General features: G+C 40.6%; 1 protein-coding gene across 3 annotated transcripts; it reads right to left on the bottom strand.

The window, feature by feature from the left end:
- Nucleotides 1-13,286: 13,286 nt before the first annotated feature.
- SLAIN1 (SLAIN motif family member 1) lies at nt 13,287-66,893 on the bottom strand. Of its 3 annotated transcripts, XM_059823413.1 has the most exons (8): nt 66,415-66,893; nt 63,047-63,186; nt 34,560-34,709; nt 32,483-32,632; nt 29,911-30,249; nt 19,628-19,792; nt 17,403-17,697; nt 13,287-13,362 (listed from the first exon to the last, which is right to left on the bottom strand). In XM_059823413.1, the coding sequence occupies exons 1-8, from the start codon at nt 66,891-66,893 to the stop codon at nt 13,287-13,289; spliced, it is 1,794 nt and encodes a 597-aa protein (XP_059679396.1). The 3 variants fall into 3 exon arrangements, with proteins under 3 accessions (XP_059679396.1, XP_059679404.1, XP_009812817.1); XM_059823421.1 differs by lacking the exons at nt 29,911-30,249; nt 32,483-32,632; nt 34,560-34,709; XM_009814515.2 differs by lacking the exons at nt 29,911-30,249; nt 34,560-34,709; nt 63,047-63,186; nt 66,415-66,893 and having other exon boundaries at nt 32,483-32,543.
- Between the last annotated feature and the right edge of the window lie 5,196 nt (nt 66,894-72,089).

Genomic DNA, 72,089 nt, shown 5'->3' with positions numbered 1-72,089 from the left:
CTCTCCAAGATAAATTTTGTTCCAGAGGAAGCTACCCCTCAGCTGCGCAGCCATAAGCCAGTTTGTGCCATTTGGCTTTCAGGTCAGGGATTGGCTTGCAGCCCCTTTTTAATTAGCAGCATAAACATAGGTTCAAAGAACATATGTGGGTGTCAAACCTCATTAGAGGATTTGTGGTTGTGAATCCCAAGTGAGCAGAGTCATCTCTGTTGCAGACTTAATTCAAGCACCTACAGTCTAGAAAAGGGGAAGGATTTAATTAGCATTTTTTATTAGTTAGACCTAATGGGAGCACTCCTCTGAGGTGTTTCTCTCTCCCTTAGCAATTAGGATGCTTCCTTATTTTACTTAGGATTTTGGACAACCTCCTGGGGGGACAGGAACATCAAAGGTAGGCATTGCATTTTGTACCATCTAGGCACCCACCTCCACAATCAGATCCGCCCCTACGCTCCTTCATGGAATTTTTCTTTTATGGGTTTTCACCAGACTTAGACTTAATCTCTGCTCATGCAGTCTCCGCTGATGCAAATTCAGACGAAGAACAGAGGCTTCCTGGTTGGAACAGCTTAGAAGTGGTTAGGAGCCCAGGCAGGACAGAAGATTACACGCTAGGAAAAAAAGCACGTCACAAGATTTTAAAACATCAAATAAGAGCATCATATTCCTTTTCCTTTGCTGTTTTCCAAGTCATCGTAGATGCTATCACTGTTGCTCTTTCTTCCCCTTTTAAGGGGTCAACACCAGCTCAGGGATGACTACAGTCGTGTGGTCGACGACTCTCACAGTCCTTGATCTCAGAACTAATATTTCAAGATCAGCTTCTGTGGTAAATCCAAAAAAAGAGGAGGCCAAAGAAAGTTGCCAGAGACATTTCCTTTTCAAGTACATACAATCTAAAACATACCTGAACAGCTTTGTACAAGTACACACAGTTCATTTTGTTTAGTATTATGTTGGTTTTTTCCTTGCTTTTCAGACTCTTAAGCTCTTTAAGGCAGGGATTTTTTCTTGATTTGATCCAGTTTTACCTCCTTACCAATGCCTTGTGCACAACACAGAATCACAGAATCACTAAGTTTGGAAAAGACCTGTAAGGTCATCAAGTCCAACCATCAACCAAAAAAAAACCAAAAAACCACCACCATGCCCATTAAGCCATGTCCCACAATGCCATGTCTACATGTTCCTTGAATACCTCCAGGGAGGGTGACTCCACCACTTCCCTGGGCAGCTTATTCAACAGCTGAACAGCAGGCCTGATTCTGCAGTAACACTGCACTGGACATCAGAAAACAGAATGGTAATTTTATTTACAGTCATTAGAAGACCATACACAAAAATACTAGTGTTTGTTTGGTTTGTGATGGAAAGGAAAGTGCATGCATAACCAATATATACCATCAGAACATTAAGTGTCCTAGCACAGATGGTCTGGCTCACTATTACACTTGTGAACCACCTTAATATAGACGAACCACAATTATCTCAGTTTTCTACTATCCTTTCTCTTCCCCTCAGTCTTGACAGCTGGATTAGCAGCTGGCACATAGAAGAGTGGACACTAGAGGACAGTAATGTTTCCTCATTTTAGACAAAAATTTTCTGCCACCTGAATTCTGGTCATATCTATATCATCTTGACTTTGGAACATGCCAGGAAAGTCCACTGTCCTTTGGGATGAGAATCGGTATGTGTGAGATAATGATGAGATATATAGTACCATTTATAGTGCTTTTAAGGTCTCTGGAGATCTTTTAACATAGCTCTCTGTTTACAGCTCAAAGGAAACAGCATAGGGCCAATAAACTGGCTCACAGTTGTTGCTTTTCTATTAAGTTTTAAAATAACAAAATGAAGAAGCTAAGCCAGCCCAAAATATGGCTTGTGAGGTAAAAAAATACCAAGTTCCTGCCCCATCCATACTGGTTCTCACCCTTCAGGGAATAATGATAGGGAAAATTTTTACTTTTCCCCCTGTACAAAACCACTCTGGCAGCTCTGAAGTTGCTACACAATGTCAAAAAGCCATTTTTTTTCTCAGAAACATGCACTTAACTCAACAACATAAAAAAATAAAGGGCCTGGAAGGGGGAGAGAACAAACAGAGGGGTTACTTTAAACACCCTTTCTTGTGATGGGACTTGAAGCTAGTGAGGAAAATATAGACTGTTGGTGCAAATGACGGACCAGTACCTGTTAGGAAGCCTCCTTGTCTTCAAACAAGTACTATTCCCATCAATTAGCTTTAATTTTGATTCTCTTTCTCCCCTTTCCTTCCACTTTTGTTTATCCTATTTTGTTCCATGACATGAAGATACAAAACTTTCATCAGCCGACAGAATAAAGAACAAAACTTAATAAGCTGTACACAGTTATTTCCTTACAGATACCTAAACTTGCTCCAGAGCCTTTGCTCATTAACTAAATGCATCAATAACACAAAATAATCCCTTCTCCACAGTATATAGCCGCACAGGAATTGGTTTTCAAATTTGAATTAGAAAGTTCTATTATTCCACCGCTTTTCTTCATTGCTATACAGTCACCCGTGTTCATTAGCATCAGAAATTATATTTGCTTCACTGTAGTTCCGGTAAGGTCCCTAACCAATAACTACATTATGCTAGGCTCTACGAGTACATGGTAAGATCGTTAAAGCAAGGACTGTTTAAGCAGAGATTCAATTAGGAAAGAACATAAAAATGATCAGCCCTACAGAAGATGTTTGGGGAAGACAGCCCAGGTTTTCTGATTTCCAGTTTACTGTCCTGAATATTTGCTTCTGACTCAGAATTGGTTCTGCAATTCTCTTCCAGCTGGAAGGGCTTTATTCATACGACGAGATGCACAAACAGAGCTCAGGCAATGCCCTCACCTAGACTGCCAGCTGCTTCAGACAAGGTTTTTTGGTTTCATTGCATAAAGTCCAACTTGCTTCCAGCCCACAGACACTACCAGAGCACAAACATTTAATCCTGTTACACAAGTAGGGACACGTAAGGCGGGTTTTCTGGTGGTACTGAGTTTTTTATAAAATGTGTTCATTTTCATGGCTTTGTGGTTTTGTTAGCAGGCTAACACATGCCATGAGACAGTTTTTCCGGTATCTTTTATTGTCCCAGAGGAAAGGAAAAAAAAAAGCTATTTCACAACAAACTTATCAGCTCTGTGGAACTAAGGAAAAGTTTCAAAACGGAGGGCAAACCTGCATTTTACTGCTTCACAAAAGATTAAAGGAATATACAGGAGATGTACTTTATAAGTTCTCTTCGAGGAGATGGCCTGCTTTTACGTAAACGGCCTTTCATCTTATCATATATTGTTCACAGTGAGGATATAAAGTAGACAGGATATTGAGTGAGGCTACAAAACGATGCAGAAGGAAACAAAGCTCTTTCCAGCAGTTTATATTCCGAAAAACTGCTGAAACACTCCAAGATTTCCACATCTCCATTTCTTTCTTGGAAGTATACTCGAGCTTATGTAAACCCAACAAGCACCTGTGATTTATATTTTGAAACAAGACATGAATTTCTTAAGCAAACTGTTGGTTTAGTCTATATGGAGGTGGTAAACCTACTCTTGGGAGTAGCGCTAAGACTTACCACGATGGAGTCCTCTGTTACATAAATGCCCCTTGGGTGTAGCTTTTGCTGTGCTGCATTATATAGTTAACCGAGAATTTAATGAATACCTGAGACTTTTTAATGAATGTTGGCATTTTCACTGAATTCTGCATAAAGCAATTGGGTGCCAGGGAAAACTATCACTCCACTTGTCTGGAATAGCTTGTCAAATAAATAGCACTTTTCTTCCTGTTTCCTTTGGAAAATGTATCATCGACAATGCAAAACAATCTAAAACATTATTTTTAACAGAATGTTCTGTGCACTGAGTTTGGAATTCCACAAAAATACAGAAAATCCAAAATTTACTGTCCAGACAGTGGATTGTATTCCAAGCCATTTTCACTCAATGCCATTGTATAAACTGCTTTCTGAAATAGACTTTAAGATACTGCCCTGTGAAAATACAATAATGAACCTCATTTTAAATGGGATGAGAGAATATCAGGAAGATAAAATTTGCCCCGTGTCTAATTTCAGACGTGCTAAAGGCCTTACCACTTGAGCTGGATGCAATGGGAGCTGCAAGTACTCAGTGCTTCAGAAAAACATGCCCATAGTGTAAGACTGTGCATAATTACATTTGGCTCTTCATCAAAGAGCATTGCTCAGTAGTTTGCTTACAAACTGTGGGGCCGGATAACAAAGCCACAGATTTATTATCAGCTATCAGCTATCAGGCTGATAGTACTGAACTAGGTAAGACAGATGCATGATCTCCTTCTACCCAACTGCAGATCTCCGTCTGCGTGAGACTGTATCCAATGTAATAAGATATCTTGAGAAGCAAGATAAGCTCCACTAACACTCAGCATAGCTTCTGGATCAGACTTCACTTACATCAACCAGATGAGAGCATGCCTAAAAGGAGTCGAGCCCATCTGCACCGACCCAAATAGCTGCATCTGTAAATTAAAGGAGATAGGGCCCATTTTATATCATTAATGATATTTCACTTCGATTGAAAAGACCAGGTGCTTTTTTTGCGGGCAGAAGTACATTATTTAATGTGAATTCTGATCTAGTGAATAGCAAGTCATCAATACAGAAAGACTATTTTGTCTGATGCTTTTTTCCTTCTCTCATATACAGAAAAATCTTTCCTGTTGTATATGTATACATAAACAGAGTTGCATAATTCAGTACAGTCAGTGACTGCCTAGAAAAACATGGATTAAATCAAAACACATTTTTATGATTTTCTTTGACTTAGAAAAAAAACCCCACTTTTTATAAATTAATTTTTTTTTTCTGAGTTCTTGAACTTTTACTTCAATTATTTACATTTTAAAGAAACTGAATGGGATATTAACAACATTATGTAAAGAAAATGGATTATACCCTGATGCTGGTATTGGAATACCTCAGTTTTAGAACCAGTATAGGTCTCCTGAAGACGTCAGGAGTCACTAAATGTTTTGCTAAAAAAGAATTCAACACATTTTTAAAGGCTTAGTGAAATTCATAATCAGAAATTAAAAAGTACTTATCAAAAGCATCCAAAAATGAAGCTATTATAACCTCCTGTAGGAAGGGTTGAAAAGCGAAGTCGTAGAAACATATTGGTATCTTTCCCATTTTCTATTATTGCAAAAAAATGGTTCCAAATAGTCCATTTTAGGTGTATTGTAGTTGACATCTACATCTTGTTTTCTGCTGCTTCTACTATTGAAAAGTTCAGTCTTGGATACAGAAAATATACCTTGTTTAGTAACATCTGTGTGCAGACTGCAAAGTGTGAAGGTTGGCTGGATTGGTAGAGCTCAGTTTGGGAATTTGGCTGCAGGCTCATTCTTTCTACAGGTCTGGCCACAAGGACAAAGGAATAATATTTTATTTTTCTACGGGAACGACAGAAATCTCAGGTGCAAGGAGTAAGTGAAGGGAACAGAAAGAAAGAAAATAGGTTATTTTCATTTTTTAACAAAGAGAAAAATTATTTTCATTTTTTAACTCAAAAAATAGCCATGATAGAAAAATGTAATACTAAATGCATGAGCATAGGGAAAGAGCTCTACAGAGCAGAAAGATCATGTCTGAAAAGGCAAAACATTATCTTTTGGCTATGCTTACAGAACAAAACCAACACGTTTGAGTATCATCATCTAGTTGGACTCTGCCCCAGTAATTAGCCTCTTTTAAGCACTCCACCTTAGCAAGCAAAGGAACATCCGCTCTCTGGTACCGCCACGGAGGGCAGTGGACAGTAATGGCTGTGTATCGGGGTACCACATGTGCTGCAGGCGCTGCGCTCCTGGGAAGCAACGGGGCTGCTGCAGAGCTGTGGATCTGCGCTGCAGTTCCACACCGCATGGCCAATCCTACTCTGTGCATAGGAGCCACGAGGTTTTTTTCTGCCCAGCCACAAGAACAACTTATGTGGCTCATCCAGTTTCAGATGTCCAACCCCTCTACATTAAGAGGCCTGAATTCAATAGTGCATCACCAAATAGCTGATGAGAGCGATGGCAGTGACAGAGTTGCCTTCATTTTGTGTGTGTTTGTCTCATTTTTCTTCAAGTAAGAGTCACTTTATGGTCTGAGAATATTATCTATTGTCTATCTACCTGTAGTTTCATACAATTTTGATAGCTGCATCTGGGAATTGTTCACATGTCTTTTGACTGTGTTATATACCAAGCTTCTCTCCACCTCTAAAAACTCAAGATGGATTGTCAATAGAAGAGATTAACTTTTTAAGTATTTCTCTACAGGAAGTTAGAAGTTTGACCACTGTTCACTGTCCGAACTTCTTAACATGATTCAGAGAGCCTAATCTATATGTCTACACATTTTTCACATGAACCAGTGGAGAACAAAATGACTAGTTGCTTTTGTATGTATGTACCTATGCCTGCTATAATTTCATACTCTGCTCAAGGTAATGCACCTATTAAGAAATGTGTTTAGTGCTTCCTTAAAAAACAAAGTAAGAATGCACCATTCACCTCTCCAGACCTAGGTTAGTACGCTGTTTGTCACTGTACCTATCAACATCAGAAAAAATATTAAATTATCTTCTCAACTATCATCTCATCTATTTGTAGTCACAAACATCACTGCACTAGCCCGGCTTCTTTTACTGAGGAATAAAAGCTGCTAAAGTAAGGGTCTCTCTCAAAAATATACTTACACTCACTCAATAAGAGCACTATAATGCTTACAGTGCAAGATGAGATAGCCACAAGCATGTGCCTCTACATGAATGGTTGAGGACAGATTTTTCCCTGGTAAAATAAACAAGAGTTAAATTTGAGACAGAAACCATATAGTAGTTTTCAGCTAATGTTATGCTCAAAATACCCTGTTCTGCCTCTTCCTATGCCCAGATTGTTAAAACCTCCCATGTAGCACAGAATACACGCAAAGAAATTGGCACTTTTTTACACATGCTCTCAAACAGATTGGGGAGCCACATGAACTAGTCATGACCAAGAAGTGCCGGGATCTGCAAAAATATATCATGATGACATTTCAAACATGTATAGAGCTACTGTTCAGAAAATGGCAGCTACAACAGGTTTCATACCAAGACTTCTAAACTTCTGACCTTCCACCTCTCCCCTTTCCCTTGTGGGCTCAGTATGCTTAAAATATGCTACCACAATGAGTGCTGCACTGCTACGTGAACTGCTTGGTATTGCCAAACCTTCAGCAGTGCAGTCACGAATATGCCATAAGGATTATGCCAATGCCAAAATCAGCATTTAGGCACCAAAGGACTCCCCATGCCTATTATTTTTGGTTTTGTTTCGTTTGTGGGCAAGAGCTTCGTCATGCCAAAACCACCTAAATGCTTGGCTTATATAAAAGAGGAATGAGGTTTCAAGAATGAACCTATCTAATCTCTCCCTTCCTTCCATGAGATGCTTTGCAAAAAGTGTTGTTGAACTGCACATGTAGAAAGATAATCTCTCGGGCCTCTTTAGGTCACAGCCAACCCCTTGAATTGCACTTGGAACTAACTGGCAGCCCGGTCAGATCTGGTAGTAAAGGTGTGACCCTGCTGAGGGATCACCAACTCTGGCACTGATTACCACCCTGTCAGACCTATTAGGATCTCTTCATGCCTTAAACTTCCCTTCCATTGTCATTAATTCAGATTAAGTATAACTGCTTACCTTGCCAGGTAACAGCTGAAATTCCCAACAAAGGAGACAGAAGATGCACGGAGGACCTGCTCCCCGGACTGCTGAGTGAGCAGAATAACTGGGTGGGTGCATTGGGTTTGCGTGGCAAGGTTTTGGTAGCTGAGGGGGGTGGGATGGGGGGGGGGGGGGCACAGGGGTGGCTTCTGTGAGAAGCTGCTAGAAGCTCCCCCCATGTCTGACAGAGCCAATGGCAGCCGGCTCCAAGACAGACCCACCACTGGCCAAGGCCAAGCCAGTCAGCGACGGTGGTAGCGCCTCTGGGATAATGTATTTAAGAAGGGGAAAAAAAAAGCCCTGTGCAACAGCATTGGAGAGAGGAGTGAGAATATGTGAGAGAAACAGCTCTGCAGACACCAAGGTCAGTGAAGAAGGAGGTGGAGGAGGTGCTCCAGGTGCCAGAGCAGAGATTCCCCTGCAGCCCGTGATGAAGACCATGGTGAGGCAGGCTGTCCCCCGGCAGCCCGTCCCCCGGCAGCCCATGCAGGTCCACAATGGAGCAGATATCCACTTGCAGCCTGTGGAGGACCCCACACCAGGGCAGGTGGATGCCCGAAGGAGGTTATGACCCCGTGGGAAGCCCATGCTGGAGCAGGCTCCTGGCAGGACCTGTGGACCTGTGGAGATAGGAGCCCACGCTGGAGCAGGTTTGTTGGCAGGACTTGTGACCTTGTGGGGGACCCACACTGGAGCAGTCTGTTCCTGAAGGACTGCAGCCCATGGAAGGGACCCCACGATGGAGCAAGGGAAGAGTGTGAGGAGTCCTCCCTCTGAGGAAGAAGAAGCGGCAGAGACAACGTGTGATGAACTGACCACAGCCCCCATTCCCCGTCCCCCTGTGCCACTGCAGGGGAGGAGGTAGAGAAAATCGGGAGTGAAGTTAAGCCCGGGAAGAAAGGAGGGGTGGGGGAAGGTGTTTTTAAGATTTAGATTTTATTTTCTCATTATCCTACTCTGATGTGATTGGTAATAAATTAAACTGATTTCCCCAGGCCGAGTCTGTTTTGCCCATGGTGAGTGGGTAATTGGTGAGTGATCTCCCTGTCCTTATCTCGACCCATGAGCCCTTCGTTACATTTTCTCTCCCCTGTCCAGTTAAGAAGGGGAGTGATAGAGCGGCTCGGTGGGCACCTGGTGTCCAGCCAGGGTCAACCCACCACAGTGGGATCTGCAGGTGGATGGTCAGGAACTGCACCAGCCACAAAAGCATGCGAACTACTGACGGAGGTCACAAGAAAGGTGGCAACCTGGGGAGAGCAAGAGTTGGAAGTGTAGACAAAAGGAAGAAGATGGCTGAGCAGATGGGCTGCAGGGGGCATTGCACAGGAAATATGACTGACTGGTTGGGAAAAAGAAAATTAAACCAGACCAGCCAAGGCCATATCCTTTTCACCACACTCGTGCCAGGGAAGGTAATTCGGGCTTAGTCATTTCCTTTTTTATCCAAAATTTCTGAATTGATAAGTCATGCCTGAAGATTAAACACCACGAATCTGTTTTTAAGAGAGAGTGTGCGTTATTCCCCCATTATTTTTAATTATGAAGCCTTACCCATCATTCATAGTGGATGTTTAAATAGTGTTTTCCATAGTATTCGTGTTAGCATACAGGCATTGTAAAGTTGGGCCTGACATCCTGGGCTTCATACTGTACAAACACAAAGGGAAAAGACAGAAGGCCATGTCTCCAACAACTTGTGATTTAGGTATAGCAAAAAATACCAACCAGAGAAAGAAAAAATGACAAGGCAGCATTTGTCAATGGGCTCAAGAGCAGTCAGAAGACGCTGGCAGTTTAACTGTAGTCCTGCTTTTAGTGGTACTGCACCAACGAAAAAGTCTTTAAGGAAGGGTTTGAGGGTGAATAAAAATTGAGTCCCTTATGTTTATGGGGGATTCCCCCCACAGCGAGGGACAACATGGAAGGGAGCTAGGAGGTGCTTTGCTTGTAACAGGCACAGCACAGGCTGGCATCACAGACTTAGGTATGGGAATCCACTTCAACACTCACTGAGAAACTAGTAGTGGGATGGGATAGTGTCCATGGCTTTGTAAGAGAGTACAGCTAGCTTAGAACTCTTTTTAACTGTATTCCACGGAGAGGAGGAAAGCAGTAGCAATAAAAAAGAAGTGGTCAAAGCAGCGACATGGTCAAAGCAGGAAGACAGGAAAATGATCTTATCGTTTTAGTTTGGACAGATCTCACACGCTGAAGACACTACAAGGCCAAAGATGACTTCAGGTGAGGAGATCATGGATGAATGCACCATCTGCAGGGATGAAAAAGAAAATGGGTATCTTCAATTTATATGCAAAGTATGCAGGACTTTGACTTAACCAGACTATTAGGTTGTAGAAACGTCAGGGACAGTGCCCAAGTTATGGGGCTGAATGACTGGAAATGTAGGGGTTTTACCTCAGTGACAAAAAAGGGAGGGGAAAAAACCTTAGAGAAAAAGGTTGAGAGTCACGACTCAGCCATCAGCTCAAGAGCTGAGCCCAAGACTACAGTTTGGATAGAAGGAGGTAGGTCATTTTTGGGATGCAGCAACAAAGGGACAGGAGTGGCATTTGCATTCATGGACCAAAAGAGAAGAAGCAAAGGACGGGGGGTGGGCAAAGAGAGAGTTCTCAAATGCTCCCTCATACTTAAAAAATGAAACTTTTGTTGTGAAAAATAGGTTTGAGTCTTTATTTTTAAAGATAACTGCGTGGCCTTGGTGTTTCCCATTACCCTGGACAAGATTCTGCCTCTCACAAAATCAAGTGTGACAGAAGTGGTTTTGCGTTGCATATTCCCCACGTTTTGCTCCCAGTGAGACTGTGGTGAAGTACGTGACACTTTGGGCACTGTGCATCTGGTATCTGATTTGTCAATGCTACTCTCGGGGAAGAAAGCCAGCTCCCTCAGCCACAGGCGAAGAGCAGCAGTACCACAGCCCATTGTTGAAACTAGTGATTCTGTTGATTTTTTGAGTGTAGAAAAGAGATCAAGCTGCTCACTCACACCTTGGGTTTCCTCCTGAAGTTTAGTGGCATCCAGTGTGACAGATACTTGACAAAAACACTCCAAACAGCAAAGCTATAAGGTTACCAAATCCTGACATGATGAAAGAATGTATTGCAAGGGAACAGAACAACTAAAAAAGGGAAAAACAACTGCATCTTCTCAAAGGGTTCATTATAATCCAAAATGCTTGGCTCTCCAGTTCACAACACATTTTGTAGTGTGAAATTTAAAAATGCAAATCGCAAACAGTTGGGCATCTTCCTTTAACATGTTGTTATCATACATAAACAACACTGGGAAGAAACATATGCACCAAGTTCAAACCAAGAGTCTCGAAAACAGGAAAGATTTAGCTACTAAAAAGAAAACATTTTCAAAGTATATACTGCCCTCCAGTGTACAGCTCAGCATTACCTCCAACAGTTGCAACCTATTTTCAAAAACTGAGAGTAACGTGGGGCTGTGGTGTCCCAGATAATGGAGGAACAGGGATAAAATCCCAGCACTAAAGAACAGCATGAAGAGACAGCTCAGATCAGGGCTGGTATGGCCAGCAATGAGCAGAATGCCACTCGTCTCCAGCCACCTTTTATGAAAAAGATCGCGCTGGCTCTCCAGCACCAGAAACCAGGAGAGCTTATTAATTTGGGATGTTCTGCAGTCCTTGTTGTCACGGGCAAATAGCAAAGCACACCCCAAGCTGGTTCTGCCACAATCAGTCTGTAAGCGAGATAAACCGTTCAAGACAACAGAAACTGTCCACAAATTACTGATTGCTTTAACGAGCAGCAATTTCTTCCAGTTAAAGCTTCTTATGAACAAGACTACTTTGGCACACTCCTGCTGAAATACTTACCTGTGCAGAGGTAATTTCCTTGTTGGAATATTTCTTGATACCTTCTTCAACAGTTCTGCTTTTTTTGGAAAAAATGTATTTTAAGTGGATTAAAAGAACTAAAGTGTGAAAAATGAATTGTTTATCTCTGTTAAACAATGTTATGCTGTACAGGGATATTACTGCACTACTATACAATCACTTCTCAGTGTAATGAAGGTTTTACTCACCACTAAATGCTTCTCCTTTGTTTTTTATTTTAGCTTGCCCTTTTAAGAAAAGCAGGTCCTCAAGCAAATTCAGAGCAAAACTGAGAGCAAATTCAGAGCCACGATGAAAGACTTGGTACACAATCTGTTTCCCATTGCAAGTCACATTTGCACTTGCAGAATATGAATACTAAATTGAAAAAAATTCTTAAGATCATAATAAGATTGATTTAAAAATAGTACATATTTGTCTTCTATGCATACTATGGCTTCACAACACAATTTTAAAAAAAAATCAGAAAATTTCAGATGAACTTAGTTACTATTTGCAAAAATCCAGCATAATCTTTATAACTGCTAAGTAATAAAAACTGCAGGAGCTAAGTAGATGTTAGTTGCTAAATTCTGACAATGTTTACATTGCACACTCAAGAACAGCATTATTGCTGAAATAGATTCTTTATTTCTGAAACATTCCAAAACAGCAGTATACACAGTTGTAATCAAATATTAAGTCATATGCCATTATAACAAAGCATTGATTAGTGCAATTGGATTTTGTAAAAGATCTATCAAAAAGATTTATTCGCATTAAAACTCATTTTCCATAAGCAACTGTTAATAAAACATTACAATTTTATTCTTTGTAATAAAGTACTGAAAATCAACTGTAGTTTTAGAGATCACTGTATCTTTGTAAGTGCAATGTGACTTATTTTGCCATTTTAAATACAAAACACTATGACAATAAATTAACAATCGAACAAATGGTGAAAGACCAACAAAACCATGCTGACCCAGCTGGATGGCAATTTTCAGTGAATGCTACTTTTTTTTGTGCTTCTGCAACATAAATATACTGCTTTGTATTGCCAATGGTATGACTTTGTAAGATACGTTCCTAGCGCTAAAAAAGTACATTACCCCAAAAATATTATTTATGGCACAGAAAAGTTAAATTATCTCTCTGTTGTTCAAGGTTCAGGCAAGTTTAAATGAACTTAAGTGTACAAAATAAAATGCACTAGAAAAAAATTCAAGCACATACATAAGTCCCCCCAGATTCAAAATAAAACGCGTGATGCCTTTACACTGAATAAATTACCTTAGAATCTCAGTACGGCAAAGCTGCCCGGAAAACATTATCTCTTAGTTCTTTCCAAGCAAATAGTCTGGTACTTCGCACATATGTAATACTTTCTTCAGTTCCAAATGCCAACACTGCCATTGTTAGTCTGATAACAACGCAGCTGTTCAGGTAACTGCTTAAGTGCAATATTTAGTATTTGATAAGATGTTCATTTTTTAAAAATGACATTGCATTATGGATGGTTACATATTAAAATCCCGGGGGAAATAATACTGTATGACCCTCCTTTCCCAAATCACTGTTACCCAGCCAGCTGGGTAATGAAATCCGCGTTATTCATTTTTCACTGTTGATGGGCATCCTTCATCAATAGCAGCCGTCTCTCCAGTTCCCATCTCGCATCGTGCTGAGTGACGAAAGTGGCTTTGGAGGCTGAAGAAAACTGTATTAAATGAATGGCAAAAAAAAAAAGACAAAGGAAGTCATATTTCATGTGGAAGATCAAGGTAACAAACATCGTTTACTTCTGTAGTGACACTGGCTTTGTGGCTTGCTTGGAGACATCACTCTGGTGTATTTCTGGCTCCATGCTAATGCAAATGTGAAATGAAGGCCACTTCCAATGAGTCCCCATTACTGTTACTGGTCTTAACAGGATAAAAGGTTGGTAAAAAGGAATTTGGTGAATAATTCTCATGATGCATGAGACCCCTCTAAATGGGAGGATTTGATTCTTCAGGACTAAAGGCGATAAAAACCTATTTTTGCCACTACGGACAGCAGAGATCTAATGGGAAATATTCACTAAAAAGCTGTTGTCCTCAGCACGCTTGTCAAAACGCAGCACTTTATAAAAACACTATGCATTAACACTAAAGAATTTAGGCATCTCATCGGTTGAAGAACTCTACCAAGTCCTGCTCCAGACCCTCTTATCCAGACATGTGATGACGTGTTTCTATCCCACAGTCGAAGTCAGAGAGCCACCAGTCCCAGCACCAACACCACTGCCGGGAACTCACTGTCCTCCGGGCCCCCACCCTCACACCCGGGCTTCATCTCTCACTAATGAATGAGGACTTATTAAAAAATGCTTGTTGACTGTCTCCCAAACCCTCCAGGTCCCACAGAGTTAACTGTTTCAGAAAAGATAAAAAAAAGGAAAAACAACCATCAGACTTGTTCTGACTGTCAATTCACTGGTGACAAGGCAGGCTATCTCTAATTTGCCGCAACCATATTTTAGTTACACCACAATTTGCTAAAAATAGTGTGTCTCAATTCTGTGAAACTGTTTCTTATAAAACCAGGTCTCAAGCCTTGTTCTCACACTTCTCTGCTTTTTCTGAGAGTTTCTGATACCTTCTCTTCCTTCCAAATGCCCTTGGCTGGAAAAAGGTAAATTGTGAGGCAGGCAGAGTCAGTAAGTTAAAAGGCAGCTTCTCGCCTCTCTGCTACACCTGCTTTTTTAGTGGCAAAAACATTGCACTTAAGTAAAAAATGTTGGTTAAACTTAGGTTCAGCCAAGCTGTTTTTGTGCAGCTTCACTTTGTTGCAGGATCACTTATCTTTGATATAACAGTTACTTGGGGCATAAAACATGATCTGCCTCTGCTGTTTTCTGCAACTGCTGTTTTAATTTATTTTTTTCCAGAAAGAAAAAGTGGAAAGTATGTTTAACAATCTTCAAGAAAAAATGGAGAGGGCAAAAGTAAAGAATAATTAACTAAGCTGAAAATAACTGTAAGAATACTACTATGTATCTAGAGCTGAATCTCTGCTACATGGCAGTGAACAGGAAAATGCGCCAGCATTGAAAACTGCTCCAAAACAAGCACAAGCTGTCAGTATGATGCCACATGGTTTGAGATAACAGAGTTTTGGAGGGTCTGTAGTCCCTTTCTGCTTTTCCATCACCACCTGGCTTGCAGTGACTGGCTCCAGCGCAAGGCAGCAAGAACAAGCAAGCCTCCCACCTTGGCTCTGGACCTGTGCTTATGTTGCTGCCATGCCTGTGCCTGGTACCTGGAATGATCCAGACCCTGAGCTGCTGATTGACTTCCTGGCTTTAGCTGGGACGTGCCCCATCACCGTGGACTTGTCTGGAGAGTGGAACTGTTGGCTGACCCTGGTCACCATCAACACTGCTCTTGGCTGGGCACTGTGGGGCAGCCTGGCTGGCCCACTCGGCTCCCGGCTCACCTTGCCCTATGGGAAGCTGCCCCTCACATTGTGTAACGATAGAAACTGGGGGACTGGAAGGTAGGTGTCTGCAAGAAGCCCCGAGAACGGAGTTGGAGAGGGCTGTGGGTTGTGTGGATCCATTCAACAGGAACAAAAAAAAGGTGCTGCCTCACTTGTAAGGCTAAGAAGAGATGGGCTGTACTGTTACAATTTCTTTACACTGCCTGTGGATGCATCCATCTCTGACAGCAAGGAGAAAAAAAATTAATATTTAGCAAAGTTGGTTAACTCGGCTATTATAATTTTATTTTACAAATTATCAGAAGCACCACCTCATCCTGTGTTTGATCCTATGCAGTAAATACCAAAGTTCCCTAATGCAGGCCCTATATAAAGTGTCTAACAACCTATTTTAAGTATCTAAAATACCAATAACTTGGCTACCTAACAGTCCTGGCCATAGGTATGAAGACACAGCTTTGCTCTGAATGTGCACTTCTCCCTGAGCATCTGATTTATTCAAAACAAAAGACCTGTTCTACATTTAATCAAGTCATGACTAAAACCAGTTTAATTTTCAGTATACTGAAAGACACTATACTCTTGAACTGAAAATCAGAAACACCATTCCTTAGAAATGACCACAGTGACAAAAATCAACAGTGAGAAAATCTGCCTCTGATGGCTGAATTCCTTCCAAGAAAATCCCATATGAACTGAAACCACCCTTATTTTCCACATGCATAAATAAAATTAAACAAGGGTCTTAAAGAGCTGTAGGCTGAGCTCCAATCTGCCTGTGCTTTTAGAGTCCTATAAACTTGTCAAGGATCATTGGTCTGGCTCTACAGCAACATATGATGCTGCTAAGGTACATTTGAAGGTAAAAAGACAGGAGCCCAGACTTTCTGGACTATAAATAGCTTTGCTACTGTTTTGAATCAGCTTCTAACAAAAGCAGTGTTGAGAGTACAGTGTCTCACCCTCCCACCGAAACCTCTTAATTTTGCTTTTCTTTAATATTGTCTGTTGTACGAAAAGTTACAAAATAGCAAGGGACTGGTCTTCATGGCCCAGAAAGTCTCTCTCTCACATGTTGCTATGAAAGATTTAAGAGCTCTGCAGAAGAACATGAAGTGGAGGAAAGGAAAAATAAAAAAAGAAAGAAACCCCTCTACTATAAAGAACTCCAACAGAGAGAGTTCCAGCAGAGAGCAAAGGAGGTTATAATAGAAATCTCATGGTACAGTCCTCATCAAAGAAGAAACCTGCCGGCTCTTTATCAAAGTTTCACTGCAGTTGGTCAAAATCTGTTGTCAGTTACATCGGTGTAATCCCTGAGTAACTCAGCTGAAGAGAGAATGTGAGCAATTGAACTTATTCTGGATCTGGCCAGAATCTAGTGAAAAGTATAAAAATGGTGAGAGCTAAACAGTGACAGTTCATCCAACAGAAAACCAGGTGGTCACACAGTGGGCCCTCACAAGAGGAGGGATGCATGTGATGGGAGGAGTTGGAAGAGTTGACACAAGTTGATAGAAGTTTCTCTTTGAGAAACTTCATTGCCTATTAATCACAGAATGTAACAGCTAAGAGTTTAACTCCCAGCTGTGATAAGGTGATTAAAACACAGTCTCTTTCCTCAAGCTTATGTTATTACTTGCCCTAAAAAAAAAAAAAAAAAAATCATTTGGAGATGAAATTCTTGTGGAAAAATGCATTTGCTTAACAATATAGCTCATTGCAAGTATGTGATACTTCAGGATTCCCTGTTTGTCTATTGTGTCCCAGCTGGAACTGAAAAGATGCTGGTTCAACCCAAGACTGTACTATCCAGGATATTTCCTTCCTCGCAATGCTGTAATGTCACAAGTTGCATTTTTACAGTGTACTGCCATTTACAACAACAGGGATGCAACTCTTTCTATTTGAGTACTCTACGATTTGCTCATCCTGGCGACACTGAAATAGCAGTTGGCACAAGTCTGGAAGAAGGCAAGCCACACATATTAATGATATGAGGTTTCAATTTGTTTTGATTTCTTATTGATGGGTGGCAATCCATTCTTATTTATATGTGATTACATTCTACCAATTATCATAGTTTACTAGGAACTACCAAGCAAGCACTGTCCATAACTATTTCTGGAAAGAAATCTCCACCCATTCAGTGACTCAGCATTGGGAGCTAGAAACTCTTCTGTTTTATAGCCCAGCTTCATATTCAGGAGAAAAAAGTAATCCCACAATCTCAGCCAAAGCCATCCACATAGGGAAGGAGGCCTGTTTAAGTCTTACCTTCGAACTGGCTGTGCAATTTTACTTCTGGGTATGCCACTCCCATTGATGGCCAGCGATGGTCTTGGAAGAGCACTGCGCCCTACAATCCCTTGACTGGCAGTCTTGTTTGGCATTGGGATCCCAGTGTTAGAATATAACTGCAAGTTGTTGGACACTGGAATACTGCTACTACTATTACTACTACCTTGTACAGTTGGGCTTACGTAGGCAGTAGCTTTGAGAGGCTGTCTGACAGACACTGGAAAATGTCCCACACTGTGAACTCTGTGTTGAAGCTGCCCTGGTGATGGAACTGTAAAGAGTGGTAGAAAAGGAAGTAACAAGGTCAGTATGCAGCAGATGAGGCCAGGTAGCAATGCTCATTTCTAGATAGATCTAAATAGGGATAAACACATCATTACATAATTTACTTGCTAATTATAAACTGCTGAAAAACCCCTTGGATCCAATACTGTATCCAGTAACACTGCACTGAACTAAAATACCCTGTTCCATTCCCATCCTGAAAAAAATCTCACCTCATATTCATCCTTCTTCCTCCTCTCAAAGAGGTTTCATTAGCCATTACAAGCACACTAATTCCACCTCTGCAATGGGAGGTTTACACAGGAGAAATTGCTGAAGGTATGAATTAATTACTGTTAGATCATTTAGATTTTTGTACGGTTGCTTGGAATAACCACATCTTGTTTAAGGAACGTTGCATTAAGGCATTATAAAACATCACAGAAGTCTAAGCTTTATGTATAAAAACAATAAAAAGGCTATAAAAAGGTCTTGAATATAACAGCATATTCCAAGGCTGATGTTATGTAAACTATCATTTTAAATCAATGCTGTGGGTTCCAGAAGCTTTATATATAGATGTTCTACACAATCCTGCCCTCTGGTGTACACCCACATATCAAAAGCAAACTGTCAAAAGCCTGAAGCACATAAACTAACATACCGCATACAGGCCGATCCTTTTTCAAGTCTCTGAAAAAGGACATCTTAAAATCATTTAAAGACACAGGAGAAAATACAGATGTGTGAGTCAATTAAACAATACTGGCAATATATTGCTCAGGAACTCTTATAATAACATATCTCCTTAAATACCCCAGCACAGCCACTTATTAGAAATGTTATTCAAAATATTATTTCAGAAAAATCACATTTTATACACACAGATATATATATACATACATAAACACACAGAGAAATATATATTTCTAAAATAGTAAATAAAATTCAACTCTCAACACACTACCATGCAAATTCAAGTGGGAACCTGAACAACTAATTCCATTCTCGTATTCAAACAGGACAAAAATAAAACAAAATAAATCCAGCAGTCAAGTATATTTTCCAGAAAAGATGCAACTTAATAGTTTTGAAGACATCTGTAAATTCTGCTCAAATTTGAAAGAAAGCACCGACAGAAAAAGGTTTTGCCAACTTCTCCCTCCAAAACCTCACAGGACATTGGAGGCATAAGTTAAATCCTTTCTCCTGCCTGTGTCTAATGTCTAATTCACTTATTCCATTTCCTCTCAGAGTACCTGAACCACTGTGCTAGAAAAGATGGGTTTGGATTTTGATCTATCTTGTTCACTTTCTACATTAATAATTCAACATCCACTAGATCAATACTCCCTTCACCCTCCCATCAAGAAGTCACCTAAATTAAACTAATTACAGAGTAATTTTAATTCCCCGCCTCAACAAGTATATTATACTTGAGGATATAACCCTCTGTTTACCACATTTGCTCAGATGAAAGTAGTTCAACTTCAGCAGGAGAGAGGTCATGTATTTTAAGATAGTATTTATACAGTGTACTGTAAAACCAGCATTGTATAAATTACCGAGAAAAGCAGTTTTCAATTCCAGTATCAAAACTAAAAATGTAAGCTTATATGAATTAATTGCATTATTGGTGCTTCTAGAATACTAATACTACTAATTAGTATTATAATTTTAGTTTTACAGTTGGCAAAAAAATGAATGGGCAAAGAAAAAAAAAAAGGAGGCGATGAAACTCTCAATACTGCATAACAAGATCGGCAGAATTTGCTTTCCAAATTAGAAACTTTGAAAATCCTGAGCTATATTAAAGTCTGCTGCAAAAGGAACACAGTCTGCTTTTAATTTTTCATGAAGCGGAGGATCAGCGACTGGGACATGTATTTTACCACTCTACCGATTCCCTGAGTGCAGCCAAAGACACAGGTACTTACTACATGACTGCATCCTTGAAATCCCATTACTCGCTCCATGCAAATTGGAGTCAAAGCTCTGACTGTTCCTCACAGTGACTGGAGAACTAGCAAAGCCAGCATTACTGTTAATGGTGGGGGTACTTGGCATCCGAGCGAGGTTAGGCATGCTTCTTCGAAGTTTATCTGAAGCAAAAGAAGACAACATTCATAGTCATGTCAGAATTTCCAAAAAACACAAGCAGCCTCTGAAGAATTTCTGTAGAAAATCAAAATTAAAACAAATTACTTCAACGCAAAGGAAGCTTTTGGTCTGCATGAAGAATATGAATACGTTATTGACAGCCTACTAATTGAACCCTTCTGACTATCGTAACAACATGATTATTCACAAATAATTTTAAAGACACCAATAGGCAGTACATTTTCAGAATCACAAGAATTTAAACACTGAAGTGTCATAATAAGGATGAGTTTCATGTAAATGTGTAAAGTAGGTCAGATGAATCATGCCCCAAATGTGCCTGTTTCTTTGAAGTGAATACAAAGCAAGGCTGCAGAGTGACAAAGTCAGACAGAGGTACCTACACTGTGGATCTCTAAAGACAGGTGATATAACTCCATCCTAAGTGACTGAAGTCTTGCTTTCAGGTGCCAATGAGATGCTCAAAATTTCCATTCAGTACCTGGCCTTACTAGCATGTTAAGTTTCTCCAGGTGGCCATGCACAAAACCTGCTAAGTCTTGATGTTGTTCAGTTGCTTGGAGTCCTGGGTTGACATCAGGATTTTAAAATCTGGTGGTTCTCCCTCCTACCCCACTCGTGGTACCTGATTTGGTGGGCATTTTCAGAACAGGCCTGTAGGGCCTTTCACAAAAAGAAAGCTGCAATCCCTCAATTGTTTCTGGGGTAGGTTCAACAGCTAAGGCAAATGTCTAAGAGGTCAGAAGATGTCTGCAACCCACTCACACTAGCTGATTTGGAAAGAGAAGCTGAAACCCAACCACAACAGCATTAGGTAATCTAAGGTGAAGCTCTTTTGGTCTCTTCTGCCACGGGACGAAAGGGACATGACTCAATTCTGTATAATCAGAAGAGACTGGCGGGGGCAGAAGGGCACACACTGAATGACTTGGTCCGAATTGCCTCCTGTAACGTGACAGCCTTCAGTAAAGCACTGCTGTGGGGAAATAACAGGTCATTCGTTAAATTGTCATTGACAACACCACTAACGCTGGCCTCTTGGCCAGGTTCAGGAGCTCAAGTGCTGTGCCCTGCCGAGGTGGCTATGTCTCTCCTGGTACCACAGTCAGCGTGGAGGCCACCAGCTCCAGTTCCTGCCCCTGCCATAGGTTCCGGCACCTGGCAGATATCTGCCTCGAGTTCTTACACTGCAACAGAAAGCAGGGGTATGTTTGTCTTCTAACAGGCAGCTACGACTGCTCTCTCCAATGCCAAGCAGGGCATTTCAAGATTGACATTTTGGATTTATGCACAGCACCGACACATCACACACTGCTTGGAATTGCTGTTTTGGGTCAACCTCCTAGCTCACACAGGGCAAGTTCATTCCACAGAAACAGCAAATTGACTTAGGAATCTCTGTTTATCAGTCCACATAAATATATAACCTATCTAGCACCATCATGAGCTCCTCTAAACCTTAAAGCTGCTAACAACTGACGAGTAATAAGAAATGACAGTACAGTTCTAGCTATTCAAGGTATTAGTAGTCACTAACAGTAACAGTACATATGTGATGCCTATGTAACTCCAGCAAACTGAGTAAGAGCAAGGCTACAACTCCAGCTGTTTTTTATGACTGGTCCTCATGATAAGAACTGGTACAGAATCCTGCAAATAGTCAAAAACATCCTTGTACTTCAAAGGTCCAGCATTTCTAATATCCTCATGTCCCAAGTCCCAATTACTAGTGCCTACCTGCCCTTGACACTGTATCATGCACACTAGTCCTGTAACGATGAGACCTTCTTCTCTTCCATCTCAACTAAGGTTGACTTCCAGTTACCATAGATGGTCTGACATAGAAAACCATTGCTGTCTAGGAAATAGTTTAAATATTCCCGTGAATTAAATACCCTACATTTTCATATTTTTGAAATCAAACAGTAGGTACGGGACATAAGATAGGGAGGAGTTCAGTGCAGGAAAAGGAAATGCAAGGTTTGAGTTCCCGGAAACTAGAATACAGCCAAATGCTAAGAACGAACCAGTTTAAGGGTAATCCTCCATCAAAGAGTTAGAGTTGTTGTGCTTCAGTGATGCATCACTGACACTGGCAGGCTGAAACTGTCAGTGGTACAGCAATGAACATTGGCAAAGGGATTACCACTGCAGCTCAGTCAGGTGGTAAGTATTAATATCACTGATATAACAATGATAAAACAGTTATCAGGCTTCCAAAACAGTCCTGGGGATGCAAGCAATGGCATCCATACAGCTGCTATATGTCTCCATTTCTGAAATACTCATGATTTTGCAGACTGGAAAGGGAACTGTCTTCTTATGATGCAATCCTTGGCCCAGAGTGGCAGAAAATTCATGAATATGGAATGTCTGTAGCTACTGTTAATTTTGGAGCCCTAGCCTACCCTTCAAAATCCTGGGTCCTGAAATCCTAGGTCAACATTACAGCACTTGACAAAAATGGTTTGAGCAGCTGGATGGTGGTAGGGAAGATGGCACTGCATAAAATAGCTTTTCTAATACTATCCACATATCACGTTGTATAAGCAGAATTCCTTGGACTCTACATGCTATTCCACTCAAGGGCTGCATCAGCCACCACAGGCATGATCTGCGCCTTGAATTGTCCAGTGGATGCAGCTAAAATAGCAGGAAAAATAGGTACAGAAATAGCTTGGATTTCCTCCGTGTCACGGGTGGCTGTGCCTTTTGCCTCCTGTTCATTAGTCCCTTCTCATTCCAGCAGTCTGCTCTGCTGCTGATTCATTCAGTCCTCAGGCAGCAGATTCCTGCTGCACCTGCAAATTCTCATCCATCGAGCATCTGTGTTACTTCTTTGATGGGTCCTTGTGTCTGCTGAGATAAATGGCCCTGAAAAGCAATGAAAATAGCAGGTCAGTTTTGTGTTTGCAGAAAACCCAGAAACGTTCGTCTTGATGGCATTTTGCAGCTTTCGTCTCCTTGGATGATGCATTCTCTTTAATCTCTTTCTTGAAGTTTGTTCTGTCACCTTTTCCACTCCTAAGAAGAGTGGAAAGAGTCTTACATATGCTTTGTTTGTAAATGAAACGCTGGCTCTTGTGAGCTTGATACATGGAAGCAGAAGGTGGGAGTTATGTGATTTTCATATTATTTCAGGCTGCTGAGACGTGACTAGATACAAACTTGCTGGAAATATATGAGAAGAAAACAAATATTTTTCCAAGCGGCTACAGAATCACAGAATCACTAAGGTTGGAAAAGACCTGTGAGATGATCAAGTCCAACCATTTGCTAGTAGCAAACCTTCCCTTTCTAGAGCTCTTTGCTCTCCTAAGACTGATGAGAGAAAATTAACAGAGAGGACACGTGAAGGAGTAGAGCTGAGATGTATTCTCAGGTGAGAAGTAACTTGCCCAAATAGTCCTGTTTATGATGAATGCTGAAATTTGCTACAGTTTCTGCTACCTCTTCTGCACTAATCTGGTTCAGTGGCAAGCCTAAAATCATCTGTTGTTTACAGTTTGTTCTGTTAGGAAGATGTGGATATTAACACCAGTGAAGAACTCCCAAGGACCTGCACTTTCTACAGCATCCATAGTTATTGTGACCCACTACTGAGTCTCAGCTATTATCTAGGCCGAAACAAATACGATGTTTAAGTAGGATGCAGCCATATAAAGCATCGCAGATGTATCTTTGCCTTTCCCAGCTTTCTTTGAGATGTAACAGCACGATCTACAGACACTGTATTATTTGAAAGTGTGAAGAAAATGCAAGGATAGGTCATGCAAGGGAGTTAATAATCAGTTCCTGGTTATTACCACCTTTTCAGAATAGTTCATGCATATACACACATACTTGTCATTTCATGATTGTTCTTTAGGTGGCAATGTAGCCCTTGTTCCACGTATCTGCAGCAGAATGATACACCAAAAATCGCCTACTGCATGTTTATGCTTTTTCCCTCATGTGGCATCCATGCTGAATTGCCTGTTGCCTACAGCACAGGAAAAACGAGGAGTTGTGAAATACAGGGTCCTCTGCCCTCAACTGAAAATGTGCATGAAAAGACCACCGCACAGCACAGATCATATTCACTACTGGTGAGAAACGAGTCAAAAAGCAGGCAAAAGTGTCCCTTTTTTTGTCAAACATTCCACAAAATTACAGTAAAGGCAGCAGCTTGCCTCTTACCCAGCTGCTTCAGTTCTGATTTCTTCCAGGAAGTTCTTCCCCTGAAGCTGTCTCTTCTCCGAAGTCAGCCAGGGACTGGTGGCCCAGCTTCTTTCTGGCAGGACACCAGAACATGCAGCACCTGTCTTCTGGTCCCAGCACTGCTGGTGGCCGCCCCCGTTCCACCGCTTCTTTCTTTTTTTCCTTCCCTGACCTAATACTATCACCAGCCGAAGATTAATGTCCATGTAGCACGCAAACAGACCTTGCCCTTGGAGCAAAGCTGCCCCAGAAGAGGTGCACTCTTGGTGAGCTGCCAGGCTGGGAGTTCTGTAGCAGTTCTTGCTAAGTATCATCTTCTCTCTGCCAAGATACCTCATCCAGTGAGGCTCTCCTTGCAAGGACACCTTAAGTTGACTCTATAGTGAAGTGTCTTAAAACACATTTATTCATTCATTGTTATTCCATACAAGTGTTGTCAATGTTTTATCTGAACAAATGGACTCACGAGCCTGGTTAAAGTCCACTATTGCTAACGAATGTGATATAATGAATCATAATTATTCGCATCTCAGAGAAATCTGTACCACCATTTAAGCTATGTTAGCAGTTTCTCACACATATTTAAATCTTTCACACAAACCCTGCAAATTCAACCCCGCCTTATCTGTACTGTCCACACAAATAACTTGGGGAAAAAACATCAGGAAAAAAAAATCTGTGCTTTTCTATTTTTAAATATTGTGTTCTATATTATGCAGCTATTCAGAGTTTGTTCTGAAATCCTTAACAAACTTGTAGACTCAATTACAACTTCACTTTAAGGGATTAATTTCTCTTCCTCATCTTTGAAGACCTGAGTTCAGTATCTGCATTACATTTGTTACGGTTATGGTATCCCAAATACACCAGGGTCTAGTTGAAGTCCTGTGGAATTGTCAGTTGATACAACAGGGACATCAGTGTGTAAAAATACAAATACAGATTAAGAAATAAACCCAAGTCTTTCAGTTAAGAGAGAGGCACCACTTTTCATAACTGTTAATACCTACATTTTACTAATATTGAACACTTCGATTTTATTTAGAATTATTCTTTCATCTCAGTCTGGTTTCACAAGCATATGTCTCCCTCCACAGACAGTTACAGCAAATTAAAAGATTTTTCCATTATCCTGCTATGACTTCTTCCCACTGATTACTATTCTCAATATAACTTCAAAGGTGACTCATTAATAAAGAGTCTGCAACAATTTCCTACAGCGAATTCTCCCTTCCTTACTGAAGTAGAGGTCATGAGCAGAAAAACTCTGTAAATCAGTAAGAACAGACCTTTTTCCACACCTCCAAACACACAAATCAATGTTAGTCTATACTGAACTGATACCTAAACACCAGCCTACTGCCCCTGAAATGCTGCTCTTCTATACCTGCCTTGAGTTTACTTGAATAAACAAAACAAAAACATTTGCAGCTTTCCAAATGTGGCAAGGATGTTGCAACAGCCAATGATGATCATAATATTTTGCCTGAGAAAAGCTATTCCCCAGAAGTGTATGCAATAAAATTACTCAAAACCAGTAATTCCTGGAAAATAAAAGCAACATTTTTAAAGTGAATGGCATCCGTGGCCTGTTTATGAAGGTAGCAACCAAGCTAAAAAGTTAAAAATCAACATGAAAAGGTAATGGAAAATATAAATTAAAATAAACCAGATTGCATGCACTGCTACTGAATGAAGGACATATTTTTCATCTGTCCCTTCTTCCTGCATTAGAATAAATTTCTTCTTTAGCTGGAAAAATTTGCCTTAAGTTTCCAATTTTCAGGTATTATACCAACAGGCACTTTAAAATGCATATGAAATAAGGGGTGCCAGGATAAAAGTTTATGAGTAAGCTTGTCTAACAATCTTGAAAGTGGGCCTTAACACAAGAAGATCAATCCCATTTTCAGTATCTTGTCTATCCTGAATTTTGACTACTCTGGATGTTTTCACAGCATTATAGTTCCGTTACACCTGGTTTCAGAAAGTCAGAACTAATAAAGGGCATAAAATTAACATCTATTAAAAAAAGAATAAAGTGACCAAACAGAAATAAAAAATATTTTTAAAAACGTTAAAATGAGATTACTGTGTGTCACAGTAAAAAAACCCAAAACACATTTATGGACAACACGAAGCAGAAAACAGCTTGTTTTTATGAAATATGGTGATATTGTTTATGAAATATGGTGATATTTCTCATATGAAATTGACTAAATATAAAGTTTTCTTGATATTAATAGAGTTAGCAACATTTTAAGTTGTTAACCACAAACTTCTTCAAATTAGAGGAAGGGGGGAGAGGTGTAAACATAAATCTTTCCATTGCCAGCAAAGCTTTTGCTTTGTTACATTATAAAACACACACTGACTAGACAGATGCACTTTAGCTAATTGCAACAGATACTCAAAAGCTATTCACCTCCTGTCTCTCTCAGATCTTCTTCAAATAATCTATTTCTGACCCACTAACCGATAACAAAATCCCTGAAATCCAGAATGCCTTGAAAAGTTCATAAATCGATTTTTTCTGACGTAACTCATCATTACAGACAATTCAGCTGATTTAGGGAGAGGGTGTAATTAAATAAGGAAAAAAAACCAGATTTCATGCAAAGCTTTTCTATTAGTGTATTCTTGCCAGAATTGGAAAGAAAACTTGTTAGAAAGCAAAGGTAACATACACACGCTACAGGCAATAGCTGCGAAAAAGTTGTTTAAGAGGTAACAACCAGGTACGCCTACAGCCTATGCTACAAGTGGCCCCAAATACACATTGAACACATCTTATCATATTTCACATCTTACAATATACACATTTGCACACATCCGCCACTCTACGCTAGCATTTACCAGGAGCTGTTGGGGACTGGTAGTAAACAAGACTTGTACCATTCACACAGACAACGTACTGCTGGGATAAGGTGAGAGAAAGAACCTGGGCCTGAGAGAGGGGGGTAGATGGTGTGGTATTTTAAAACAGGTGTATGGTATTGTATTTTAAAATAGATGTACAGCAATTTAAAATAGGGCAGAGTGTCAAAATTACACCGAGGGACAGCACTTTGCTGAAATACATTGCCAAGAACAATGTACGAGTTCAAAATTATGGCCTCAAACACAGCTGGAAAATATCTGTGAGAATATTCTCACCCCAAGCACAGGCAGAAGACTACCAGGGCACCAGAAACACGAGACAGACAATCTCTCTACTGCCTAAAACACAATCCTGTGGACGGAGAACAAGCAAACCGTTGGCTGTAGTGAGAGACTAGACACGTAGTGCACAAGTCAGTGCCTACTTATAGATACTTCATGCCATTTGAGAGACCCTGGGCTGTCTACGGCATCTAAACAGCACTAACACAAGGCGATGGTGAAGCCAAGCAGGGTGCATCAGACTACCTCATACAGCACTATGTGCTTGTATATGGGCAGCTGAATTGGCCCCTTCATACATATGTGGGCACCCACATCTCAGCATCTAAATGTAGGCGCTCTGCATCAGACAACCAATAGTATATTCTTAAAAGAATTATTGAAGTTTTCCAAGTTTATCACACCTTCAGCTTATTTGTTTCAGTACAGGCCGTTAGAGTTAGAATAAGTACCTCAACTAGCGTACCACGCCAAACAAACTTCACTAAAAGCAGGTAGGAGAGCATCCCTCATACCAGTTGTTCCTGAAAGCAAAAAAATTGTACTTGAGCCAAACACACAGACTAGTTTTGGAGAGACGTTGTGTCAAAGCTGTTTTTCCACCCCAGACTGAGTGCCAAAATGCAGCGTTTACTTGCCACTTACTCTTCTTTTATGGAGAGCTCTGTGAATGATCAGACGAACAAGTGGCCAGACTGTTGACTGCGCATACAAGAACACAAGTGATCTCTTTGGAGGAAGATAAGAGAGATTTAGGAAGATTGTTGGAATGACTGAGAGCAGCACAGCATGCAGCATGTGCCGTTTTGATTAATTATGGATGATGCCTTCCACATATATTGAACACTGTAACTAAACAGTTTAGCCTCCCCATCTATCACACTCCTCTTTCTCATTTGCCTTGTATAACTGTAACAGTTGTGGAAACACACTGTCCATCACACTGAGCTTCAGACAAATTCTTATTCTGCAGTCTAACCCAATTTCAATGTGTAGGAGTTCCTGAAAGACAATGAAATTGTTGCCAAGATGATGAGAAGTGCCGATGAGAAGATGTCGTAACACTACTCAGACATACTCAATACAGTGAACGCTTGACTCCTTGTCTGCCAATAGAACGCAGCCCAAGTGAAAGGTTTCTCATCATCAGTATTTGCCACTTAAGTAGATCGGTGCTGCACGAGTCAGAGGCTGAAGGTGCAGAAGCTGAAGAGATAATTCCCCTCTAAAGATAGTGGTACTGGCTATTATAGGACTGTCTGCCATCCCAGCAAACAGGTAACTGAAGTCATGTGTGTCCATCCTCCAAGCAAAACACAAAACAGATTATCCAACACAAAGTTCTTGAGAATAAAGGCAACTAAGTGGTAAAATCGGTGGCCTTTTACATCTATATGCTTTACAGTTCATAAACTAGGAGTCTAGTATTTTTAGTGCCCTGTAAGTACTTTCTGAGGTTTCCATGGGGGAATCCAATGCTTAAGTTCCACTGACATGGAAGACAAAAAAATAATTGAAAAAGCATTTGGTGACCATATAAAAGGATCACAGCACTACATCCTGCCCTTATTCCCAAATCAAAAATGCCCCATAACCTTCCTTTCTATCTCCCCAACATTTCTGCAAGCCCATCAGTGCTGTCCCATTCTTGCACCTCACTGGTAAGAAAAATAACATTGACATTAATATGGCACATATGCTGTACCAACAAACACCCATGCCACTCTACCCTCTGTTAACCTCAGCCTTCTTTATATACTGCCACTTGTTGATTATACTTTCATGCCATGTCTTACGTTGAATGCAAGTGTTTTTGGCACCAACCTGTCATGTCTTACTTGTCAGGAAAGCAACATGCAGACCTGTAGCACTCTATAAGTAGCAACTGTTCTGAACAACACATTTATTTTCTTGCCCAAGGGTGAACTGTAACCTGTAATGTTACAAACAAGACCCTGACTGAAAACTGACTGTTTTGAATTAGTTTGGGGAAAAGACTGAAGGAATAGGAAAGTAAGATGCAGCAGGAGGAAGAAAATTGTGATCATAATAAGGAATGAAAGGAATGTAACAGCAACAATGGAGGGAAGCTTAAGTCTTGAGTAAGCACTGAGAGACAAACCTTCCAGAGACTCTAGAATACATCTCAAATGCAGTGCAAAAAGTAGCAATGGCTCAGGATAGTTTGGGAGTGACGTTATGCCCCACTACTTTAACAGCCTGCCCTACCAGACCTGGAACAGGAGCAGAGTGTTGACCCCTACCGTAAGCACTCATTGCAGATTCACAGCATAGCTGAGTTAACAGCAACGTCAGGAATAAGAAAGGGAATGAAAATCTGAAAACACTCTTTTGTATTTTACTGTATCCACGATGGACATGCAAAGGCCAAGCTCGAAAGCCTGATCAGTTCTTTTAACCAACTATTAGCCTGCTAAAAGACACTCTTCTTTCCCTTTTCTTCTTTCCTCACTTGTGGTCATCCTTGCAGCACTTAAAAACAGACTAAAGCAACAACTTTCATGACCTGGTCACGGATGACATTTTGTAGCAAATTACTTAACAATAACATACCTCAATCATTTGCACAGGCTTAAATTGCTTGTCACAACTCATGGACTGATATAGCTGTCATACACTAAACGCACCTCACTTGGTTGACACAACTTGATCTTTAAAATGGCACTGGCACTTTGCACAGAGAAAAGACCACTTCTCAGAGAAGCATGCAACCCACCTCCATTAATCCTATTCGGTTGCTGCTCTGGAGTTTGGGCTTGAGGAGAGCAGTAGGGCTGCTGATAATTATTTGAAGGGAAGTGTGGGGAGGTAGGGCTCCTCCTGCAGTCCCGGATACTGGAGAAAGTCTGTGAGTGAGGAATCCCTCTCTGGAAGGGGGAGCAGCGAGTCAGTCGTGGCTGCGGAGGCGGGAGGTGGTCAAACTCTTCCTCGTCCTCAAGACTATAGCGATCGTATTCCTGGTCACCACATGTCCCTTTCTTTCCCGCATGCAGAGAGACGCTCGAACTGTGCCTTGACACAGATGCTGAAGTCGAAGCATAATCTTGCCTAAGGCCTGCAAATTCCAAGAAGATAATGATTCGGCTGCTGTTAAGTGATTAACTCTTAACATGCACTTCAATTTTGAAAACTAAGCAGGTAAGTAGACATAATTTTACAGCAAGAATTGGATTTACAATGTCACCAGGCTGAAGATCTGAGGTAGGATTCATCTGATCTAACTTTCGGTGACTACCTTTCAAGCATCTAAGCCTGAATTATTTCCCTTGACATCCTTTTTTAATAAAAAATAAAAAAAGAATACAGGCATCTCCAAAATGCAGTACCTGTGAGATGTCTTAGATGCCTCTCAGCATAAGATGAATTGCATTCAGGAGGCACCTATTTCTCTGCCAATAGAAAGACTACATGAGTATTAAGTATTTAACTTTTAAACACTCTTAATTAGAGGAATTAACACTCACTCTATCAGTTTTCCAAGTTATTGCTATTAAACTTTTATATTCATGCAGTGAAAATGCTGACCATGACATTTCCTAAACTTACAACCCATGGAAATATTCTGGCTCTCCAACCTCCCTGAATGCTAATTAGTTCCTGGTAGCAGCCAATCTCATGGACAAGGCTTAGTGGTAACACAGGTGTGTTTTAGACAGGTACGCATCCTACCGCCGCCTTCTCAGAACACCAGGTTTTGAAAACCATCCCACTATTAGCACTGCCCCAGAAGAGCATGTTTGCTCCATGTCAAGTAAGAGGGAAACATCCACATCCTTTGTACATCCCCCCTCTCCCCGACTGCACAGTAGCCAGGGAAAAAGGGGATGTACATCGCACTTCCAGGAGCCAAGTAATTCCGCCAATAGCTGCAGATAACAACTTTCCTAGATGTACAAAAAGCGCTCAGCTTTGACAGATGTCTCTGTTTCATAACGGACACTTCTTAATATGCTTCCCCCCCCCTCCCCGTCCCTTGAGTGGGAGTTTCTATTCGTGGCCATGCAGAGAGCGTGCCTGCGTGCATGTATGATACTACCACTTTCCACGGGATTAAGTGAACAACAACCGTCACGTGCTCAAACATTCTGTACTAGCTGCTACTACAAGGATGAGATGCAACCATTACAGCTGACATAGATGAGAAGAAAAACAGTGGTTTTCTTTCCAGTTTACCAATGACCTGATTCCTTGAAGAGCTAAGTACCTGAAGTCTTTTTTAAACCTCACTCTGAAGGAGATGAGTGCAGCTCTCATTTAATTAACGCAATCTTTTGTGTCTTTGAAAGTCATATTTGTTTTTTAATTATTATAACTTTCACATAATATCAGAAATTTTCCGAGCTGCGACCACACACATTTGCCAGCTGAGAATTCAGCTATCTTGGAAAGTCTCACACTTGCTAATTTCTCTGCTGAACATAACAAGTGCTACCAGATGCTCAGCAAGTTCAACTGCTGACATGTGATTGTGCCAACCTGCTCAGTCTGGTTACTGCAGCCAGATCGCAGCTCTAATTTTTTCTTCACATTTTATTTTTATTTTATTTAATCATTTATTACTTGGCATTTTTCTTCAGTCACCATCTCTGAATTCCTCTTGTTTTTCATCTCATCATTTCCTCCTTGATGTCTCACTTGGCACTAATAGGAAGTGAGAAAGATACCGCACTTACTGTCTCAGTGACTTCTAAGTCACATGCTCTTTATTTATGAATAAAGACATTTTCCAAAAAATTAGTATCAAGCCAAACTACAATCTATGTCAAACAAGCCTTTGGGCTCAGATTTGTACATCATGACTAGTCTCAAATCAAAATGTTAAATTTAAATGCCCCAATTCGGGATTTAAGGGGAATTAATTTCAAAATTCATCTGACAATTAAGAAAATCAAAGTAGAGGCAAAGAAATCCATTAAAAAAGCTGCTTATTTTTACTTTTCTCATGAAACATATGCATGAGAAAAATGCATTAGCATTTTCCCTGCCCAGAAATGAAATTATTTTAATCAATGTGCTAAGACGTTACAAATCTTCTAAATCCAAATGTACTCAACAGGTATGGAGCTACCAGTTGGGATTCAGAAATATATAAGCGTCAAGTTTTGAAAGACCCTGAAACCAACAATGTGTGCATCTTGTCCTTGCAGGTGAAGAGTTTTTCCGCCTACCACTCAAGAAGCAACACCATTTAAGAAAGATCCACTTGACTGAGACCAGACTGGAGCAGTTTTGACTGTTACAGGAAATGTCCCTCAGACTATTTTGAAAAATTAAAAAAAGCCACCTACTCTCCTCCTGTAGACGGGCCATGATCTGAACATCGGTGAGGTCCTGCAGCTTGTATCCCATGGAGATGGAATCATCCTCCAACTCCGAGGTGCTCAGTTCACTGTCTATTGATGACTGTGGGCTCAAAGGGGAACTCCTAGAAATGTAACCTATGTAAGAAAACATAACCTTTAGTCTGTGTATACATCGGACCATCTTCCCTTCACAACTATCTGCCCTTTATGTTACAGTAGCTTAAAATATTTTCTGTATAACAGGAAAACTTTCAGAAGTGTATTGCAATCCACTAACAATTAGCAAAGGGCTTTGATACTCATGAGAAGTAGCAAGTGTAGTAATGGATCATGAATTCTGCTGCTTGTTCCCAAAATAGCATCACATAGCCCAGACAATGAATGATTTACCAAACACAGTTCTGATACAGCTCAGATTAGTGTAGTCTAAACACATTTGCATTTGAATCCTTCTTGTGGGACTGTGGTTCTCGCTACTCTGTTCTGAAAAGCAAGTGTGTATGTGTCACCAACTGCTGCTTAGTACTCAGATTCCATATCAGAGCCATTTACCTACATTTTACTGTTTTTTTCTTTTTCCAATTGTTTACAGTCATCAGATAAATCAATGACAACAACAAATAAGACCAAACATTACACAACAACAGAGAAAGCATTGCCTCCTTCACAGAGCTACCTTTTGGAGAAGGCTCTGGATTCTACTTTTTCCCTGCATGATAGTGAAATGTAAAGTAAATTGCAATTAGTTGCATGGGCTAGTTGTTGCCCAATTTAAAAAAAATATTCTTCAAATAAATCAGTAAATCCCCTTCTAACATCCTCTGGAGCACCAAAGGCCCACAGCCTGCAGGGTGAGAACCGCTGTGATGACGGCTCGTCAGCAGTGCTTGTATCACAGATGCGTTTGCACCCTCTAGCACCACTCAAACCAGCCACCTGAAATTCATCCTAAATTCAGCTGTTCTCTAATTATATCTCCAACAGAAAAGGACAAACAGGGGATTACTTTGCTTTGGAAGGACTGTAAGGGGTAAATGTGTTTGCTTTTTTAAATTTGCAAGTTACAATGGTCCTCTAGGTTTTGCAGAGGTAGTAACAGCTGTGTCCTTTTGGAGCAGCAACAGGAAGCTAGACAAGATACCGGAGGATATATCAAATCGCACAAGATGCCTTCACTTGGGAACTAAACGACATCTCATTGAATAGGGGAGCTTAGACATCTCGCTCACACATAGACACCTACAGCAGGTGTTAAGTCTGAAGCTGTACCTCACCCACAGTGGCCATATCCCTAACAGGGCTGTCCACTGATTTCATGCGTTGTAAAGAAAATTGCGCACGGATCAGTATGACGCTGATGCTAACTTCCTTAGACCACACCGGCTCCTGCCAGCAATAAAATGTTAATGCCTCTTCCCCAGAAGATGATTTTCTCCACCGCCACTGCAGCTTAAGAGAACTCACAGATAGAAATTGACTCTTGATACCTGTAGCGAAGAAGGAAAAAATGCAACTCTTTGCAATTTACAGCCTATAGAAAGTTTGTATTTTTCCTAAAACTCCTGGGTCCCCTGAAAATCAGTGGCAAACATAAAATAAATCTTGGATAGTAGCAACAATGCCAGCTTAAAAACAGCCATGATTTTGCTGGCTATTTTTATTACAGAGAAATTCTCCCTGCAACTTCATTACAGAGCTGCACAAATATTTCTGTAGGCATAAGGAAGGGGCACAGTGGAGCTGAAATGAGCAGTAAAGGGTAGACAAAGCTGGGGACTGTTTAAGCTGACACAATTGCAACTGTACTCTCAGGTAAACCATTATTGAGAAATAGGCTCTGTTTACTAGCATCACTTTCCTATAACATGCTGTGTAACGCAGAAGATAATCTACACTACTAGTTAATTGCCAAGTTTTAGGTCATTTTAAAAAAAAATCTCCCTCCAAGATGAGAGTCTATTTACAATCATCCGAACAGTGTATTGCTGTTAAATGCTAGCAAGATTAGATTAAATTAAGCAACTCTGTAAGCACCATAAATCCATAAAAAGATAAGCATTACCTGTCCGTTCAGGTGTTAGTATTGCTTTACTGGAGGTTTTAGAGAAGCTGGGACTATTAAAGCCATTGGTATATGGGGTGAGTCTTGCAACAGGACTATAGGGAAAAGCCAAGGAGACAGGTGTAGAGAAGAGGTTCCGCCATCGGCTAGCTGTTACAGATGTGAGGGAGGAGGGGGGAAAAAAAAAAGATTTACAGTTATAAATAGGATAGTGCTGTTAGAGAGAAACATCATCTCATCTTAATCTGTTCGTTACACATTTTTTACTTATGGCAAAAGGAAAGTAACAGTCAAAGTTCAGCAGCAAAACAGAGGATCAGCGCAGCCTTCTACATCTAAAAGTATGCTCCAAAACGTTTTCTAGCTAATATATCTTGTTTACCATTTTCTGTGTATACACCATTTTGGTATGTATTTATTACATACATCACTGTGTGCCAACACAACAGAGGAAGTTAAAACCACTACAGTTAATAGAGAAACACACAGGAAATTTGTAGTGCTCTTCAAGGAATTGTTCATGGCAATCAATCATCAGACAACTGAACTAGCAGTTAAATTATCAGTTATGGGAGTTCAGAGACACAGCAGTAAAAGACGCTTAACCATCAAGTGCTAAAAACAACTGCAATCCCATAGCAAGCTTTTAAGCTACCGTATTTTTCCTTCTCTTTTTACAGCGTCAAATTCCTGATTACATAAGCATGTTTTTTTTTTCCCCACTGTTTTATCAGGATCAACCAAATAATAGAACAGTGCACCTCCTCCTTCTACATATTGCTTACAACAAGCTTGCAAGGTGTTTGGTCTGCTCAGTAACACCACAGAGAGCTCAGAGTAAGCAAAAAAGCTAAGGGCTTATTAATGTATATTTTCTTAGCTCATCCAGTAAAGTATGAATACAACTGTCCTTTGGTTTGCCTATTTTTTTAACCTGTGTTCAAAAGGTAAAACAAACAATATCCACATGCTCCTCAGAAAATAAACAGTAGAGATCAAGTTGTTTTAAGTAGAAGGAAAAGTCAAAATTTTAAAAATCCAGATTTCATAGAACCGATTCAGACACAAGCAAAGTTTGTACAGATGAAAAACAAATTATATTATTGCATGTTTATTTGTGATAGAATCTATTTTGTCCTGACAGATGTTACATACAGTGATACAACAGAGGAAGCTAGGAACCTACCTATACCTAGCTTAGAAATCAGTGGCATAACCTTGATGCTTAGCAGGTGTACTGTGCTGTCAGATGCTGCAAAATGGTTTTCAGAACTAGAAGGGACCAAAAGCCCTCTAAAGCTATTCTCCATCACACAGACAGTTAATACCACAAATCTGCCCTGTCATTTGGACCTGTTTTAAACACTCACAGATATTTAAATAATATTTGGGCCCCCTCTATTTTAAAACCTCATTGTCACAAAATGATTTGGCAGGACATACAAACTTCATTCTTCCTTCTTGCTAACACCAACACCGAGCAGCTGTGGAAACAGCAGAGAAGCGTATCTCACTGGTGGCTGCCAATCTTATCCTTGCAACCTTTTGGAGTAATCGGTTTGTCATCAGTCCAAAAGATGCTATTCCCCTCCTATTCCTTTTGCTTTGACTAATCAAAGGTACTCCTGGGTTTGGAAGGAATAAGCAGCTTTTTCTACTCAGTACTACTAAGCTTGGAGTGAAGGCAACTGCCTGGTTCCAGCATGGGCACAAAGCAGTCTGCTGGGGAAGGGGAGTACCCGCAAGGCTCAGTCTCTGTGGGAGGGAGCTAAACTACACATTAGTAAGATATAAAAACGCAAATTGTGATCTTTGCTGTCCCCTTACCATAGAATTATTGCAATTCCCTCATTTTTCATGATTCTAGTGCCTTCAAGCTTGAAGAAACCTAAAGGTCTGAGTTCATAACTAGGAGCAGCATCAGCACTACTTCTAGGAAATTGCTTGATGCCAAGCAACATGACACGGAATTCGAGGCAGGGCTATTTGTCCTTAACATTCACTAACACGACCTGTTCAAAAGTCAAGTATGCAAGTGTTCCAGGAGAAAAAGGAGAGCAAACGCAGATGGACACAACTCTACAAACTAGTAATTAACACAACTGCTGGGGAGAAGATTAACTCACAGTAACTGCAAATTGATTTGAGGCATTGACTTAAAGAAATGCATGTGATAGAGCAGATCTCAGTATCATATCCACAGCTAATGTTTGTAATCTCCACTAGAAACCATCAGTAAGGAGCAAGAGATGACAGTTCCTTGTGATTTTATTTTTCTGCCTAACACAAGATCCTGTTTGTAGCAGCCTGATCATTTGCCAGGCCAGTTAGCTGCCTGTGTGTTCTCACCCCCAGATGTGGTCAACCGTACAGCACAAATAAACATCATTCATTACCCTCTACAATAACCGCTGTGAGCTGGCCCACTAAGCACAAAGCAACAGTTATTGTGACTATGAAAGCAAGAACCCACACAAAGAATATAAGTAGTATTTATGGCAAACCAGATTCCAAACTCCTCTTTCAAATAGGAAGGGTTCTCAAGAAAAGATGAAGGAAGAAGACAAGAAACTTTGTCTACACTACTCTCTCTGTATACTAAACCTCTAGATCTACTAATCTAAAATTATCCTTGATTCTAAAACTTTTGCTACCGTGCCTAAAATAAAAGTTCATAGTGTTTAAGCATCAGCAAAGGCTTGACACTTTTTACGCATATGATTAACTCCATTGTTTAGGATCAAATATAGAAAAATGTTTTTATTATGTTTCATATGGGAATATCAAAGTACATACTGAGTACTTCTACAGTACTAAAAAAGATAGCACAATTAGACTTACTGAAGTCTTGTGCTATGCCAAAAACAAAAAGGTATGTAGGAAGCAAGTGCTACAGACATCTAGGCAAATACGTAAATTAATGTAAAATTATAAAATCCGAAAATTGTGCAATGGATAGTCGTTTTAGGATAATTATTTTGCTCCAAACTGACTGTGAGACTGCCCTGGTTAGCACGGTAAAATACCACTATGGTATGGATGGATATGCTTTTCACTAACCATTCCCAGTAGGCTGTTTCCAGAGAATGAGACAGCATTGTAACAATCTTTATTTTAAGTTTAAAAGTCCATCTGTTAAGCTTTGAATTTTACAGTATTTGTCGCCGCTTCTTAAAGCCCCAACTCCGGTTGCTCACAGATGAAATAAACTCTTTTACCTTTTTAAAACAAGGGAAGTTTCTAACCCTTGCAGTTGAATAGAAATGTGAATAATCCTGCTCTGAGTACTTCAAACTGAAGATGCACTGAAGGAAGAACAAGTACCAGCCTTGGAAAGGAAAGCAGGGGCATCTAAAGAACCATCAAGAGAAAAAAGGCCAAGAAGTCCATTTGACTTACTGATGGCACAGAGTTAAACGCGTTAACAATTTGAATTCTTGAAGCATGAAGCTGTCGGCCTTTCACACCAACAAAAGGAACTAATAGTCTCTAGTACAGTAAGCACAAATCGTCCCAGTCATCACAGTCTACAGTTAGATTAAAATTGCCCAACTTTTCAGGTATGATTTCCTTGGTTTTCATCAATTCTTAGTAACTAGATCGCTGATAACGTACTGTGTTACACAATGTCTACTGTAAATATTTTAAAAAAGGACATGGCAAAATGACTACGTAATCAATCAAACAAAACCTTTCCTTCAAAAAATAAAAACAGTAACAAGTGTGTGTGTGTGTGTTCATAACTAAAATATTTACTAACACAACTGAAGGTTTACAAACTAATTAAGACCTTATTTTTGTAACTTCCCTGGAGATAGCAAAATGCTAAAATAGATGAGAATAATAACTTGTATAGAAAAATATGAGCAGCTGCATGAACACAAATATTCACCATACTGACTCCTGTTATTAATCAGCATTTGATAAGAACTGATGGAAAACTTCAAATGAAAATCTGAACGAGTAAACATATCTACAGCACTGCATGGCTCAAAAGGAACGGAGCACCCTACAGAACCACAGCATGTTGTACCATATCTAAAGCAATTCCTTTACTAAAAGCAATTTCTCGTTTAAGCTACATAAGGTACACAGTTTCTAAACATATACAGAAGCATGTTTTTGAAAGCGAAGCCAAGATTTGCTATTCAAATTAATGGGAACGTTCATAAACTGGGACATGAGGTAAAACCAGCATAGATTGTTTTAATTTTGTGGGGTTATACTGATGTAAACAGAGACAAATCAAGTACAGATCCTGTACCTGATGAATCGGATACACCTAGGACATTATATTAGCTAAGGATATCAGGGTTTCCAAGAAACCAAAAGAAGTACATGCACATTTTAAACACCTTCCATTCTCATAACTCCCTTATGAAACTCAATGAACTCAGTTTGCCAGAACAGTAACTTACTTTCACTCTAAGCAACACAAATAAAAAAAATATTTCTTTGCTATAAAGACAGAAAACAATAAAGCCATAAATAATTGTGTTGTACTAGCGACTAACCATACTAAATTATATGAGGTGCTATGTAGCTTGTTTATCCACTCAATTAGCTGAAGTTTTATATGGGCCTTCAGGCCAGAGTCAAAAATACTTTTTAAGCTCAAGCTAAAAATAAATTAGATTGCATATATGCAGACATTTGAATACGGGTACTAAGTAGACAGCCTGAACAAAAACCCTCTTTTGAGCGAACACTGGAGGAGTATTTACAATACTGTCAATCCAGCAAGTTCAAAACTGCAAGTTTTGAACACGCAGCACTTTCCTACCGACATCCTTCCCTCAGAGCAGGAAACCCAAACCACTTCCCTGGTGCGTTCTGCATATGCGCGGTTGCACAGCAGCCACGCTTAAAAGCAAAGTATTTCTCTCAGGAGTAAAAAGCACAGTCCTGCATGGGAAACACAAGTATTTCATTAATCACCAGAGAAATTTGAGAGTACTAGAAGGGAATTCAAAACCCTCCCCTTACTGTAGATAAGAATGTCTAAGCCAGCTAAGAGCTATCACCTCAGTGAGACATATCTAATACCTCCCTCTCAAAAGACAGGTATTTTACCTTTGATTTTGATCCCTGTAAAATGGTCTGAAAACTCCTCCTTCAGTTAGATGTACGCCTGGGAACAGACAAGCAGCTAACGTGTTTGAAAAGACAGACAGAGAAAGAGGAGATGAAAATAGCTCCCACTACTCGCTCAATAGTGCCGTTGTTGGGACACTTGCTCAAGAAGCGCGAAACGTGGGCTCCTACTACTCACCTGCCTGAAGAGATTTACTTGGGCCCCTGGAAAACCCAGAGCTCCTGTAAGAACTTGAAGCAGTCTGAGGTGGAAGATAGATGCTAGATACTCAACTGCAACCAACACTGTGGTGCGCCCATTCAGGAACGGATCTTCAGGTAGCTAAGTTTTCAAAGCAAAGTCTAAGTACATACTGCCTTTCAAGTACCTCAGAAGCTCCCACACACAGGGACCTTAGAAGTACATACAATCCTCAAGTCTGCTTCACAGGGTGAGGCGTTCAGCTTCTGTGCTCAAAAAAGAAGGACTGTAACATCTTCCTGGGTTTATTTGAACCCAGTGCTTCCAAGCATTCCTCTGCAATTACACGTCCTAAAAACTTACTTTCGTTGAAAAATTAGGGGTTTTATTAGTTCCAAGATTACAAGTTCCAGTCCCAAGACAGCAATGTTTTCAGCTCTAGTAACTGTGAGTAAGAGTATTGCTGGAAGTTAGCCTGGGGCATGCACATATTCCCATCTTGTTGAATGTTATTGTACAGCAAAGATCTCAACTTTTCAAGCAGCACCCTCCTAGTTCTAGTTTCCCACAGCCATCAGCCATGGTCATCTCAACAGCTCATTCCAGCACGTACAGTTTCCTAACCACAGCTGTAGCTCCCTCAGCCATCCAGCCAGTGGTAGAAACTTTGCCATCAGCACAGAGCCACACTTCATATGCTTAATGCACATTTTCAGTCACATTGAATCTGTCATTGCCCGAAACTATCTCCCCGCACTGGCACACACAGCCTACAAAATGCTCTTGGGGCTCATTTGCTGTTTCTGTCCCCGATCTCTTGGTCAAGAGAGGCAAAGCACCCCCTCTTCCCCAGCTGCAATGGTAACACAGAGAAACCCCCGAAGTGCGGACTGCACAAGGGGACTCCTTTCAAGAGTCAGTAAATAGGGGTCTCCAAAATACAATTTAGTGTATGTCATTACCCTTGAACCTCCGTAATTAGACTACAACAACTGAACAAACATATGCCAACATTTTTCTTTGGTTTTGGTTTTCCACACTAAATCCAATGGCTTCTCAAGCTCTTAACATAGGTCAGCTAGTGAGAAACTACATAGCAATGAAATGTCTTAATTTGATTATCTTTTGCAAGAATGTAATTGCTCTACAAAATTTTAAGTTTTCACAGTGGTTTTAATACTCAAGATATAGGATTGCCATGTACAGTAAAAAAGAGATTAAATACTTGTCTTGTGCTACGTTAAAATAATAAAAAGCAATCAAGCTCAGCTTCAAACGTCTAATGAAAACAACGGCCATTATAGTTTGCATACAGAGTGATAAGATTAGGAGGAGCTGAGAAAATTAATAAAGATTGCCCATTTTCTTCTAAGCCTAGGAAAACTGAAAAATAATGTTAGTTTTAAGAGTATGTGAGAACTGGGAGTACCTGAAAAAAGTTTGCTTCCCAATTCATTCAAGTCCTTTTTGAAAAATTATATAAAAGGATCTAATAATAGCATAGAATGAGAAAGCAGTTCAGTTGGTATGTATTGGTATGCAACTGCTTAAATATATAGAACGACAACAACTTATACCTCAAGAGCTGCCTTAGCAAAAATAGCATAGACCTCTTTTAAAGGTAAAATCAGAAAGCCTGTCTAAATTGCAGTAGTTTCTAGGACTTTCAGCTAGCACAGCAAAGCAATGCAATCAGCACTGGTGTTCGGCATACTGCAGTTGTGACAAAAATGTAAATCTAAGTAAGATTCAGGAATGACACACTTTGTCTGACATATTCCAGTTGTGCCAATGATTACAATGATTATAGAACATACACTAACATAGAATCATATAGGTTGGAAAAGACCTTTAAGATCATCAAGTCCAACCGTAAACCTGCTAAGTCCACCAGTTACCTACCAGTGTGAGCAGGGAAGATTTATCTGTTTTTCAAGACAGATGCACAACTACTCTATTTCAACGTAATTCAGTGAAAGGCTGACTTGAAAACTGTCTTTGGACACATTACATACTGGAAAAATGACCACACTGCTTTCCAACTGCAGTGTGCTGAAGGGCAGAGAGACTCTAACCACCATTCTCTGACCCAACTTTGTCATAAAAATGATTTTATGATATCAAAGTATTCAAAAGACTAGGAAGAAAATGGAATTGAGAGGTATAAACTACTTCCTACAAAACTCCTACTACTGGGCCTTAGCTATGTGCTTTGGAGGGTTGGTGGGGTTTTTTTGTGGTGTTTTTTTTTTTTTAACTTGCCTCTTTTTTTTAAGGCAAACTTTTTACCGAACACCTATATAAACAGACAAGCACAGAGGCTTTGTGAAAAATGTAATTGTCTCAGCATTCATTTTCTTTCTCTGTGCACAAGCCTCCCTGCATGCAGAGGCTGAAAAGCAATTTTTCAGAGCAGAGATAATAGCCAAACTTGGCTTTCCACCATCCCTTTTTTGAGAAATTGCACAAATATTATGCTGAAGCATTAAGCCCTAGGCATGACCTAGGGCCCAAATGTTTGCTGCCTCCCCAGCTCCCATACTCAGCAAGTGCCATGTAAACTGCCAGTCTGAGGCATTTTCATTCCTTTTGGTGGATTCTTAATCAGAACCGATGAACATAGAAGCTCTCACATTTCAGCTAGTTTGAAATAAGATATACCTTTCTGAGCAGAAGACTCATTCTCCTGTATTACTACATAAGGTAACCTGAAACAAAATATGTAGCCCCAGATTCTATTAGCATTTCATTCATTAAGGAGAGCGTTTACCCCAGTTAATTTTAGGAGCCTTCAAATAAGGAATTAGGAGCCTTCCAAAAGAAGAAATTCTTAACAAAGGGATTTTACATTACAAAATTTACATGGAGAGACCACAGAAATCCACAGAACAGGAATCCAAAGGTTAATAAATCATATCTAAATGAGAGTTCACATCTGGTTCAGCTAGTCTCTGAACTGGAAATACATCTGGGAGGGTGTCGGGGCAGGCATGTATGCTATTTCCCCATATTCTCACTTTCTTCTAGTATCTATTTATGGTGCTTTTGGACGCAGGATCCTGTGTCACACAGACACAATAAAGATGCACTTATGTATAGCCACTGATGGCTGACCTAGTCACCACAGGATGGAAAATACTCCAAAGAGAAAGGATGGGGAATGATTCATCTCACCTCCGCTTCAAAAGGACAGGAGCTGTGCCTGTTTGTCTGCGCTGCCTACAAAGGCAGCCCAGTGTGACTGGCTCAGATACACATCTCTGCTTATATTCAAACGAAACTCACTCTGACAGCATTCATTACAGAGAACAATAAACAGAGCTTAAAAACAGATTTCAAAGACTGCATTCAGTTTTCCCTTGTTCTAAGCAATTGAAAAAGACAACTCTTTTGCAGCGCTAGAGCACTGCAATGCTTGCATCCATCCTACTGAAACAGCTGTAGATATCCCATTAAAGTTGTTGAACATCTTTCCTGGCAGCAGTTCCAGAAAGGGGAACCCCTGCTACCTTCCTTTGGGCTAATGCTTTATCTCAATCCTCCCCATGCCATCCTCTCGGCTGTACTGGTACCCTGTACCAGCAAGTACAACCATCCTTCCAAGACTTCATGCTAAATCAGATCAATTATCCGATCTGTATTAAAAATATTTTTTTTGTTAATTTATTTTTTTTTTAAACAAGGAAGAGTTCCTCAATCCCCTTTACCAGGAAGATGGAGCCCAGTTGTACAAAGGCATTTAAGGGAGAGATGGAGAAGCAGAAAACAGCAGCAGGAAGGTGGGGTTACTGAAGCCAACGTTGCCTCCAAAAGAAACACTTGTCAGAGAACAGCCTCTATGATGTGTCTGAAGGCAGGTGAGATGAACTCAAAGTCTGACACTAATTGTTTGCTCACATATATAGCACAGAGCAAAACAACAGCACTTTCATCCTACCTTAACAATTAGCAACAGAACAGGGAACAAAATGGTAATCACCTTACAACATCACTCACAGGGTAAAGAAAGATCTACCACCACGATGTGCAGACAATGCACGTAAGGCCACAGAAACATCTTCCTCCAACTCCTGCCGTGCCAGCTGGATAGACCTCCTGCTTCAGCCTGTTCTGGCTGTAATTTCTGAGGTCTCTGGTTAAGCTCACCCAGAAGGTACTAACTGAGATGGGCAAGGAAGCCATCATCTAATCGTCTCAGCTCGTAGATTTGAAGGGGCAGCAATTCCTGTAGGCACAAATGAAGCTAGAACAGGACATACATCCCTGCCAAAGAGAAAGCAGGTTACATTCCCATGTAAAGGGATGAGAAGAAGACTCAACCACAGCAATCTAAGATCATCTTATTTCAAACGTAGTGGATCCACAAGAGACTCTAAGTTTTGTTCATACCATACAGCAGAGCGGAGTGTTGAAGAGCCCTGAAGAAGCTCCAAGGAGGCTGGTGCATCTACCTAAAGAAAGGTAAGGACTGTGGCAGGAAACTAAGGTCTCTTCCACAATCAGCATACCTTCACTACAGCTAGCTACACCCAACCTAGTGGGTATAACTAATCTGGTCTCAAATAGTTCAAATAACTTTGCAGAAAGCTCCGCACCATACTAATTTATGAGTGGTGGCTTCATTCCTCTAACGTGGAACAGGTGCCTTCACAGAGACATTGCCATTGCAGTCTACTGCGCAGCAAAGCATTAGACTTAAGCAAAGCAATGTCAGAAGTTATGACACACATACCACTTTAACGCCATTTGAGCATCATGGTCAGCGTGAATCACATTCTACTCACTACCTGCTTAACGCTGCCTGCTAATCCAAAAGGAAAACATTTTGGTTGGCACGATTTGTGACATAGTTTACATTTTCCTTTATAAATCACAGGTCTAGCACTGATTACATGCACTCTAACATTACCATTGTGAAAGAGACATTCATATTCCGTAATGTCACCACAAGCAAAATCAGAAATCTCATGCTCTTTGCCTAAGCATTGTGAAACTCATCCCAAACTTATTTTCCTTCTTGAATTCATTATGTTTGGTAACTGCTTTGTCTATATTTCAGTGACAGTGTGCTACAGCAAAATCCCAGAGAGTACTGTGGAAAGCATATTTTGCAATCACTCAACGCTGGTTTAAATGCTCTGTTTGTCCCAATACTCCAAAAATAGCAAAACCAACTAAATTTTGAACTGAAACATGTCTTTTTGCCTTTTTCTTTAAATGCAGTCTCTCAGGCCTGAAGCATCTCCCAGGTCTGAGAAATAGTGTTCCTATAGTGTGTGTCTCAGGACAACTCTTCACTGCCTGCTGCTTGCAGAGCCCTGACAACCTTTGTCTGCTGTATAACTCATACCATTTCAATCCAGCGGACACTTGCTCCGCAGAGCAGCATGGCATATTCTCTCTAGGTCTGAAGGAGTCAGGGGAATGTCTGTAGATAAGCACCAGCAAGGAGTATGCAGCTGCAGGAGTCGCCTCCGCAGCCTCCCTGATTCAACACTTGCAGCATCCTCATCAGAGATACTTGCCCAGGATGCAGCTCTCGCACAGTAAAGCGTTGGTGACCAGCAGTTTGATAACTACTGCGCCAGATTATTAACGCCACGGTTCTGTGGAGCATAGCATTATCAAAAATAGAATGAGGACCTAAATCTGTTTTCTCTGACTCAAAACTGCCATACTGTCATCATGTCTTAGGGAGGTGCCTTTAACTGTAATGGGATCAATGACGTATGCCATGGAGGGGGAAGGAGGTGCAGTCTCGGCAACCCCACCTGAAATCAAGTTGTTTGTAGAGTTTGTATTTTGCATGTTGTCCCTGTGCAAAGGTTATACACAGCTATAGAGTGCTGACCAGAATATACACAGTTAGTATTTCCTATTTCTGTATAAAACGTGTCATCGTGTCACTAAGTTTCAGGTCTGCTGTAAAGAAGCAAAGAAAGTTTGGAGTCTAAAGCCAGGCCCATAATCTAATCAACGCATTAAACAAAAAAGCTAATTAAACTGCCTTACCCAGGAGAGGAGGCAGAAATTCCTTGTGCCCCAGAAGCAGCACTTGCTGTCCCAGTACCAAATCACAAGGACTGGTTATTCCACTTCAAGATGGAGAGTAGTTACCAGAGTTCCTATTTTGAGAAACTCTGCAATCCACTTTACCGAAAGGAGCTGGGGAGCTGCAGCTCTACAGACCTTTCCGGGCATGTCGAGCCCTCTAACTCACCGCCCTCGCTAGCCAAGACTCTGGATCAATGAAGAGAAACCTAGTATCGTATACGAGCTTAATAATGCACATCGGGGGGGATGGTTTGCTTGTAATGTGGGACCATGATCATAAATCTGTGCACTTAAGTAAGCACTTCATCATCCTAAAAAGTATCTGGTGGTAAAGTTGACTTGAGAGAAATCTGGCCTTCCACTTCTTTGGACTTGGTTATCTATTATTCAGGAGCAGGCTTTCAAGCTACTAATCCATCTGGTACGCATACTGGGTATGTGACTCTTGTTACAGGTCGTCCTCTTCCCCAGCCACACAGCTCTGTCCCTTGGGGCTACCCTTATGTGTGGAGTTTGCCTCAGCATCTAAGGGGAAGTAGAAACAGTTTCACGTTGCCCGTTCACACAGGGGATGCATTCAGCCTTGTACAAGTCATGTAGGTGCAGTGACAATCTTTTTCAGTTGCAGAAAAAGCTGGTAAACTTGGTTTATTTTTGGACAGTTCTGTGTCAGATTACTTTTTGAACTACTACTGAGGATAATTTTCTTGGGCATCTCTCTTGCAGCTCAAAGATACTTGTTTCCCCAAACCAGTCTACTCCATATATCCACTCAATTCTTTGAATTACTTCATAAAGACCAAGTAAGCCTGTTAGTACAGGGGTATTTTGCCAATATGGTATAGTAGGACCTGTAATGACTCTTACGCCACTGAGGAAAGTTGTTCTCTACATCAACACTCTACAAGCATTGCCATGAACTAAAGAAGTTATATCAATAAAAGGAAATCTTTCCAGAACAACCAGATGTAGATACCAGGGACTTCTGCCAAAGCCGGACATGGATTCACATCTTTTCACATTCTTGATGGACAAAACTATGCTACATTCAGGTCTCCAGCACAGACCTGACCTTCCTGACACTTGTACAATGGCAAGAATACCATGTGTAGCTCTGTAATGTGTGTCAGAAGAACCCTGTAGTGTCAAAGCAAGCTTTGCAAAGTCTTCCTCAAGCAAAATCTCTGAATATGGGGAATCAAGGTCCAGAGTTTAAAGTTTGTACTGATCACTGATAGCCAAATCAAGAACATGAACTTATTGTATTTTCAGTCATGTGGGAGCCAATAAATACTGAGTCTCAGCTTATCCTATTTTTAACCTCAAATGTAAAGCAGAAGGCCCCTCAAAGTTATTTGACATTAATCCCATAAAAGCATACAATTAGTACGTGAAATACCTTAAGGAGCCAACATGAAGGACAATGCATAAACCACAATAAAGTCAGTTAAAGACTTCCAGTAATTTCAACAGGTTTTGGATCAACAATTTTTTTCCTACTGCATTTCTACTACCATAAGTTTTTTACTACTTCTATCTAGTACATGAGATGTCATTACAAAAGATAATTTTTTTAATACTATTTATTTAGTTACCTCCCCTCCTACCATAAGACTAGAGAAACTTCACTTGATTCTTGTCTCAGGTTAATTTTACACTGGTGGAAGGGCTGCTTTCAACAGAATTAATTCCAGTTTACCACAGCATAAGTAAAGGCTAGAAATTAATTTTGTTTGATGACTAAAAATTCTTACAAAAGTTATGGTGTGGAAGCCAATCTGAATTTTAGCCACACAGGAGAGGAGAGGTGGAGGAAGAACGTTTTGCAAAATGCAGTATGTTCTCCGTCTTTAACGAACTCTGTGGTCTGTATTCACCTCAACAAGTTTTCAATGTTCAAATTTGACCTCCAGTCCTACCTAACCAACTATGCTCCTCTCTGTCCCTCCCTGTCACTGGAGGAAGACAGATCTCATGCTCTGGAGATGTCTCTGTTTTTCAACTAGTCCCTGATTTCAAGCCTGAAGTTTAAGATGGCTTAAATATAGTAGTAGGAACCTTATCTTGAAAGCACTTAGAGCAGTTTAACAGGCAGAAACAGAGACATATATGGTAGCTAGAGAAAATGTGACCTGAAAGTTGAAATATGAGGAGTATCATGACATTCATTCATGTTGGATCCAAGTGACAGCTATACTGATGTATATCATCCATGCAGCATTGCACTGCAGTGTGTGGATGTATTGGAGCTAGGCTGTTCGGCATGCCTCTGCATGGTGTAGACAGGTTGCAATGCATTGACAGGATCAACTCTTAGGATACACTTATGTTTTGATAACACAAGGAGGGGTAAGGTCTTCTGTGTGCCTGTATATGCTCTGTGTACAAGTGTAGCCTTCAAGGCTACTAAGAACATGAGAAGCTTTTATCTTGTCAGCAAGCTGCTTTCTACATAGCAAAAAAGTACAGGTCTCACGTATTTTCTTAACTTCAGTCTGAGAAGCAGGCCTGTTTTCAAAACCGGTTAACCTAATAGGGCTTCTTTGTGCAGAAATAAATCTCCCTAATCTCTTGCAAGTGTACATTAGATGTCTCCAGTTTAATCAGCCAAAAGCAGTTTTAAAACCCCAATGATAGCAGCGTGTCCACTCTTGGAAACGCTGTTTTCATCCCTTAGAGAACAAGAGCTGCTTTGTGATCTCTTGAGTCTTTGTATTGGTAGGTCTAAGATTGTCAGCGCCATCGTATTTATCTTCCTGTGCATTCAGCACAGGAGCTGAGTCATTACAACCACAGCAGTCCCACAGAACTCTGCTGGACAGGCTCCCTTTCTGCAGATTTGGTCTTAGGAGTTGAATAAAAGACTGGAGGAGACAGTAGCAAAAGTGCCATTCCAGAAAAAAAATTAAAATAAAATCACATCAACTAAAATTCTTCACAAATACGTAATAATTAGGGCAAACATTAAACCACGGTGTAACCAATTTTTTTTTTTTTAAACATGTTGAAAGGATTATTTTAGGGAATAAACCAGATTTTTTTAATATAGATTTCAAAAAGGGCTCAGCTGCCATTCACAAAATGGAGGAAGGTGAAGGGCACCTTCGCTTTTTCACTCTGTAAGCCATGGTTAGAGGATTCCTCTAGGATGAGGAGCAAGGCCACTTAACCCTTCTCTGCTTGATTTAAAGAACAGGTATTAGTTCAGGTCCCCTCACAGATCAGAGCTCAGCTACTACACAAGGTGCTATCATGCTCTTCTGCTGAAGATGTCCTATTCCTTTAGTCTATTCATTGGACTAGAGGAAAACAAAAAAAGACTTATCTAGTGGTTAGTACACTACTTCAGAGAAGGTAGCAAGGTTTTGCTCCAGTTAAGAAAAGAGAACTTCACTTCCACATGCCACACAGGTTGTACAACAGTTCTAAGTGGAGATGTACTATACTGGTAACCAGGCATGTTAGGAACAATTCGAATCAAAGATGTAATTTTTTGTTCAGAAGAACAGGTGGCTGCAGAAAAAATATAGCTAATTACATTTCCTAAATTTAAAATTTCTGGTAGCATACATAATTCTTTTTTCTTTTGTACATTACCATCTGCAACAGAGGTAAGCATAACAGGGAAGGAACCTGTTCTGTAAATAACAGACTCATAGAAGGACAATTTCCCATTCTTTGCTTAACAATGTAGGATAATAATTACATACCAGGTGGAACCCAAATATGTGTCTGCTAGGATATAACTTTCTGGATCACTTATCATAACATGAAAAAGAATAAGTAATTCAAACATTAACCCCAAACTGCATTTTTTCTAACCTTACTAGTTAGTTCTGAATGTCTCCTACATACAAGAAACACTCATGAACACATTCTAGCTTCCCCTACAACTGTATCTACCCACCATCTTTCATCAGGGAGCTTGCAAAACCCTCCTGCCAGAGGTTTAACTTCTGAAGGGTGAGGGGATACCTTATCTCTCTCTACAATTACCTGAAATGGGGTTGCAGAGAGGTGGGTGTTGGTCTCTTCTCCCAAGTGACTAGCGACAGGACAAGAGGAAACTGCCTCAAGTTGTGCCAGGGGAGGTTTAGACTGGACATTAGGAAAAATTTCTTTACTGAGAGAGTGGTGAAGCATTGGAACAGGCTGCCCATGGAGGTGGTGGAGTCACCATCACTGGAGGTGTTCAAGGAACATGTGGACGTGGCATTGTGGGACATGGTTTAGTGGGCATGGTGGTGTTGGGTTGATGGTTGGACTTGATGATCTTACAGGTCTTTTCCAACCTTAGTGATTCTTTGATTCTCTGTCTACAGTTTCTGACTCCGATACCTTATTCCAAGATGCCACACTCCTTTTTCTTTGCACAAGTACACGTGCTGCCTATACTGAATCAGACTGGAAAAGCTAAAAGTTACGCTGAAAATGAGGTCAAAAGCAGCACTACCCTCCAGGACCCCTGTGGCTTTTTGGATAAATATAGCAGGTATCACAGTCATATGCTTATTATGAGAAAGTATTAACATTATTACCCAAAGCAGAGAAAAGATACAAACCCCTTCAAAAATAAAAAATACCATAAAATAGGTTTTTCGTACTTCTGAAACACCAAACTGGGGGAAAAAAAATCATGAAAGTTTAGGATTAAGAAAAGTTCTGATAGAGGTTTAAGTGACTGCCATGTATAATAGAGTATTCAGAGTACATATTCTCACGTAGAATTAAGGTTCAACACCAACCAAGAGTCACTTTAAGAAGCACTAACCACATAGTTATTTCTAGAAAAATGGGTAAAATGACACATAGATGCTTGATACAGATACCATTACCATTATCATTACTGTCATGGGGGTCAGGGCTTCTGCAATGACAATTTTTAGCCTAGAGAGACTAGTCTCTTTGGACTCCCTAGAGAAAGACTGATTTCTCCTGGCACTAACTCAGAGCACATTCCTAAATTTAAGCTCCTCTGGGGTGATGTCAGACGTTGAGAGAGACTCCTTAAGTAAACTCTGCCTTGTGATTACCTTCCAGAGGTACATACGCTGGCAGCAAGAACTACACAAGCATTTAACAAAGGGGCAACCCTTGCTCCTCATAAACAAATAACCTAGGTGTAAGTTGACAGATAAGGAGAGAGAAGTATAACATTATCAACCAAGAGTACAGTACAACAGGGAAAGCACAAGAATAGCACAAAGGACAAGAGTCAAAGCACAAAAGTTGCAGAAGCACCATCAATACAATTATTACGCTGCTGCAGCATCCTTCTGCCCCAGTCTTACTTCTCAGGGTAAAAGGCACTCTACAGGATCTTTTAAGCATTTCCACCACCAAAACCAGTCATGTGCACAGTAAGCAGAACTGGGCTTGGACAACAAAGTTTGAGATGTTTCTTCAAGCTAATCCTTAAAACCAATTTGTTTCTTCAAGTAATTATTTCAGATTTATCAGCACCCACATAGGCCAAAAATAACAAAGTGGTTTTTGGACTAAGTCCAACACAACAAGAACATATATGCCTATGTAAAAACTGAAATACATTTTTTATTTATAAATAAAGATCCATTTGTGATTACAGTGAAGTATTTCACACCCAGTGTTTCAAAAGACATTAAGAAACAACCATAAGGCACTCTTAATGTTGGCTATATGCCTGCAACACATGAAGCAGAAATGACAAAAAAGAAACTGGTGACACTACGGAGGAACAGGCTGAAGCAATGATTCCCTCCATCACTCCATCTTCTCCTATTTTGTGCTAGCCTACAAATGGCTCTCTCCCCTGCCTTTCCTATGGGTTGGGAAAAGGAACAAAGAACACTGAGAAGTGGACTTCTAGGAAGAAAGGACTTTAAGACGCGAAGATGCTGAGCCCAGTCCTCTGTATTTGCAGACAACGACACAACAGATGACTAAGTTGCTATCACCCACACACTACAGGCTACAAAATCCTTCCCTGCACCCATAACAGACTTAAGACATGCTATGAAGAAAAAAATTGCCTGAAGCCAAAAATCACAAATACATCAAGCACCAAATAACGCTAAAATTAAAAAAAAAGAAAGATACGCTACCAGTCAGATGCAAATTCTTAAGACTTAATGCTCACTACTACTCTTTTAAGGTTATACTGTGGTAGTACCTTGAGCCCAGTGAAATCTGAATTACATTATATGAGCCACTCCTGAAGGATAAAACAAATGACAGTCCCCAGCCCTAACAGCTTACTTTCATTTCTGACACACATCTTTACACGGCTTTCAAGTGATTTTAAAAGAAGTGGCAAGCAGTTAATGCTTCTTAAAGTCCATTCATGTACTAAAATTATCCAAGTGCAAGTTCTCTTGCATGACTTACTTTCTTGTGTATTGAGAACTTTTCAGTGACATGACAGCATCAATATAAAGCGCATACTGAATTTCTTGATATGTAAAACGCAATTCTAAAGAGAAAAGACAAAATAATGAATGCATACTGCTGTATGACGCATGAAAAACCTTGAGAGCCATATGCCAACGTGCTAATAATTTAAAAGCTATAGCCTGAAGCTACATCCAGAATTAATTAAAAAAGAATTACAAATTTTCCTTCCAAAACTCTTAAAGTGCTTCCATCAAATTAACAGGTTACATATTAAAGTCACTTGCAATGTTAGTACATGCATTGTTGAAGAGATTAATTTTGTTACCAATAAAACCAACGTTTATTAAAAAATTTAACACACTAACACATATATCTCTAAGGAGAAAAAGAAATCAGCCTTCATTCATAGGATTGTTTCAGGCATTCGTCGCTATACCACAGACCTTTCCTCTGAGTGTCTACAATGTCCACCAGTAAGTTTTGCATCTAAGCTCTGATTACAGTCAATGGAGATCTACAGCTCAATTCAGCTGCCTACGCCTAGGCATCTCGTGCCATTCAGACAATTGGTCAGGGCATTTCAAAGGCATCAGTGCCGTGTATATGGAAAACCAAACCTAGCCCTGCCTTTCTATTGGCTATAATGGGAATTTAAACACTGCTTGTGCAAAGGTATGCCAGGAGATGACCTGTCCTCCTTGGCCGGAGGTGAAGGTAACTGGATGCAACACAAGGAACTACAGGACCAGACATGAGACATTGTTCAACGTAACAAGGACAGGCTGTGAAGCTGCCAAAAGTCACCGACAGCACCACAAGGGATGGCTGGGTCCCACGGGGGTTGAGGGGAGCTGCATGAGAAACAGCTGAGTATCACAGGCAGCTGAAGGGGAGCATCAGGGACCTTTGGGGGCAAAGTCCTGCAAGGTCAGCAGTGCCTCGGTAACCCCATCCATAACACCATGTAAAGCAGAGATGACCTAGGTAACGGCACCAAAAATACCAAATCTGGGTTCAGATGTAGCAAAACCGTGACCAATGGGCAAAAGGAATTAGGGACAGGTTGCTTATTCAGGAGGAGACAAGGACAAAGAAAGGAGGGAATCACAATGAGTGGGTAAGGAATATGCATGGGAAATGAAGAGAAGGGGAATGAGAGGGGCTGGCCATGCAGAAACAAGCTGCTGGTCAGCCCACTGGTCTGAGCCAGCCCTGTGCCTTATCAGTCTCTTTCTACTTCTTATTGAACTCTTAACTATTTTTCTGTACAAAGGGTGTCCTCTGCGCCATGTGTAGGAGAGGGATTCCAGCAAACTTCAAACCATGCTAGCCACTGAGCAGGACACGAGATCTGGGAACCTGCTATCAAGCAACTACAGGTCTACAGGCTTCACACTGGAGAGAATTTCAGTCTAGCACAGCTAACAGAGAGGTCCATACAAGTATGTAGGTGAGACACCAGCAAACATCAAGTCAGACTAGCCACTGGATAGGACTAGAGGCTTGGGGGCTGGATACCGCAGGGACAACAGGTCTAGGGGTCAGCTACGAGAGAGTGGGGGTTTGGGGTCTGACACTTGAGGGACCGTAGGGCAGGTACATGGGGTGTGCACGTACAAGTGTGGGTGTGAGATCTGCCAGCAATGCTCAGCCTTACAACTGGCTGGAATAGGGAAGCGCAGCAATCTCACATCTAGTGGATCAGAAAGGAGGGGTCTCCTGGGTCTGAGACTCCAACAACTTCAGCTCCGGAGAAATGGATCGGTACACTCCCTTGCATCCTGAAGTCCACCGGATTTGGCCACTCTAAACATACCTCATATGCTTAAACAGCTTCATTTAAATACCTAGAGTCTGGAGCAGAGCCTGCTCTTCAGCAAGGGCATGATTCAGTTGTCTAAACCCAGAACATAATGACATTTGAGGTGCTCCAGCTGGTCCAGATGAGTGAGGCTATTGTACAGCTCCTGTATCATACCCATCTGCCCCGTCTCAGGGACCCAAAAGCACGTCAAATTACATTTAGCACCTTTGTTAAGATAAATGAATCATGGCCAAAGTGATTGTACTGTTAAATTAGGTACACCAGACACATGCCTAAAATTAGGTGGAATAAATCTGGGCTGTGTCATGTTCTATGAATTCACATAATAAATGCTGAGACCCAAGGACAAGGTTCTTACAGTCAGATACAACAGAATCGGATACAACAGAAACAGCTCCATGTCTGGCTCTAGTAACTGACACAAAAAGTTTTTCCAGGGGAGATTCAATCACCCAGATTTCCCTCTGTGATTCAAATGCAACACAAGGCAAAACCCCATGTATCTCAGTTAAGACCAGTAGGCACATACTACAGCATTTATGCCAACTACTCCACCAGTGTATGGACTCTGGCACAAAATTGTTGTGCCTATCACAGAAAGATTCAGATCAGCTACCAGTCTGTAAAAACACACAAAGAAACCCCCAAGTGTCCTGTTTGTCCCCATTCTGGAGAATGAACTTAGGCATCTAAGCAAATGATTATGAGCAAGGTCTGAAGTGCGATGACCAAAGAAACAGGAGACAATGAGAAACCATCTCTGAATGAAAGGCATCAGTGCTGTTCTTGCAAAATGCAGAGGGTATTCAAGACTTGTTAAAATTAAAAAGGAATATTGTCATCTAATTCCTTCTAACGTTAAGTACTACCCAAGTTTCTTTTCTAATTAGTGCAGAGAAATTACTAATTCCTTAAGAATGGAATAAGACAGGTTAGATGAATTGCCCCTTCGGCTTCTTCAGAGTCAACAGACAACTAGGTTTTTTTTCTAGGTATCTAACTTTAATTACTAATTTAGATTAAATTAATCATAACTTTTAGTACCAACAAGAGCTCTCTAGTTACTAACGCTTACTATACTTAGTCAGAAACAATCTGTCCTCCAGCAGCTGCAGATAAAACTAATGAAAAGAAAAATTAACTGATCTTCTCTCCTGTGCAGGAGAGGATACAACTCACCAACTCTTACAGTGGAATTTATCTGACTACATGAGGATATCTTCAAAGTTTGCCACCTTTACCTCTATGTGTAATCATTTAGAAATGCGCACTTCAAGGTACAAGTCATCTCACCCTGAATTAATGCACCATAAGTAGCAAGATCAATGTTTGTACTACATAACGAAGACAAGTGAATACAAGAGAAGCTGGCTTTCTTTCCAAAGGTGGGAAAAATTACTTACTCCAAGACAGAATGCATTTCCAATGCCCCTCTGCAGCAGGGGGGGTACATAGGGTTGAATATTCTCAGCCATCAGCAGTACTTCCATGATTCTGCTTTCAGGAAAAAGCTATCCCAAAACAGTGTTATCTTACAGATTTCTCTGGTGTTACAAGGTGGGTACAAATTCAACTCGGCTAGATGGGTAGACTCGGTTTACAGGTATTTTACATTGTAGAAGTGGTCATGGTCGTCCAAATTCACCACTGAATGTGATCCAGTACCTCTTGCATCTTGGTTTACAAAACTTTTTAATTGTGGTAACACAACAAAATAAATAAAATAATAAAACAATAAAGAAAGTAAAGAAATAATGTCTATGCTATCAGCTCAATGTCACTTTAAAACTCAATTAATACCCCATACCAGTTTTCCATAACATCTCATAGCCAAATACTTTAAGGATAAAACAAAATATTCAAGAACACATTGAAGTATATTTTATGGCTTCTTTTCTTATGATTCTTTAAAATTAGTAAAAATGTAATCTTTAAATTGCTGCAAATGCTTTTCAAAACAAGAATTACCTAGGTTTCAGCTTTTTTTTTTTCTGAGAAAAGCAATTTTTAGTCTTGCAGGCAGACTTACACTACTTTTCTCCCTCTGTCTTCTCAGAAGTGTGAAGCTTTTAATTAGGCATTCAATTACAGTGTTTGATTAAGCCACATTCGAAGACTTTAAAAATGGCTTAGTGACACCCCCCAAAGTGAATATTCCACAAGAAAACACCTTCTGTAATTATAAATTTTACAAACATATTCTAGAAGTAAAATTAAGAAAATCATATTTTAGGGGAGGTTCATGAAAGAAAAGTATATAACTGTAATTCCATATAAAAATTACATAATTGGAAATATGATTTTTATAAATTCCTATGTCTTTATCATTTGTACTAAATTATCCTCTGTCTTGCAACATAAAAAAGATCAAGCAAATCTGTCAATGCCCGTGCCTCACAAGTATTCAGATTTGAGCTTACTGACTACATTTCATTATCGGGTAGAATCAAAAAAGCTTTATTTTATTACAAGAACTTCTGCATGATCCCTAGGTAAAAGCAAATTACTAGTGTAAATGTTTTATTTCCATGAAATATGAACAGAGATATGCTGGATGTGGAACATTTGGTAAAACAAGTGCAGATAATCGACTTTTCTAATATATTAAATTGTGAGGTCAGCTACCAAGGAGAAAGACTGTATGGCATATTTACAGGACTGTGGACTATACCCCAGAAGTAACCAATCAAAAGATACTTGGGGGTCATGGCATAAAACAGTCTGAAGAAAAGCTTCCAAAAAGATGCATGCTATGAAGACAAGAACCAAAGTGCTCCCTGAAAGTGAAAATACAGAAATAAACAATATTTTAGTAAAGCAGTGCTACCTCCAGATACCACATGGGGGAGGCTCATCTACATTATGAAATGTTATTCCCAGCTCTCTTCTGCAGACATCAAAAATAGGCAGTGAAAGAAAGTCAGAATTTAAGACAAAAGCTATAACAACAATTTGGGGACCAGCAAATGATGAGCAAGACACACAGACTATCAGGAGCAAAAATGAAATGACAGCTTCCAGAACAGCCCAGTTTTGAAAAGATCCTCTTTTCCATACAAAAATATCTTCAGAGGATAAGCTTTCAAGTGCTCCCAGGTCCATTAATAAAACCTAGGTTTCTTTTTAATTTCTATCCAGGAAAGTAGTTGCATACTTTGGAAACAAAACCAGTGATTAGTATTCTGCTGGATAACACTAATTGTGCCTGTATTTTTAGTCTAACTGTCAGGGTTGATGCTACTACTATTGCTTTTAGACATACGCTGCATTACAGACTTTGAGCCTATAGTGCAAGCATAAGTTGTTCTTGTTTTAAACAAGCCTACTGAAATCGTCGTAAAATTTGACAGTGTTGCTAACTGTTTAACCACTCATGATGAGTTGATAATCCCAGCTCAGTAGCTAGTGTGGATTAATAAAACACTTATATTCTAAAACGGGATGAATACCTTCTGAATGGAGGTAAGATCCAACACCAACTCTCTGCGAACCTTTACACAGACTTCAGAATTCAGCATCTTCTTGTAAGTATAATGACAACCAGAAATCAATTCTAAGAAAATATTTAATTATGAGCTGCACAACAATATGAAATTGAAATATGAATTTCATGTCCAAATATGAAATTCTTAAATAGTATGTATATTATAATCCAATAAAAAGTAGAAGTCATATCTAAGAGCTGTATTAAAAAGGCAAGAGATATCTGTGAAATGAATAAAAAGTGAAATGTCTGATCTTCTATGCATTTGTTGCCATAAGGGTTTTCAACCCAACACTTCTACCTTGAAGTGTACTTGCAGAGCAGAAATGTTCCAGTGCTAGAGAGAAATATTCTGTTTGAAATGCATGCAAACGCTTCTAAGTAGAATATCAAACCAGAGTTTTTCCCAATTGAAATATACAAATCACCCTCAGCATCTGTGTTAGAAAATCCAGTGATATCAGCATTTGCAAAACCTCTAAGAACTGCTTGGAATTATGCAGCTGTTACAACACGTTACATCAAATAAATGCAATCTAACAGGAAATAACTCCTGTGTATGTATATGGGCACTCCGAGCACTAAGCTTGTACTGCAGCAGAAGACAGCCATGCATCCTGTCCTCTGAGAGGTCACATTCCCTGGAAGGTGCTCAGATGCTGACAGGAGTTACAGCTGCTCATCATCTTTTATTATCAGAAACATACACAAAAAGAAACCAAATCAGTCATGCCACTTCTTTCATTCCTTCTAGAGCTTTAGAAATTTAACTGTTTATGAATAATAAAAACATCCCACCCAGCACTGGGTGCAGCACTGGATCCAGCTCAAGCATACAAAATAAAAGCTTTGGTCCATTTAGAGTATTTTCTGTTTGCTTCTGCTTTTAACAGACTACAGTGTAAAAGTTCCCTATGACAGCAATTCTTAGCTGATGAAACGTATTCTATATCATAAAGGCTCCAAACTAAATGACTTCACTATGAACCCTTGGGAAGGGGAAGTGAATTAGGAGAATGGGACAGAACCTGGCCTCTCCGTGTAAGCAACAAGTTTCACATCCAGGTAAAAACCTTCTGCCTAGAGCCCTACCAACTGTAAGACTTTTTTTTTACAGGTAAAGAGAATATAGTACTGTTAAACTTAATCTTCCCCCCCCCCCCCCAGTTTTTCTTCTGGTTATATGTTTGTACATCACAGACACGTGACATTGGGACAATAAAAGCTAAAATTTCACTGATGAGATTCTTGGGTTTTGTGAAATCATAAAGCAATTGGAGAGAAAGTACAATGGATCTGTTTCACAGCATACCTTATCATCCACAGATGACATAACAGCATTCATCCTAAAGCACATTACTCATTTTAAGAAACGAAGCAGAGTTTAATCCTAAGACTATAAATTACTGCAGCCAGTTGCAAAACCTACAGACTTCTGTTGCCTGCTCTTTTTAAACATCTGAAGCAGCATTTCTGAATAAGGACTCATCTAAGCCAAACTCTGAATCTAGCCAATACTTCATATTCTCCAAGAAAGAGGAGTTTTCTGTCTGGAAGGCTGAATTGGGTGAGATACGCTTTGAAGCCCTGCATAAAAGCTGAGCTCCTACAGACTGACTCCTTGCTAAGCCTCTTAACTCCTCAGTTTATCCACCCACCCGCTCCATAGCATTTTACAGAAGTGAAGCTATATAAGGTATTTTCCGCCAGGGTGTCAATCGACACTATCTCATGCATTTCAGAAAAGTTATACCCATCTCCACCAGCAAGGAAGTTTACACATCACATCTCTCTGCTCGCTTGGGCTTAATACTGACATGTCCCAACATCTCCAAGTACTACCAAGAAAATACAGAAGCAGCTCCACCACACTGTTAAGACTGTGATGTGGCCCTGATGATTTGAATCAATCTAAAGAAGTAAAATAGACAGCAAGGTTGAAAACTGAAGGGAGAAGGAACTGACCCTACAGTAGATAGAGAACTGTTGTAAACAAAAACCAGAAAGGTTTAAGAGAACTGCTGTAAACAAAACAAACTAGAAAGGTTTCAAATAAAAGATGACTGAAGAAGAGCAAAAGGAAAGAAGTGATCCAGGTCAGGCCACAGAGGGAAAAAAAAAAAAACAAAAAACCCAACACAAACAAATATTACCTCAACACTAGAATTGCTCATGGAAAACACGAACAATTCCAAGCAAAGATCTTATCATAGGAGGTTACATTTAACTTTCGTCCTCCTTAAATCTAGCATGCTCAATCCACAGAAACAGGGCTTGTAATAAGCAGAGTTCATTATAGACTACATGTAAGCTTTACCTACTTAGTGTTAGACCCGAGGAACGTTGAGAAGCTTGTCCAAGTTCTCAGTGGTTCACAGAAGAACCACCTGCTAGAGACCAACACTCTGCTTATACCCTTAAAGATATATCCCAAGATGAAACCTTACTTCTACCATGAAATATTTAAAACAGACATTTTCACTAGAAAAGAAACAGGCTGGTGAGCACAACAAGGTGAAAAGTAAACTAGCATCACTTGAGTGACTCTTAAGTCTGAATGACGGAGTAATCATTGTGTTATTTCATCGCCTAGGATTACTTTGGCAGAAGTCTCTCACAAGACCTTTAGCTTTATTATGAGCTATCCTAATCCTGGAATATTTCAGACAACAAATGAATACTTTTATGAAAATACGGCTATAATGTAATAAGAAAAATTACATGAGCAGGAATAAATGAGCACTGATTTAAAAATCATAGAAGAGAGCAGGAATTAGAAAAACAGCCTGACAAATTTTTACTTCATTTGGCTCACAGCTCTTCTCTCTGTGTGCATTCATTCAGATAGGCTGACTTTGCAGACAAAAATCAATTTTTACTGCTTTTTATTTGTATGTGCACTACAGTGCCTAAAGAACTATGACAATCTAAACTGGATTAATTTTTGGCTAATGCACCATGAACAAAATTACTAAGAGAATTCAACCTATAAGCCATTTCACAAATCAGACTGGTACATTAAAAATGTTTTTTGACTACACATTTAATAGTTCTCAAGTACATCAGTGTTACCATTGACTCATTGCCAAACAGAAAAGGCGCGACTAGATTTCAAAATCCCTTTAAAATGCCCTTTCAAAGCATATGGCTAAAGGGGGAAAACGCTGTTCAACTTACAAGTACAAAGTTTGAAAATTTAGTACCAGAAAAAAAAAAATGCCATTCTTACTGAGTCACTTTTAAAATCAGGATAAAATTATGTGTACATATTTATACACATATACTTACTGATAGAGTGGACTCAAAACAAAACCCAGGAAAGTCATATTACCAGAAGTTTGTTGTCCTTTAAAACAGAATTATTAGACTTTTACAAAAATCTCACATCTGGTTGCAAAACTGAGGAAGAAATAAATATTGTGAAACCAACTTCTACAAAGTTAGGGTACAAAATATGACATTTGCTTATTACGTATTATCTGTAAAGGTATAGGTGATAAAAAGAAAATCTTTAGAAATATGAGTTAATAAAGTCTAACTGAATTATTAATTAAAACAATTATAACATAGAATTGCTGTAGTAGAAACACAAGTCCATTCCCTCCTTGAACATACTGTTCCCATAATGGGTTTTATACCTCGCACAATTTCTCAGAAATTTTATATAGAGCCCACAAAATTCATGAACCCATCACCACGGTAGAACATATGGATCAAAGCAACTCATTGTCAATATAACACTCTGTGACATGTGTCACTTGCTGTGACTTCTGCACAAAGAGAAATTGAACTGATAACCATAGAGTGATTTAAATTTGAAACAATAAATTTGCCTTTCTAATGTCTTTATTGCCTATTAAATTTAAGTAATGCCTTGTAAGGGAAAAATAGGTCACGCACTCCTCTTGCTTGTTTCTACATTCACATTATGGACTTGATTCAGTTGCCCATACCTAGACGCACGGGCCCATCTGAGACACCCTTGGGAGGCCAAGATATCACCAAAGGAATGGCAGAAAAGGCACAGGAAGGTCTGCAGCTGCCCTGAGTAGAAGCTGGAGGTCAGCCAGGGTAACCAAGGCCATCTCAAATGGCACTAGATGCCTGTGTGGGGTAATCTAAATGGAGTTTCTACACCGGGATTCAGCCCCACGCTGGGATGCCCTACACCACACAGACACACCTTCAGGTGACCAGACTGGAGTTGAGTGCCACGCACCCGTTACTGTCAGTAATGCGTCTCAAGAGAGCTACTCACTTCATCCTAAGGCCAACACTTACACCTTGTCACCTGAGCAGCTCCCCAGGTTCCTCCAACTCTATGGACAAAACTCCCATTGACTTCCAAGCACAGACACCCAGCTCACACTACGGATGCCTAAACTCAGGTGTCCAACTCATGAACAAAATTTCACCCTAAAGCTAGGTGGGATGATGACCAACATAGGAACCTCAGTTTGGCCCACCTAACTTCAGGCAAATGAGCTCAACTGCATATTGCTAGGACAATAACCATTGTAGGATCTTTTATAGTCAATGCAAAGAGACAGATGCCTTCAGAGACTGATTCGGTCAAATGCCTGATTTTGATAAGACTAATCCACAACTGCACACATCCTCCAAAGCATATAGGTACACGCTCAATCTCTCTTAATGACAGCTGTAGGTAGTTTATACAACCATATGCTCATGTTGTCATTACCTTTATTTCCTTCTCCTGTCATCTTCCCATGTTGTTCATTTGCTGATTCTTTCCTAGTGAGTTATAAACCTTAAGATAATATCCTACCTTAAACACTTTTTTCAACAACAAACAATTACAATCTTAATTGGACCCTAGATGCTAAAAAAGTAAAAATAATGCTGGCTGATATTTATTTAGAAAAAAATCAGCACACCCAGATATAACTGTACAAGTTTACTGGCACTGAACAGCCATCAGAATGATCCCAGTATTTGAGACTACTGAGAGCCTAACAAAGCAGTGCTAGCAATCAAGTTATAGCTCTTCTTGGTCTGTCCAACACTTAACAAAGTCCCTATACCACATTAGATGTGGACAAAAATGCCATTAAAAAATTATAGCACCGTGATAATTTTGGCTTTACAAAAAAACTAAAAGCACCGTTTTTCAAATCTCAATAGAGATACCAATAGTAAAGTCGGCATCAAAGTTTTCTTGCTAAGAGGTCCACTATTTTAAGCAATGGATTAAAACTGCCAAGTTTAAAAACATGAGTTATGCAGGGGAAGAAAAGGATAACGAAGAAGGAGAACACTTTAAAAAAATGCATGATCAAGAAAAAAAAAATCAAACAATTGTTAGCATTTATGTAGTGGAGGAAGACTTATGTACACAGAAAAAAAGCATGTCTTCCATCTGTAAAGCTTGCTAAATTGTGAAAAACACCAAACAACTGAAATGCCAGACCAAAACCACCAACTTACTAGGAAAGAAATTCAAAGAATAAGATTACCTTGTTCCAATCTAAAGCATAGAGAACGTTTTGCAGCCTCTATCTCAGGACTTGGATGATCCAGAACACGCCTGCACCACTGCAGAGGACTCACTGATTTCTCTTGAGGAGTGAGAGTCTTGGTGGGCAAGACATACAACCTTAACCAAAATACACACAAATATCAGCAAGATACACAATACTTAACAGTTTACTCTTCTTTTCTCAGTTTCCTGCCCACTAATAATTTATAACAGTGCAAAGCCCTGCAATATCATATTCTAATAACAAAAGGTATTCTGAAGTATAAGAGTTTACATTAGTTTTCTTCTTCCCTCCTCAGACAACAAGTAGGTGGCAGAAATATGAACTCTACAGATCTGGCATGTCAAATGAAAGTTCAAGGAGACTTCTCATAAAAATCTTACACCTCAACATTACCACAGTTGGAATTTCAACACTCCCTAAAGTTCAAATGCATTAAGTGCTGTACACACACAAAAGATGCTGTCAGTTTACCCCTTCATATTTACCTGTACTGGAGATTAGTTAATTTCAATATTTGATTTTACATCTAAATCACAATTTTGTTGTTATCTATTTCACTTTTTTACCTATAACAATTTAATCAACTTGTCAGAGTGCTGATTATAGTTTAATTTTCATATATAGTATCTTCCTCTAGATGAACCAAATGTCATACAAGTCAGATTTTTAAAGATTAGAAAACATTTCCTGGGAAACAATGAAAATCCAATGTCAATATTCAATTCCAGCAGAAAAAAAAAATGCAAGAAAAGCTAGTCTATATGTTATTCTCAGAGGACAGTAGGCAACTAATCAGATGGTCAAGCACATTAGGAAGCCAGGCGTCAAAGCAAATTTCATGGGGAAATTCTTGAAGCTGGGATCTGCGTTGCTGCTGCTGCCCTTGCAGATTAGCAGACGCCGGTTCACCTGGGAGAGCACGAACCTCCCAGGAAGGGAACTATTCTTGGCTGCCGGAGACGGCTCGCAGCTCCTTGGCCTGACCACTTCTGATCGATGGGGCTGCAGACAGTCAGAGGGAGATTCTCAAGCACCAGCAAAAGGCTCCATGGGCTGCAAAGGAATCTGGTCTGTGCGCACCGGGTGCAAAAGGCAAGAATGAAAAAAAACGAAGGATTGAGCTCCTCAGGGGACCACTAACAGGTAGCAGCCTTTCACCTTCAAGGTTTTGGCTCAACAGCTACCCAAGTACCCCGAGAGCACATGTTCTCAATGTCTGCTCAATGTTCTGTGGGTTTTTTTTTTCCTCTGAAGTCAATCAGCACTCTCCATCCAGCTCACAAGCAATAACCATCCTCACTGTGATTGCTATCTCTCTTGGCAATCCCAGCAGAGATCAACTATTGAATTTCTCTGAGGAGAGGACTCATTTCCCCTGACTTCCTGCGGTGCCTGGCTACACATTTGAAAAACGATACTGAGAAAAAAAGAAAAGAAAAAAAGAAGAAAAAGAAAAGCTTTCAGCTTTCCTGTTAGCCTGCAGAAGTGCTTCAAAAGCTAAACACCTGACTGATGAATTCTGAGTGATCATACGTTTGTGTAAAAAGCCGAACAGCAAAAAGGGGTTTGATTTGTCTGCAATGATGCTAATTCTACAGCTTTTTGTAACTGCAGTTAAAAAAAGCAAAGGTATTTAAGGCCTAAAATTACTAATCAACAACTAGGATACGCATTGATCTTTGGCTTTCCAGATAGCAGTTTGCTTTAAAGACTGACATTACGAAAAAGCCCTGAGCAGCTGGCATCACACAGCTGACCTTTCACGGACAACGATGGAGATTTAGCCTTGAACTAAAAACTTTCAACAGCTAAAACAACTTAATGGAATAAATGAGTTAACAAATCCCTGTTACCAAACTCCTCCCGCAGACACATACACATGTGACATCAAGGTGAGTTTTGGCCCCAAAAGAAAGCATTTAGGATTGTTTCCAGGGGGCAAATCGATTATGAAATTTTACTAAGGCACATAAAATAATGACGACTTTCCACCACCCTGAAATGTAAACAGGGAGAACATCTTGTTTAACAGGACGGGATCAAACAAATTCAGTATTCCTTAGTGTGAAGGAAAGTCAGGCGTTAGTATCGAGGTAAAATTTGATTCAAGTCAGGATCAACAACCCCAAAACAGCCCTGCACAGACTAACGATACACACAGAGAAACAACACTGCCAAAAATTCTTATACAGTTTGTTGATGATTCTGAAAAACAATTTTTCAAAACTGCAGCACGGTATTATTTGTACCGCGAAGTACACAAAACCATAATTCAAGAAACATTTACGATATTTGGATTAATTTTTAAATCCTTTCTCTGCTACCAAAAATAAGGATGTTTACACGCATCTCAGCTGCGTTAGATTGTATTTTATTCTCAGCTGATGTAAACTTCAGCTTGATTTAAAAACTAACCGCATAAAAAACTACATTGAAGCTGTGACAGATACTTAAAGCAGTTATTTAAATATAGATAATATATATTTTACTGATGACAGTTTGAAACAATTGAGCATCAATTACGTTTAACATGGTTAGGCAGCCAATGATTTCCAAGGTATTCCAGCAGTATGTTCCTCCACATTGCTAAGACAAGTTTTGATGCACCAGACTCACTTATTATTTACACCTTCAGCCTGTAATTTCCCCTTCTATTTGTTTTTAAGTGAGCACAATCATTCCTCCAGGTCGATTTTATTTTCTGCTTTATTCGTTCTATGTTCATTCCTGCTTTATTCAATTTACCAGCACCCAGCCGTGCCTTTTGGAGCACAGGGGCGCTTAAAATACACAACCAACCATTTAGATCGATGTCTAAAAGACAAAAGCCCTCCCAAATCCCTGAAGGTGGGAGACAATTGGGCAGAGGTTTTAGGATGGGGAGGCAGCGCTGCTCAGATAAAGGCTTTCCCGGAACAATTCCGCTGTTTTTAATTCCTTATGTGAACAGGAGGCTGACACTAGGCTGAGCGCTGAAATTAAAGAGGGATGACCTTCCTCAAAAGGGGAAAACGAGCACAAATCCCCCGCCGCGGGCGCGACCCCCTGGGCGAGACGGGGGGTAAAAGCCCCCAGTGGACCCCCGCCGCGGACACGGCCCCCCTCCCGCGGTGGGGTTAACCCCACTGATGACACGTTTTAGGGAAAAAAAAAAAAGGCAGATTGAAGTTTAAGCAGAACGAGATCAAGCGGATTTGGGGGCTAATGCTAATCAGAGCCCGCAGAGCAGCAGCGGGGTGAGCGCTGCGGGAGGCGGCCGGGGAGCGGGGGGCGACGGACACCTGGGTCCGGGGGGCACAGCCGGGGCGGGGCGGGGCGGCGCAGGCCCGAGCCGCATGTACCATGTATCCTCGTCCTGTCCGCAGCTGCCGTCCTCCAGCTCCAGCACCGCCACCTCGTCCAGCACCGTGGCCGCCGCCCCCGGACCGCCGCCGGCTTCCTGCCCCCCGCCGCCGGCCGCCGGCAGGCCGGCCGAGGGCTTGAAGTAAGCGAGGGGCTCCGGCGGGCCCAGCGCGGCGGCGCACAGCAGGGTGGGCAGCGGGCTGGGCATGCACGGCGCGGCCCCACCGCCGCCCGCCGCGCAGGGGGGGCTGGCGGGGCGCAGCCCGCCGGGGGCCGGCGGCGGGGCCAGCAGCAGGTGCGGGCTGGGCGGGCCGGCGGCCACCGCGGCGGCGCGGCTCCGGAGCTGCTCGTTTTGCTTCTCCAGCTTCCGCACCAGCTCCTGCAGCTTCTTCACCTCCAGCTCGGCGCTGACGGCGGCGCCGGCGCCGCTCCCTTTCACCTCCGCCATCATCGCCGGCTTCAGCAAGGCAGCCTCCATCCTGCCGGCCCGCCGCCGGCACCTGCTCCGCCGCGCCGCCGGAGGGCAGCGCCCGGCCCCCGCGGGCGGCGGGGAGGCGGGAGCGCCAGGGAGCGCCGCTCGCCGCGCTGGGGGCCCGGCCCGGCCCTGCGCTGCGCTGCCCGCCCCCGCTCCGCCGCCGCTCTTGCGCCTCCCGTCAGCGGCGACGAGGACGCGGGTGGGATCCCCTCCCACTCCGGCAGCCGGAGCGCCGCGCACACGCACACGGCGGGAACAAAGAGCCGCCCGGCTCCCTGCCACCCGCCCAGGGGAAGGGCGGCGGGGGCCGCCTCGGCGGGGACCTCCGCGGGGAGCCCCGGGGGCGGCCGGGCCGCCTCAGCGCGGGTCTTTAAACAAAGGTGCCTTCCCCCACCCACCCGCGGGTTGGAGCTGGCCCAGGACGCCGCTCCTCTCGTGAGCCCTGTAATTAGAGCCCGGTGGTGTCAGGGTTATAATTATGCAGATGGAAAGTGTGACGGGAATGGGAATCACAAATAGAGGCTTTGTTGGGCTCGAAAGGAAGGAATTCAGCCAAAAGCAGGCGTTTGTCCCTTTGAAACGTGCTGATTCTAGGAGTTTTGATTCACAGTGAGGAAAGCGACGTCTTTTGGAAGATGCGTTGCTGGTGAAGCAAGGCGACTGAGCCAAGCGTAGTAGAAAACTACGCAACTACATCATTGCTTGGGTATAGGAGAGCCCCTGAGGTGAAAGATGCCCTCATATTGAAATTAGTGACTTTAACACAGTCCAGATGCTTAGATGGGTTTGCAACGTTTGAGTCTTTGCTTGAGAGAGGGATGAATAACGCTCGCTCCTGGTAGAGTTTTTACATTGTCCTTCATTCTCCAGTATTGAAAGAAACCATTCCTCGCGTCCCTTCCTCCCACCTAGCAGGTGAGCAGAGATGCAGTGTTGCCCAAGGCAGCTCAGCCAGCACACAACCCTCGCTGGGTTCATTGCCCCCCGCTACAAGTACAGGGGTCAACCTCCTAAGGAGCCCTCCTGAAGCCTCCTAAAGCTCTGATACGAAATAGGGAACAAATCTCCCGGAAGCATGTAAGCTAGCTGGCTAATAATAGCTAGCAGTCGGTCGCTACCCAATTCTTGAGCATCAGCTTTAGGCAGAGTAGTAGCAATAACAGCCACCACTGCCTTCACGGTGCTTCGTCACTGTCTCAGGTTTCTTATGTAAGAAGGCACAGGCACTAGTTCTCTGTTCAGGGCATAAGTCAGCTTTGAAATCATCCAGCCTGTCACAGTTTTCCCTCTTGTTTATAGTCTGGAAACTTTCTTCTGCACATGCGTAGGACAATGGCACTATTGTTTGTCAGTCTTTTAAGCAGCTTACAGTGCAAATAATAACAACTGGTACTACAAGAATGGCTGGAAAGGAAGATACAGCACAGTACAAGGCACTGACTTCCAGATAGGGTAACTTCTATCACTGAAGAGAATAAATGTAGCAGCCCCCAGTGTACTAGATTGCAACCAGACAGCGCTTAATCTGAAACTTTTGTTTGGTCTCCTCTGTCTCTTTGGAAGAAAGAAGTGGGAAAACGTTGAGAGTGTAAAAACCGTCTAGCCCCAATTCTCCCATGCGTCATCAGAGTGAGTAACATAATCCAGTTTTCACTACTACAGATAGCTGTAATCTTTATTCCCAGAAGTAAAAGAAGAATTGAGTTTCTACATGTTTAGCCCCGGGCAAAAGGCATATATCTCAGGTTGTTATCACTAATAATGGTAGTAGCCTTCATTCTTAGAAGTGCGTATGCTAATCCAGTAAGATTGTAAAGTGATAAAAAAGATAATTAGCAGCATATGTTATATACGGTTTATTAGACAGCAGTAATATACAATGAAAAAAAGCCAGGAAGAAGTTTGTAATAATGTCAGCGCTGGATGATGCAGTAAGGCAGAGGAAATACTCGAAAGAGATTCAAAATGGAGGAATTACTTTTTTTCTTTGAACCAGGCAAGCAAAGATATTTAGTGGGCCAACAAAAAAACAGGAAACGGGTATGTGATTTTTTCAACTGCCAGAACAGGAAGATGACAGCATGGTCAGGGTGCTTCATCAATGAAAAAATCTAATCAGACACCGGTTTGGAGATACATCAGGAGACACGTTTGGACATGCGCTACAGCACGTAGCATCACGGCACGGGATGTTAAGATTCGCCATGGAAATGCTTGTCCTCAGTTATAGGTAAAAGTAGTTGCAAGTTGCATTTCCTGAGCAGGTGGATCTAGTAAAGGGTAAAACCGCATTTTACTGTGTTGTATTTGTTGATCTATTTTAAGTCTATGTGTAATTTCACTAACAGGTAATTTCACTACCAATGTAGCTTCGTGTAGAGGTGCTGGCAAATAAAACGTCTGTTCATGAACACTGTTTCTCATGGTCTTCATGCCGGCATGCTACTCTTCTGCAAAGATGGTTTGAACATCTTGGTCATTAAAATATTTGACATAATTGTTTGGGTTTTTAACACAAATTATTCTCCTCCCAATATTGACATTTCAAATAAATTGTTAATGAGCTCCATTCAGTATCCCAACAGTATCTGATGAGTTTGATCAACCCAGAACTTCATAAGCTCTTTACAAACCACAATGAAGACTTCATGGTTCCATTCCTTTTTTTTTCAGGCATTGATAAAATGTGTTTAACACCAACACCAAATATCCTAACGTGCCCATGAAACCTCTTATTCCTGGACCTGAGAAATTATATGCCCTAAATCAGTAGAGATCTACTACAGGATGCTACTTACGTGATACCCTATAGTAGAAATTTCTGAATCAGTATCATTACTAATAGGCTCCCAACACAGAGAACAAAGAAGCAAGAAGTCTACAGATCCCATCTGCTCTTCTCTGTTAATAAGCCTGTTGCTTTATGTTGCAATAGCTGCAGGCTGGACCTGCTTTTCAGGCAAGCCAGTAAAGAATTAATTGCAGTAATCCAGTCTGGGCTATACAAAAGATGTGTTACAATAAGGTCAGAGCACGGACAGTAAACTCCAAGTCTGGTGAGATTATTTTAAAGTGCAGTTCCAGCCTGAAAAATGCCTGTGAAAGTAGTTTTATAAAAATAGAGCCACTACCATGCCAGTAGAAGTCCATCTAATCCAATATTCTGTCTTTAACAAGGCTGATAGTAGCTTCCTAAGGAAAATATCTCAGAAACAAGAAAAAGCATTGAGGGATTTTCTCCAGCTTTCAGAATCCACCGAATCGGGACATCTGGAACGTTTATTTTTGATAGCCACCGATGTGTAATAATACTACATTTGCTGAGCCCCATTTTTAAACCATTTAAACATTTGGACTCTACAACACCCTGTGGCAATTAGCACTGCAATTTAATTATGTATTGTAAGAAAAAGTACTTCCTATTATCTACTTTAAATCTGCTGCCTAGTAATTTAATTGGGTGTCCCTTAGTTCTGGTTTTCTGAGAAAGACAGAATGATTAATCATTCTCTATTCAGCTTCTCTTTGTCATTCATGACTTTATAAAACTCGGTTACTTCTCTTCCAAGCTGACAAGCCCTAATTTATATAGTCTTACCCCCACAGAAGTCGGGCTGAACCTTCCATTGTTTCCTGTCTCCCTCCATAATGAAAACTGAATTTTCTAACCCATTGTTTCCTTTTTATTAATGCTGCATGTTTTCTTATGTCCTGATAGCTTAGGGAAAGACTGTGACAAAAAAATCTTGTAAATCCAAATATAGTCAGTTAAAGAAATCAGCTTAACCGAAAGCATATTGGCTTCTTCAGAAACACTCATATATTCATGAGCATACCTTACTTTAAAAAAGCTGTATGGACTCTCCTCCAATATATCATACCTATCCAGATGTCACTATATTCTGTTATTGATTATAATTTGTACAAATTGGCTGGATAGAAAATCAGACTAACTGAAATGTAGTTCCCCAGAGCAGCTTACATGTTTTTTCAAGACTGATATCCCAGCTGATGCTTCCAATTTTTTTGGCACCAAGACTGCTTTGAACGATAGGGTAAATGCCTGCGAGAAGTTCAACTGTGTCACACTTCAGCTGCTGTAGAACTTTTGCATGGATACTACCTGGTCCTCACAATTTGTTACTTTTAGATTTAGAAATTTGTTCTGAAATATTTGAGTAGTTAAACATTTTCCTGCAGTTACAGCATAGATTCTTCATTCTCAGTGTCTCTTGCAAATGTTTTTACTTCCTAGCTGTTGCTAGTTTCCTGCTAATTGGCTTTCTCCTTTTTATACAGTTTCCTTTTTTAAGCTACTATGATTCCTTCTGGTTTTTTCCTTATTGAATTAATATTAAATTGAAGTACATTGTAATCACTATTAGAATGGATTTTCTATAGGATCAAATCCAAAATTTCATCATTTTCTGTGAGCCCCAGTTGCTCCAGAAAATCAGTGTTTATGGTATCGAAAGATATTGTCTGTGCATTAAACTTAGAGACTCCTAGTCTGTAGATCCATCTAGACAGAACTATACATGACAGTTCTAATTTAATGGATTGTTGTTTTATTTTGACTCATCAATTCCACGTCAAATCACTCTGGCTTTCAAATGCATTAATCCCCTTCCCCTTCCCTCTTCCCTTCCCTTCCCTCTTCCCTTAGACAGAAAGCATCAGGCCTGAATCTGACAAATCAGCATGGGTTGTTTCTTTCTAATGAGTCTTCATCAAGAACAAAGACTAATTATGCTTTCAAAGAAGCTTGAACATTTGCATTATCTCCAGTATACATGTACATTTGAGAATATAATTTGGTTCACAGAACCTTACTGCTGATGAATAAGAAGAAGGTTGAGGGAGAGATGTGGAGTTCAAGGTTGTTAATAAAAGAGCTGATAATGTTAGAGTAAAGTTTTTGAAATAGCAGATAGGCTGTTTGAGTGTAAAATGCTGAAGATCATAATGACAGAAGTACAGCTTCCCTCCAGGAGACTGAAAATGCATGACACATTTTGCCAATCCCGATTTCATCTTGATTTGTCTTCAGGGAAGAGTGGCTGTTGACACAGGAAAAATGCCTTATTTCATGATGACATGAATATACTGGAGAGTTGAACTAATTATGGTATATTTTTAAATTTTGTTTTCATCTTTTGTCATCTTTAATTTTGTCTGTCTGCATATAGTTGGAGAAGC

Source organism: Gavia stellata, chromosome 1 (genome assembly GCF_030936135.1).
Source record: "Gavia stellata isolate bGavSte3 chromosome 1, bGavSte3.hap2, whole genome shotgun sequence".
NCBI classification, from domain to species: Eukaryota; Metazoa; Chordata; class Aves; order Gaviiformes; family Gaviidae; genus Gavia; species Gavia stellata.
The sequence above is the reverse complement of the archived record's forward strand: the minus strand, read 5'-3'. Positions and strand labels throughout refer to the sequence as shown.

What these genes read in the sequence shown, in the direction of transcription:
- SLAIN1 (XM_059823413.1), bottom strand. Translation starts at nt 66,893, where the DNA reads ATGGAGGCTGCCTTGCTGAAGCCGGCGATGATGGCGGAGGTGAAAGGG. An exon ending in TTCAAGGATGCAGTCATGTA is followed by an intron (nt 17,698 to 19,627) that starts GTAAGTACCTGT and finishes CACTCTTTACAG; the next exon opens with TTCCATCACCAGGGCAGCTT. An exon ending in ATTGCACAGCCAGTTCGAAG is followed by an intron (nt 13,363 to 17,402) that starts GTAAGACTTAAA and finishes CATTTAATACAG; the next exon opens with TTTTCTTCAGCCTCCAAAGC.